Source organism: Zea mays, chromosome 1, assembly GCF_902167145.1.
Source record: "Zea mays cultivar B73 chromosome 1, Zm-B73-REFERENCE-NAM-5.0, whole genome shotgun sequence".
Lineage (NCBI taxonomy): Eukaryota > Viridiplantae > Streptophyta > Magnoliopsida > Poales > Poaceae > Zea > Zea mays.
The window spans coordinates 288,800,442-288,872,530 of record NC_050096.1 but is presented as its reverse complement, the minus strand read 5'-3'; the positions used below and the strand labels follow the sequence as shown (position 1 = coordinate 288,872,530).

Here is a 72,089-nt window from a genome sequence, read left to right as displayed (position 1 = left end):
AATGATTGATTAATTGAATTATAGTTTAATTAGGTCATACATCAAGAGAGTAATTTTATTTTTTTAAAGAATGTTTATGTGTGTGCATCACTAATTTGAAGCATTTCCTTAAATAAAGGAAATAATAAACATCTAAAATAGATATCATCCGAGCCTCATGCTGGTATCCTTTTTTATTATGCATTATAATTGAGTTTGGGATTAAAACTTTATTTAAATTCAGTTTGGAACTAGAAAAGAATATATATATATATATATATACACGGCGGCACTAAAATGCACCTGGGTGCATTCTCTACATTGAATGCACCCACCTGCAATAACACCCTGAGCACGTCCTCGGCCCTCCTGTACGCGCGCCTCCCTGCTCCCCGCCGCCGCGTGCCTCCGTGTCCCCGCGCCACCCTCTCCCCCACCGCCGCCGAGCGCCACCCTCTCCCCACCGTCGCCGAGCGCCTCCCTGTCCCCGCACCGCCGAGCGCCTCCCTGTCCCCGTGCCGTCGCGCGCCTCCCTGTCCCCCGCATTAGGTGTGATTGCAACTGCTGTATAATTCTACCCAAATATCTGTTAAAAAATGTAAACAAAATGATTGCAACTGCTGATGTGTTGTAATTGCAACTGCTGGTGTGGTGTGATTGCAACTTCTATATAACTATGTCCAAAAATCTGTTAAACAAACAATGATTGCAACTGCTGGTCTGGTGTAATTGCAATTGCTAGTCTGGTGCGATTGCAACTTCTATATAACTATGCCCAAAAATCTGTTAAACAAACAATGATTGCAACTGCTGGTCTGGTGTAATTGCAACTGCTAGTCTGGTGCGATTGCAACTTCTATATAACTATGTCCAAAAATCTGTTAAACAAACAATGATTGCAACTGCTGTCTGGTGTAATTGCAACTGCTGGTCTGGTGTGATTGCAACTTCTATATAACTATGTCCAAAAATCTGTTAAAACAAACAATGATTGCAACTGCTGTCTGGTGTGATTGCAACTGCTGTCTGGTGTAATTGCAACTGCTGGTCTGGTGTGATTGCAACTTATGTGAAGAGGTTGAGCCGTTCGCGGAGAAAGAGGGGCGTGGGCGGGAAAGTGAAAAGGTTCTGTCGGGAGCGTGTGGGAGGGACAAAGACGTGCGGGAGGGACAAAAACGGCCTAGGTGGGACGGTTGGCTCGGACCTGGCGCGTAGTTTCGGCCTGGGTGCATTCTCAGGTGTAATATATAAATACAGTATATATATATATATATATATATAAAAGAAGAAATTTAAACAAAAAAGAAGAAACGACACTATCTCGCGGGCCAATTCTACCTTCTGGCCCAGGATCCCCAAGTGTGCTGGCCCATCAGCCAATTTGCGCCGACGTGTGGGCCCCACCGGGCAGTTTCTCGGTCTGCGACCTCCTTCAAACACCATCATGCGGGGTCCACTGCTCATACCCACGGGTGTTAGACGCTCTGGCACCTAATCCGCTGACGCTGTGGGGACAACCCGTCAGGATTGTCTCCCTCCTCTGGTTGTTGAGCACGAGTCGTAACAACCGGGAGAAAAAAAATCCGTCGAGCCTGCGCATACCACGTATTGTTCAGCTCGGACCTCCGATTTGGAGTATATAACGCGACCCCATGACCCCCTTCGACTATCGCCTCACCTCCTTAGATAGGCATACGCAACAAGAAAGCCCAGCCTCACTATCAGCGATGAAGGAGAGCGAAGTGAGATTGTGCGCCGTTGCGCCTGGGATCCCCTCCATACCGTTTCTCTACCCGTGATGCGGACGCGGTGCTTCACGGTTGTGCGAGGAGGATGTCCGAGGATTCGTCTGGTGGGTGTGCGCGTGAGCAGCAGCCAAGCAAATCTCGTCGGAGTTGGATGCCTCGACCAAGGTGTTGCTGGCCATCCCCGCGCTCGGTGGCCACCGAGCGTCCGGTATGCTGACCCTATCTGCCCCACGTTACCTGCTTGAATTGGAACTGAGATATATACTCGCGCTAGAATGGTCGCGCGAGGGATCAGAGGATACCGACCATGGCCGCTGCCGCGGGCTGTGCAAGCGCCGCAACAACTGCGGCTAGTGGGCGGTGGTGCCATGATGGCCGTTGATCGGCCCACGTGCGGACATGATGAGAGGACCGCGTACCCCTTCGCTCGGTGGATAGGGACCGTGTGATGTTGATCCAACAAGTGTGTAAGTGTGCTCCCCACGTGGGTTAATGTCAGCTGTGGATCATTGATCAGGGGATCTTGATCGAATACCAACTCATGTGTGGGACGATCTAATCAGAGCCCTTGCTTTTGAATCTAACAGCCGAAATCATTTCATACCCCTTCAGCAGTATCGTTTTGCAGATAAGTCCTTGTCTTTTTCTGAAAGCAACCCGCAATCCACCCTATTTAAAAGAACATTACATCTGAGCCCTGATCTTTGCAGTTTAGACCGTATACTCTCGGAAAATAGTGTCCCCAGTCCAGAATCCTTAAGAAATTCAGAATTAATATAGAAATGGTTTTTTAGTATAAAAATAAACCCAGAAACTTGTTTAATTCATATTTAATTCATTTTAACTCCAAATTGATCCATTCTAGTTGTATTAATCTCATATTAATATGCTTTATCATCTAGTTACTTTATTTTGTCATGAAACCTTGGATAAAATTATGCGCTTAATTTCTTTTGTACCCCCACACTTAAACCTTCCGAAAATCATAACTTGTCCATTTTAGCTCCGAATTGACCCGTTCAAGTTGCATTAGTTTCATATAAATATTTACTTGCATTAACACACACTAATTAGACATACCACATGGTTTATAATTAGATACTTATTTATCCTATCTATAGTAGGTTAATCCATCTAATTAAAGTAACATGTTTATAATGTGAATAAAAGATGATCTTTAACCAAGATATGGCTTATAATTAAAGATTATCCTTAATGTATATATCACATGATCTATAAAACCAATCTAAGGCCCAGTTTTAATTACTTAATCACTAAAATCTTCCCAAAAACCATATCCTTTTACTCGTAACTCCGATTTTAGTAATTCTCGAACCTACGATCTCGTAGCATGTTGTAGAATATTATTATGTAGTTCATGTTTATGTTTGATGTGATGTTAATTTTGCCTATATCATGTTTGTTTGTATTGCTACGAATAGCAGAGAGGTCACGACAATCTGAAGATCGTCCTCGTACCTGGAATCTTGAGTCCCAAGCAAGTTGTGCCCTTGATCACTCCTTTTTACCTTGACATGTGAAAGGATCACGATGCACAAGAGGGGGGGTGAATTGGTTTTTTCTAAAAATCAACACTAATTAAAACCTAAATAAGAGCTAAGCAAGAGCCCAACTTCACCCCAACAACTAGCACTAAGATAGTAATACTAAAAATACAACAATGCTAAGACAATGCTTCAAATACTTGCTAAACAAATACACAATGTAAAATGCTTTAATTAAGTGCGGAATGTAAAGCAAGGTTTAGAAGACTCCTCCAATTTTTCCCGAGGTATCGAAGAGTCGACACTCTCCACTAGTCCTCGTTGGAGCACCTGCGGAAGGGTATCGCTCCCCCTTGGTCCTCGCAAGAACCAAGTACTCACTATGAGATGATCCTTTGCCACTTCGGCGCGGTGGATCCCTCACGACCGCTTACAAACTTGAGTCGGGTCACCAACAAGATCTCCACGGTGATCACCGAGCTCCCAACGCCACCAAGCCGTCTAGGTGATGCCGATCACCAAGAGTAACAAGTCGTAGACTTTCGCTTGACCAAGAGAAGCCTAATGCAAGTGGTGTGTGCTCTAGGTGGCTCTCGCTAGCGCTAATGAGGACCAATTGCGGGATTAAGATTCTCTAATCTCCTCACTAGGCTTTTGGTGCTTGCAATGCTCTACCAATGTGCTGGAATTAATGTGGGCAGCAAGACAATGAATATGGTGGGTGGAGGGGGTATAAATAGCCCTCACCCACCAACTAGTCGTTACAAGCATTGTTCTGCGCATGGGCGCACCGGACAGTCCGGTGCGCCACCGGTGCGCCAACGGTCGACTCCAACGGCTAGTTCTAACAGCTAGCCGTTGGGCAGGTGGCACACCGGACAGTGAACAGTCACTGTCCGGTGCACACCGGACAGTCCGGTGCACTATCCGGTGCGCCACTAAAATTCCACTCGGGAACCTTGCGCTCTCAGGTTTCTGCGTGGGGAAATCATTCCCCTGGGCCAGCTTGGCCCCACCTGGCAAGGGGCGCACCGGACAGTCCGGTGCCCCAAGGCCAGAAACCCTATTTTCTGTTTTGTGCTGTTTTTCAAATCGGTTTTTGTTCTAACTTGAGTGTATGTTCTAGAGTGTCACCTAGCACTATATGTGAGTGTGAATATGCAACAACACTACACTATAACTCTCTTGGGCAAACTACTCATCGACAACCCCTCTTTATAGTATGGCTAAAACAGAATAAAAGACCTAACTGAATTATGAGTGTCCACAACTCCTTGACACTCGGACTACGTAGTCCTTCACCTTTTGTTTCGTCGTTTTAGCCGTCGCTTCGAGTTCTTATCTCTGGGATTGTTTTCACCGTTGTAGTACTTCTACCTGTAATGCGACCTAACTTACCATTTGTCTCTGCAAAACATACGTTAGTCACATATAACATTACGTTGTCATTAATCACTAAAACCAACCAGGGGCCTAGATGCTTTCAATCTCCCCCTTTTTGGTGATTGATGACAACCCTACAAGATTTGTGAGAGTAGTTTGTTTTGAAATTTCTGTCAATAGAGAAGGTGGTTAGTTATACTCAGTAATCTTTGACAGAAAGAGTGTGTACCAAAATAATAAGAATGAGTGCATACACATCGTAAGTTTCTTGTTCATTTAAAAGTGAAATCAAATCGATGAACAAGAACTAGAAGACTGGTGATAACATATAAGGTGAAAACATAATACACACACAGTCAACATAAGCATTGAGAGTATATAATAGAGTTTGTGAGCCAAAAAGCATCATACAAAAGTGGAGCTAGTACAGAGAGTAACAAGCACATATATTACATCAAAATGACTCTCTACTAACTCCCTAACTCCCCCTAGCTCTCACCCTTTGGCATCAAACACCAAAAGGGAACTCGAACCTACACATCAGAAGAGGGAGGAGGTGGCGGGGGCGCATCCGGTCGTAGTCGAGGCAGTAGAGAGAATGCCAGCTGTGGGTCAGAGTCAGTCTCGGATCTAGGATCTGCTGTAGAAGCTAGAGCTGGTACTGACTCAGACGGAGGCTGCGCTGCAGGAGCTGCCGGAGCCAAAGAAGTCACAGACACTGCCACAGTAGCAGTGGTAACAGCAGAAGCTGGTGGCACTAGTGGCTGAGGGCTGACGGAGCTGATGACCGGCGACGTGAAAACCAGGGTGACCGGCTGAAGCGGAGAGGAGGAAGGACCAACTGTAGGAAGAGGAGGTCCTGCCTGAATGGCTGGCACAACAGCAGCCTGAAGAGGTGGAGGCAGCGCTGACTGAACTGGGGGAATCGATACACCAGTATGCTGAAGCATGAGAGTCATGAATGCCATGTTCTCAGCCCGATCCTGAAGAAGCTGCTGCTGCAAAGTATCTTGCCTGTCCTGAATCGTCTGAAACATCGAGAGCATTCTCTCGGACATCTGCTGCTGGACCGCTGCCAAGTGAGCCTGCTGCTGAGTGAGAGTCTGGAGGATCGCCGCAAGAGCAGGGTCAATGGCAGGAGGGGCAGCAGGGGCAGCACCACTAGAACTCCTAGCCTCATGATCATGAGTGTGTGGAGGCATAAGAGGCGGAGGCGGAGGTGGAACCCCAAAGTCATCATCATCATCATGGACTGTTGCGTCCTGAGTCTCAAACTAGTGAAAAGTGGTATCCTCGCCTGAGTATCAATCACTGGAGCAGGTGCCGGCACAGGATCCTTCGGAGCTGGACGGTACGACCTAAAGATGAGGCGAGAGGCCTCAAGAGTACCCTGGAACTATGGGGGCCGAATCAGCTGAGCAAAGATGTGACACAGATAGTGAGCATAAGGCAGCTGTCGACGAGCACGAAGACCATCCAGTACGGTGTCCTCGATCTCGCAAATGAGAAAATCCACGACATCAAACTCTGAGTGAGAAACTAGGGCACCGAGGAGCCAAAGCTGAATATGAGTGGTAGCCTCCTTGTAACCCATCCGTGGCAGAAGTGTCCGTCTCATGAGCTGATATAGAAACCTGGTCACTGTGGTGAAATCTGTCAGAGAATGTCGCGACCCATCTGAGAAGGGCGGTCGGAACAAAGCCGTGACGTGAGCTGTACTAGGAGCAACTCCGCCGTGAAGGTGACGAGGAGGGTTAGATGTGCCATAGCACATGCTGTGAAGACGAGTCGATGACTCGTTGAATCCAAACACCTGACGAATCTGACTGGCATGAATGGTAACATCCTCTCGCTCAAATCGGAATCTCATCCAGTGGTGATCAGGGTCGATCCATACAGTAGCATAGAAAACTCGGACCCATTCCTCAACATATCTGTCGCTGGTAGTCAAAAGAGTGAGAAGTCTAGGCAGATAGGAGAGGTGAACCTCAGAGTCGGCACCAGCTGCAAGCAGGAAGGCAGGGAGATCCAAGAGCCAGTGTGCTCGCAAAGCAATCTGAGCTGACAATTGTGCTCTGTAGAAAGACTCCTGAATCCTGGTGCTGAATGGATCTGCCGCTGCAGGGTCTCTCTGTGTAGGTAATCAAGACTCCACGGGTACGTATCTGAACCGACATACTCGTGCTGCTATAGCACGCTGAAGATCAAACAACCTGGGATCCGGAGCAAGTGGTCGCACCTCAGTCTCATCACGCTCCCGGAAACGAGCAGGTGGGATAGGTGGAGCGGAAAGGGGAGCGGAAGGAGCAGTGGAAGCTGGAGTAGTAGAGGTGGTGGGTATGGTTGAGGTGGTGGATGGCGCCGGAGTGACGGGGGCAGGCGAAGTGGGTGGAGGAGTGGTAGCAGTGGTGGGAGTGGTAGGAGCGGAGGAGCGAGGACAAGAGGCGAGGCGACGAACTCGATAGGCAATCTGATCGGAAGGAATATGCAACTGAGCTCCTTGCTCTGCCTGCTCAGCGGCTGCTGCTACTGCTGCCGTTGCTCGGGCTGCTCTGTCCAGACGCCGCTTCTTGCAGCCTTCCTGCTGCTCCAAATACATGGTCTTTCCCTTGACCTACCTGAAGGTGCGAGGAGGATCCTCATCATCTCCTCCCCCAGGCGCCGACACATTCTTCGTGTGCAGCATCCTAACCTGACGACTGCAAATTAGAGAGAGAAGCTAAGCACAAGTCGATAACTGCCGATAGAATATCAGAAGAGTGGATGTCTACCTGGAAAGCTCACACGAGAGGTGAAAATCTAGGCAGGACAGGAGACGACTCACGGGCAGGCAAGGTCACTGAAATGACAGAAGAGGTGAGCATGTATTAGTCACATAGTCATAAGTATATGAAATGTGAATAAATACATACACAGAGTGTTATGGCACAAAAATCGAGAGTTGTGGCGATCGAGAGGTCAAACGACGCGAAAACGGTGTTTGAACGAGAAATAGTGCCATAGGAGGTTTGGAATTTGAATTGAGGTATGAAATGATGGGGAATTGAGCCGATACTTCATGAATAGGTTTATATGGGTAAATATGAGTGAATTGTGTGCTTCGTTTGAATTTAGGCGAAGAAAATGGAATTTGGGCACTTGGCTCGGAAACGATCGCTCGAAATAGAGAATTGAGTGAAATTGAATCCTGGTATATCGGTTTGGTGTGAAATTTGGCGAATATGTTACTAGAGGTGTTGTAAAGGTGCCTGAAAATTTTGGGTTCAATTGGAGCATTTTTGGCTGATTTGGACATTTCACCGAACATGTGGTATGTGGTGAGTTAGGTTTTTGGAGATATGGCCATTTGAGGATTGAAACCCTCCCAAAGGGAGCTAGAAACCTGCAGGGATATTCAAGGGACACATAGGAACACCATCCAACACTTTGATTCATAGAAAATGAAAGGAAGTTGAAATTGAGCAATCAAGGGGTGGGCAGCTGCATTGATCTGAGAAACAGAGAGAGAGAGAGGAGAGGAAGGCAGAGCTGCTCACCGAGAGGAGAAGAGCAGGCACAAGCACTGGAGGTCGCCGGAGCACGATGGTCGGCGGTGGAAGGTCACCGGTGAGGAGGGCAAACCGCCAGAGAGCAGAGAGGAGCCAGAGAACAGAGAAGGAGTGTGGCCTCTGGCTCGGTCTCGGGCGGGTGGCCTTTTTTTAAAACGTGATATGGGCACACCGGACAGTCTACAGTGCCTGTCCGGTGCACACCGGACAGCGCACTGGAAAATGCGATCTGCGCCCGTGGCTGTCGGTGCACCGGACATTGCACAGTGTAGTGTCCGGTGACCCCAGACAGAGGGAAATTTGAAATTTTTGAATTTTTCTATCTAGTTTTCAACCAAACCAAATCCCAACTTATAATCACACAAAATAACACTTGTTGGTGAAAGGGAAATGTGCCCTTGGGCCATTTCTAAGTGTTTTGGTGATTTAGTGACCAACACAAGTGCATAAGTGACAAATGGTGGACAAAGTACAAATCAAGTATAAAGGTATGTTTCCCAGACTTAGTACATTGTTTTGGAGACTAATGTATTGTGTCTAAGTGCTGGAAACAGGAGAAATCGAATTGGAGAAGAGATGGATTTGTTCAGCCAAAGTCAGCTCTGTCTGGGTGCACCGGACTGTCCGGTGGTGCACCGGACAGTGTCCGGTGCGCCAGGCTGGCTCAGGCGAACTTGCCGCTCTCGGGAAGTAATTAACGGTGTACGGCTAAAATTCACCGGACTGTCCGGTGAGCCAACGGTCGGCCGAACCAACGGTCGGCCGCGCGATCCGCGCGAGACACGTGGCCGAGCCAACAGTCGGAAGGGAGCACCGGACTGTCTGGTGTGCACCGGACAGTGTCCGGTGCGCCAACGGCTCTCAGGCGCCAACGGTTGGCTTCGCCAAAGAAGGAAAGTAATCCGCACCGGACTATCCGGTGCGCCAGGCGACATAAGGCAAGAAATGCCTTCCTGGAATGCTCTCAACGGCTCCTAGCTGCCTTGGGGCTATAAAAGGGACCCTTAGGCGCATGGAGGAGACACACAAGCATTCTTTGAGCATAGTTGATCACTCACACTTCGTTCTTGCGCACTTGTTCAACATTCTTAGTGATTTGAGCTCTGTTCTAGTGAGGAACTTGTGATAGTCGCTTGAGCTCGAGTCTGAGTCTTGTGTGTGCGTATTTGCTATGATCTTTGTGTCTTGTGTGAGTTGCTCATCCCTCCCTTACTCCGTGCTTCTTTGTGAATTTCAAGTGTAAGGGCGAGAGGCTCCAAAGTGTGGAGATTCCTCGCAAACGGGATATAGTAAAAGCAAGCAAAACACCGTGGTATTCAAGTGGGTCTTTGGACCGCTTGAGAGGGGTTGATTGCAACCCTCGTCCGTTGGGACGCCACACCGTGGAGTAGACAAGCGTTGGTCTTGGCCGAACCACGGGATAAACCACTGTGCCATCTCTGTGATTGATCTCTTGTGGTTATTGTGTTTTGTTGAGACTCCTCTCTAGCCACTTGGCATTATTGTGCTAACGCCTAATCAAGTTTTTGTGGATTAAGTTTCAAGTTTCACAGGATCACCTATTCACCCCCCCTCTAGGTGCTCTCAATTGGTATCAGAGTCGTTCTCTTCAAGAAGGGACTAATCGCCCGAAGAGATGGATCCTAAGGAAAAGGGGATGGTGGTCAACAACAACGAGAAGGAGTCTATCTTCAATGAGCCGAAAGATGACAAGCCTACGGACTCGGGCTCGAGCCACAAAAGAAGAGAAGGGAAGAAGAAGAAGAAGACAAGGCGCATCAAGGAGATCATCTACTACGACGACAGCGACGAGTCTACCTCTTCCCAAAAGGACGATGACGACTACGAGAAAAAGAAAATGGTCAATTCAAACTTTTCTTTCGATTATTCTCGTATTCCACAAAACACAAATGCTCATTTACTCTCAATTCCACTTGGTAAACCTCCTCACTTTGATGGAGAGGACTACGGATTTTGGAGTCACAAAATGCGTAGTCATTTGTTCTCTCTCCATCCAAGCATATGGGAGATAGTTGAGAATGGAATGCATTTTGATAGTAGTGATAGCCCCATGTTCATAAATGAGCAAATTCACAAAAATGCACAAGCTACTACTGTTCTTCTAGCATCTTTGTGCAGGGATGAATACCATAAAGTGAGCGGCTTGGATAATGCCAAGAAGATTTGGGACACCCTCAAGATCTAACATGAGGGGAACGACGTCACCTTGCTCACCAAGATGGAATTGGTAGAGGGCGAGCTCGGGAGATTTGCAATGATAAGGGGCGAGGAGCCAACCCAAACATACAACCGGCTCAAGACCCTCATCAACAAAATAAGGAGCTACGGAAGCACGTGATGGACGGACCACGACGTTGTTCGCCTAATGCTAAGGTCCTTTACTATACTTGATCCACATCTGGTGAACAATATTCTTGAAAATCCTAGGTACACCAAGATGTCGCCTGAAGAAGTTCTTGGGAAGTTCGTGAGCGGGCAAATGATGATCAAGGAGGCAAGATACGTGGACGACGCATTAAATGGTCCAATCAATGAGCCTCAACCCTTTGCCCTCAAGGCAACAGGAAGCAAGGAGGCGCTACCTAGTAAGGTGGCACAAGTTGAGGCGGCAGGGCTAAATGATGAAGAGATGGCTCTCATCATCAAGCGCTTCAAGACGGCGCTAAAGGGTCACAGGGGGCAGCCAAGCAAGACCAAGACAAAGGGGAAGCGCTCATGCTTCAAGTGTCGTAAGATTGGTCATTTTATCGCTAACTGCCCCGATAATGATAGTGACCAGGAACAGGGGAACAAGAGGGAGAAGAAGAAGGCATACAAAAAGGCTAAGGGCGAGGCACACCTTGGCAAGGAGTGGGACTCGGATTGTTCGTCATCCGACTCCGACAATGAAGGACTCGCCGCCACCGCCTTCAACAAGTCATCCCTCTTCCCCAACGAGCGTCACACATGCCTCATGGCGAAGAAGAAGAAGGTATGTACTCGAAACAATGCCACTTATGATTCTTCTAGTGATGATGAGTCTAGTGATGAAGAAATAGATTACTCTAGTTTGTTCAAGGGATTGGATAGAACTAAAATAGATAAGATTAATGAATTGATTGATGCCTTGAATGAAAAGGATAGACTTTTAGAGAAACAAGAGAACATTTTATATGAAGAGCATGACAAATTTGTAGAGGCACAAAAATCTCATGCTTTAGAAGTTAAAAGAAATGAAATGCTTTCTTGTGAACTATCTTCTTGCCATGAGACAATTTCTAGCTTAAGGAGCATAAATGATGATTTGAATGCTAAGCTAGAAATAGCTAGTAAATCTAACTCTTGTGTAGAACATGTTATGATTTGCAATAGGTGTAAAGATTTTGACATTGATGCCTGTAGTGAACACCTAGTTTCAATTTCCAAATTGAATGATGAATTGGCTAGTCTTAATGCCCAACTTAAGACTAGCAAGAATGAATTTGACAAGCTAAAATTTGCAAGGGATGCCTACACGATTGGTAGACACCCCTCAATTAAGGATGGACTTGGCTTCAAGATGGAAGCCAAGGACTTAACAAGCCATAAGGCTCCCATCTCCGCCAAGGAGAAAGGGAAGGCCCCTATGGCTAGTAGTGCTAAAAAGAACCATGCTTTTATGTACCAGGATAGAAGACATTCTTATAGGAGTTGTAATGCTTATGATGCTTTTGACTCTCATGCCATGTTTGCTTCTAGTTCTACCTATATGCATGGTAGAGATATGTCTAGGAGATATGTTGTTCATATGCCTAGGAGAAATGTTGTTAATGTTCCTAGGAAAGTTGATGAACCTTCTACAATATATCATGCTTGCAATGCCTCATTTGCCATTTGTAGAAAGAATAAGAAGGTGGTTGCTAGGAAGTTAGGGGCAAGATGCAAGGGAGATAAAACTTGCATTTGGGTCCCTAAGACAATTGTGACTAACCTTGTAGGACCCAACAAGAGTTGGGTACCTAAGACCCAAGCCTAAATTTGCCGTGCAGGTTTATGCATCCGGGGGTTCAAGCTGGATTATCGACAGCGGATGCACAAACCATATGACGGGGGAGAAGAAGATGTTCACCTCCTACGTCAAAAACAAGGATTCCCAAGATTCAATAATATTCGGTGATGGGAATCAAGGCAAGGTAAAAGGGTTAAGTAAAATTGCTATTTCATCCGAGCACTCTATATCTAATGTGTTTTTAGTTGAGTCTCTTGGATATAATTTGTTATCTGTTAGTCAATTATGCAATATGGGATATAATTGTCTATTCACTAATGTAGATGTGTCTGTCTTTAGAAGAAATGATGGTTCATTAGCTTTTAAGGGTGTATTGGACGACAAACTTTACTTAGTTGATTTTGCAAAAGAGGAGGCCGGTCTAGATGCATGCTTAATTGCTAAGACTAGCATGGGCTGGCTGTGGCATCGCCGCTTAGCACATGTGGGGATGAAGAACCTTCACAAGCTTCTAAAGGGAGAACACGTGATAGGTCTAACCAATGTTACTTTCAAAAAAGATAGACCTTGTGCAGCTTGTCAAGCAGGTAAACAAGTGGGAGGAGCGCATCACAGCAAGAATGTGATGACCACATCAAGACCTCTGGAGCTACTACATATGGACCTCTTAGGACCCGTCGCCTATCTAAGCATAGGAGGAAGTAAGTATGGACTAGTTATTGTTGATGACTTTTCCCGCTTCACTTGGGTATTCTTTTTGCAGGATAAATCTGAAAACCCAAGGGACCCTCAAGCGCTTCCTAAGGAGAGCTCAAAACGAGTTTGAGCTCAAGGTGAAGAAGATAAGGAGCGACAATGGGTCCGAGTTCAAGAATCTTCAAGTGGAGGAGTACCTTGAGGAGGAAGGGATCAAGCACGAGTTCTCCACTCCCTACACACCACAGCAAAATGGTGTGGTAGAGAGGAAGAACAGGACGCTTATAGACATGGCGAGGACGATGCTTGGAGAGTTCAAGACCCCCGAGCGCTTTTGGTCGGAAGCCGTGAACATGGCTTGCCACGCCATCAACAGGGTCTACCTTCATCGCCTCCTCAAGAAGACGTCGTATGAGCTACTAACCGGTAACAAACCAAATGTTTCGTATTTTCGGGGTTTTGGGAGTAAATGCTACATTCTATTGAAGAAGGGTAGGAATTCCAAATTTGCTCCCAAAGCCGTAGAAGGGTTTTTGTTAGGTTATGACTCAAATACAAAGGCGTATAGAGTCTTCAACAAATCATCGGGTTTGGTTGAAGTCTCTAGCAACGTTGTATTTGATGAGACTAATGGCTCTCCAAGAGAGCAAGCTGTTGATTTTGATGATGTAGATGAAGAAGAAGTTCCAACAGCCGCAATACGCACCATGGCGATTGGAGATGTGCGGCCACAGGAACATGATGAACAAGATCAACCTTCTTCCTCAACATTTGTGCATCCCCCAACTCAAGATGATGAACAGGAGGCATGTGATCAAGGGGGAGCACAAGATGATCATGTAATGGAGGAAGAAGCACAACCGGCACCTCCAACTCAAGTCTGAGCGATGATTCAAAGGAATCATCCCGTCGACCAAATATTGGGTGATATTAGCAAGGGAGTAACTACTCGGTCTTGATTAGTTAATTTTTGTGAGCATTACTCTTTTGTCTCTTCTATTGAGCCTTTCAGGGTAGAGGAGGCCTTGCTAGATCCGGACTGGGTGTTGGCCATGCAAGAGGAGCTCAATAACTTCAAGAGAAATGAAGTTTGGACACTGGTGCCTCGTCCCAAGCAAAATGTTGTGGGAACCAAGTGGGTGTTCCGCAACAAACAAGACGAGCACGGAGTGGTGACAAGGAACAAGGCACGACTTCTGGCAAAAGGTTATGCCCAAGTCGCAGGTTTGGACTTTGAGGAGACTTTTGCTCCTGTAGCTAGGCTAGAGTCCATTCGTATTTTGCTAGCATATGCCGCTCACCATTCTTTCAGGTTGTTCCAAATGGATGTGAAGAGCGCTTTCCTCAACGGGCCAATCAAGGAGGAGGTGTACGTAGAGCAACCCCCTGGCTTCGAGGATGAACGGTACCCCGACCACGTGTGTAAGCTCTCTAAGGCGCTCTATGGACTTAAGCAAGCCCCAAGAGCATGGTATGAATGCCTTAGAGACTTTTTAATTGCTAATGCTTTCAAGGTTGGGAAAGTCGATCCAACTCTTTTTACTAAGACTTGCGATGGTGATCTTTTTGTATGCCAAATTTATGTCGATGACATAATATTTGGTTCCACTAACCAAAAGTCTTGTGAAGAGTTTAGCAGGGTGATGACGCAGAAATTCGAGATGTCTATGATGGGCGAGTTGAACTACTTCCTTGGGTTCCAAGTAAAGCAACTCAAGGACGGCACCTTCATCTCCCAAACGAAGTACACGCAAGACTTGCTAAAGCGGTTTGGGATGAAGGACGCCAAGCCCGCAAAGACTCCGATGGGGACCGACGGACACACCAACCTCAACAAAGGAGGTAAGTCCGTTGATCAAAAGGCATACCGGTCTATGATAGGGTCTTTACTTTATTTATGTGCTAGTAGACCGGATATTATGCTTAGCGTATGCATGTGTGCTAGATTTCAATCCGATCCAAGGGAGTGTCACTTAGTGGCCGTGAAGCGAATTATTAGATATTTAGTCGCTACGCCTTGTTTCGGGATCTGGTATCCAAAGGGGTCTACCTTTGACTTGATTGGATATTCAGACTCCGACTATGCTGGATGTAAGGTCGATAGGAAGAGTACATCAGGGACGTGCCAATTCTTAGGAAGGTCCCTGGTGTCATGGAGTTCTAAGAAACAAACTTCTGTCGCCCTATCCACCGCTGAGGCCGAGTACGTTGCCGCAGGACAGTGTTGCGCGCAACTACTTTGGATGAGGCAAACCCTCCAGGATTTTGGCTACAATCTGAGCAAAGTCCCACTCCTATGTGATAATGAGAGTGCCATCCGCATGGCGGATAATCCTGTTGAACACAGCCGCACAAAGCACATAGACATCCGACATCACTTTTTGAGAGATCACCAGCAAAAGGGAGATATCGAAGTATTTCATGTTAGCTCCGAGAACCAGCTAGCCGATATCTTTACCAAGCCTTTAGATGAGCAGACCTTTTGCAAGTTGCGTAATGAGCTAAATGTCTTAGATTCGCGGAACTTGGATTGATTTATAGCATACATGTGTTTTATGCCTTGATCATATTCCTTAATACATTTTGTGTGTTTATGGTGCTCAAGTTGTATAAGCACTCCCCGGACCTCACAAGTCCTTTGCAAGTGATGCACAAATTTAGGGGGAGATGTGCTACAACTTGACCCTTTGAGACTAACCGTGTGTTTGAGTCTGCTTATTTTAGTCTCAAAGGAGGTTTGAAAGGGAAAAGGTGGACTTGGACCATGCAAGACTTCCACTGCACTCCAATGAAAGAGTAACTTTTCCAAGTTCATCTTTGTACTCTTATTGCCTTTTTACTCTTAGTTGAAGATTTTGGTGAGGCAATGGGGTTAAAGAGCCAAAATTGATCCCGTTTTGGTGCTTGATGCCAAAGGGGGAGAAAATAAGGCCAAAGCAAGAAATGGATCAGCTACCACTTGAGAAATTTTTGAGAAATTTTGAAAAAGTAGAGTTAGAGTATTTGTTTGACAAAATACTCTTGTTTGCCTCTTATTATCAAAAGTTGGTCTCTTGTGGGGAGAGGGATTAATTATGGGAAAAAGGGGGAGTTTTTGAATCCTTGATCAATTTCTCGTGAAATAGCTCTCTTTATGTTTCAACATGTGTTTTTGACTTAGAGATAGGAATTTAAGATTGATTTGCAAAAACAAACCAAGTGGTGGCAAAGAATGATCCATATATGCCAAATTTGATTCAAAACAAATTTGAGTTCTTATTTGAATTGATTTTGTACTTGTTCTATTTGCTTTATGTTGTGTTGGCATAAATCACCAAAAAGGGGGAGATTGAAAGGGAAATGTGCCCTTGGGCCATTTCTAAGTGTTTTGGTGATTTAGTGACCAACACAAGTGCCTAAGTGACAAATGATGGACAAAGTACAAATCAAGTATAAAGGTATGTTTCTCAGACTTAGTACATTGTTTTGGAGACTAATGTATTGTGTCTAAGTGCTGGAAACAGGAGAAATCGAATTGGAGAAGAGATGACTTTGTCCGGTGCGCCAGGCTGGCTCAGGCGAACTTGCCGCTCTCGGGAAGTAATTAACGGCGTACGGCTAAAATTCACCGGACTGTCCGGTGTGCACCGGACTGTCCGGTGAGCCAACGGTCGGCCGAACCAACGGTCGGCCGCGTGATCCGCGCGAGACACGTGGCCGAGCCAATGGTCGGAAGGGAGCACCGGACTGTCCGGTGTGCACCGGACAATGTCTGGTGCGCCAACGGCTCTCAGGCGCCAACGGTCGGCTTTGCCAAAGAAGGAAAGTAATCTGCACCGGACTGTCCGGTGCGCCAGGCGACAGAAGGCAAGAAATGCCTTCCTGGAATGCTCTCAACGGCTCCTAGCTGCCTTGGGGCTATAAAAGGGACCCCTAGGCGCATGGAGGAGACACACAAGCATTCTTTGAGCATAGTTGATCACTCACACTTCGTTCTTGCGCACTTGTTCAACATTCTTAGTGATTTGAGCTCTGTTCTAGTGAGGAACTTGTGATAGTCGCTTGAGCTCGAGTCTGAGTCTTGTGTGTGCGTATTTGCTGTGATCTTTGTGTCTTGTGTGAGTTGCTCATCCCTCCCTTACTCCGTGCTTCTTTGTGAATTTCAAGTGTAAGGGCGAGAGGCTCCAAAGTGTGGAGATTCCTCGCAAATGGGATATAGTAAAAGCAAGCAAAACACCGTGGTATTCAAGTGGGTCTTTGGACCGCTTGAGAGGGGTTGATTGCAACCCTCGTCCGTTGGGACGCCACACTGTGGAGTAGGCAAGCGTTGGTCTTGGCTGAACCACGGGATAAACCACGGTGCCATCTCTGTGATTGATCTCTTGTGGTTATTGTGTTTTGTTGAGACTCCTCTCTAGTCACTTGGCATTATTGTGCTAACGCCTAATCAAGTTTTTGTGGATTAAGTTTCAAGTTTCACAGGATCACCTATTCACCCCCCCCCCCCTCTAGGTGCTCTCAGTTGGGGCAGGTATTGGCACCCTCATATATTTTCTCATAATTTTCAAAATATTTTGCCATAGGCTAGATAATTTTTAGAGAAAATAGGCAAATGGTGAAATTTGCATTTTAGCCTTGCACTAGGGGTTTTCATGAGTGTTTTGAGTTTTGAATACTCCCCCTAAGTGCAGTACCTCATGCATATTTCAAGAACCAACAATTTCATAATAAGTAAGAATTTAAGTGCTAAAAGCTTAAAACTAAGACTTGTCAAGTTTGATCCGAGTTAAGCTTTTTCACTCGCTTTGTTGGCGGTTATCTCAACTAGGTTAGACAAGCCGTAGATGCAATACAAGAAATGTAAATATGCAATGCAAGCTTGACAACACCATTTGACATCTTAAATAAAATTTATGAGATCAAGTATATTTAATTCATTCCTCAACATGCAAAAGCGGGTCTTATCAAGTGGCTTAGTGAAAATATCCGCTAATTGATCTTCCGACCTCACTCCTTCTAAAAGGATGTCTCCTTTAGCAACATGATCTCTAAGGAAGTGATGACGGATATCAATGTGCTTGGTGCGAGAGTGTTGTACATGATTATTAGCAATTTTAACAACACTCTCATTGTCACACAACAAAGGTACCTTTTCTAGAACTACGCCATAGTCTAGAAGAGTTTGTTTCATATATAAAATTTGTGTGCAACAAGCACCCGTGGCAATGTATTCTGCTTCGGCGGTTGACAAGGCAACACTATTTTGCTTTTTGGATGTCCATGAAACTAGTGATCTCCCAAGCAAATGGCACCCCCAGAAGTACTTTTTCTATCAATTTTGCAACCGGTATAATCCAAATCAGAATAGCCAATTAAGTCAAAAGTAGCTCCTTTGGGATACCACAGACCAACGCTTGGCGTGTGCCTGAGATACCTAAGAATTCTTTAAACAGCGCGAAGATGAGCTTTCTTAGGATTAGATTGAAATCTAGCACACATACAGGCACTAAACATGATATCGGGCCTAGATGCGGTAAGATACAATAAACTACCAATCATAGAACGGTACACAGTTTGATTAACCGGGTTACCTCCCTCATCTAGGTCGAGATGTCCATTTGTTGGCATAGGTGTCTTGATTGGTTTGCACTTCTCCATGTTGAACCTTTTCAACAAGTCTTTGGTATACTTCTCTTGTGAGAGAAAGTTACCATCTTTCATTTGCTTGACTTGAAAGCCGAGGAAGTACGTCAGCTCACCAATCATTGACATCTCGAACTCCTTCGACATCAACTCACCAAATTCCTTGCAATGATAGTCATTTGTCGAGCCAAAGATTATGTCATCAACATATACTTGACAAATGAAAATATCACTGTTATGTTTCTTTGTGAATAGAGTTGTGTCGACGGTCCCGATTTTGAAGCCCTTTTCGATGAGGAAGTCGCGAAGACGCTCATACCAAGCCCTTGGAGCTTGCTTTAGCCCATATAGCGCCTTGGACAACCTGTAAGCATGGTTAGGATATCTAGGGTCTTCAAATCCAGGTGGTTGCTCAACATATACAAGTTCATTTATGAAGCCATTTAAAAATGCACTTTTTACATCCATTTGATAAAGCTTTATATCATAGCATGATGCATATGCGAGTAGGATACGGATGGCTTCCAGTCGAGCAACCGGTGCAAAGGTCTCTCCAAAATCTAAGCCTTCAACTTGAGAGAATCCCTTTGCAACAAGTCTTGCCTTGTTCCTTACAATCACGCCTTGATCATCTTGTTTGTTTCTGAACACCCACTTTGTTCCAATGATTCTTGCATCTTGTGGGGGCTTCTCCAGGGTCCAAACTTGGTTACGGGTGAAGTTGTTAAGTTCTTCATGCATGGCGTTCACCCAGTCTGGATCCTGTAGCGCCTCATCTATACATGTAGGCTCAACACAAGAAACAAAGGAGTGATGTTCAATAAAAGAAGCATGTCTATGTGATCGAGTAATAACCCCTTGTGAAGGACTCCCAATGATTTGGTTTTGAGGATGAGCTTGAAGTAGTGATGAGTTTCTCCTGTCAACCACTTAGAAAGAAGATCCTGGAGCATCAACATCTTCAGCTTGTACCCTTGCTTGTTCATGAGAGACAAATGTATCTTCATTTGCATGCCTCTCATCTTTTTCATCATCTTGTGGTACATTTGATGAAGAAGGCCTGTCAATGTTTTGCACCTCTTCTTTATCTTCTTTTGGGTTGATAGCTCCAATTGACATGTTCTTCATTGCTTCCCTAAGTGGCTCATCACCTACATCATCAAGATTTTCAAGTGCTCCTTGGGAGCCATTAGTCTCATCAAATTCCACATCATATGTTTTTTCTACCACACCAGTGGCATGATTGAATACTCGATATGCTTTGGACTTTAATAAATAACCCAAAAGAAAACCAATATCACAACGTCTTTGAAACTTCCCTAGGTGATGGTGTTTCTTGTAGATGTAGCATTTGCATCCAAACACCCGGAAGAAGGAGACGTCTGGCTTTTTCCCATTTAGCAGTTCATAGGGTGTCTTCGCAAGTAGCCGGTGAGGAAATAGCCTGTTTGATGCATAACATGTAGTGTTGACAGCTTCGGCCCAAAACCTCTCAGGTGTGTTATACTCATCAATCATTGTTCTTGCAAGTGTGATCAAGGTCCTGTTTTTCCTTTCAACAACTCCATTTTGTTGAGGTGTATATGTTGCAGAAACTTCATGCTTGATCCCAATTTCATCACAGTACTCATGAATGTTGGTGTTGTCAAATTCTTTACCATTATCACTTCTAATCTTCTTGATCTTGCAATCAAATTCATTTTGAGCTTTCTTGGCAAACTTCTTGAATATAGATGCAACTTCAGATTTGTCATGGAGAAAGAACACCCAAGTGTATCTTGAGAAATCATCAACAATCACCAGACAGTAGAGGTTGCCACTAGCACTTACATAATTTGTAGGTCCAAATAAATCCATATGAAGTAGTTCCAAGGGCCTTGATGTTGACATGAAAGCTTTTGTAGGATGTGTATTAGCAACTTGCTTCCCAGCTTGACATGCACTACAATGCTTGTCCTTTTCATATACAACATCCTTCAATCCTCTAACCATGTCCTTCTTTAATACCTTCTTGAGTGTGCTCATCCCAACATATGCAAGTCTCCTATGCTAGAGCCATCCAAGTGATGCTTTGGTGAAGAGGCAAGTTCTTAAGTCTGCATATTCTGAGGTGAAATCCACTAAGTAGAGATTATTGTTTCTAAATCCTTTGAACTCCATTGATTCATCATCCATTTTTGATACAATAACCTCTGTTGGAGTGAATAAGCATTGAAGTCCAAGATCACAGAGTTCACCCACTGATAATAAGTTGAAGCTCAAAGGTGCAACCAAAAGAACATTTGAAATTGATAAATCATTTGAAATTGCCACCTTGCCAAGTCCTTGAACTTTCCCTTTTGAATTTCCCCAAATGTGATTTTGTCTTGTCCATCAACGTTCTCATCAAGTGAGGTGAACATCCGTGGGTTGCCTGTCATATGTTGTGTGCATCCACTGTCAATAACTCAATGGCGCCCACCGGTCTTGTAGTTCACCTACATCCACAGACAAATCAAGCTTGAGTTTTGAGGGCCCTATATTGCATAGGACCAGTGACTCTCTCAATCAAGGACTTTGCAACCCAAATTTGTCTAGGTCTACTCTTGCTTGGTGGACCTAGGAATGTAACTTTGACCTTTCCATTTGCAACTTTTCTTAGAACATAATGAGCATTGAAAGCAAATGGTCTTGAGTGCTTAGGCAAGGGAGTTGGTGGTTTGGCTTTGCAGTTGTGGGCAAAGTGACCTTCTTTTCCACACTCAAAGCATTTGATAGACTTATGAGTCTGCTTTGGCTTGTATTGAGTAGTTGCTTTCTTTTGCACAAAAGCACTGTATCCAATACCACTCTTGTTGTTTTTCATGACAGTGTTCATGAGTAATTCATTTTGGAGGTATTGGCCCTTGTTGAACTTTTGCACAATTGTTGCAAGATGTTCATTTTCACTCTTAAGTTTCTTGACCTCATTTTTAAGCCTTTCATTATCCGCTGCCAACTCCTTGTTGAAATCATTGTTCTCAATAGCAACCTTTCCTCTAGTAGTTGCATCAGTCAAGTATCTCTTCAATTTGTGGTTGTCTAAAGTCAAGAGTTCAACTTTTTCGGTCAATTCATCATGTTGACTAGTTTGCTCTCCTTGACTCAAATCATCACATGAGGTTGCTACATCAATCTTAACAACAGGGTTAATAGCCTCATGTGTATTGCAAGATAAAAGTTCATTTTCAACAAGAAGATTATCATGATCAAATTTAATCTTAGTATAGTCTTCCTTGATTTTCACTAGTCTATCTTTGAACTCCCTATTAGCTTCATTTAACTTGTCACATTTATCCTTAGCATCTTTTAGGGAGGTTGTGAGCTCATTTACAGTGGATGACATAGTTTTGTTCTCTTCTTTCATTTCATCACTAGCTTTCATAACTATGTCATATTTGGCATTTAAAGATTCATTTTCATTTTTCAACTTATCACATTTAGCTTTTGACTTCCTAATGATTTGAGTGTATTCTTTAAGCAAGTCAGGTAGTTCATCATAGGAAGGTGAAGCAAATTCCTCATCACTATCACTATCATCAGTTATATCAATATCATTTTGTACCTTCCGTTCACCTCTAGCCATGAGGCATAGGTGACAAGTCGATGATGGCGATGGTGGTGGTGAAGAGAAGTCCCCGGCGATGGCGGCAACTTTTTCATCATTCTCTTCTTCACTTGAAGAAGATCCACTTGATGACTCAATGTCAGTGAGCCAGTCACCAACAATATATGCCTTTCCATTTTTCTTTTTGTGGAACCTCTTGTGCTTCCCATCCTTCCTCTTGAAGGATCTCTTTTCCTTTTTCTCATCATCGCTGTCATCTTCTTTCTTGCCCTTGAACTTGTTCTTCTTGGGCTTGTTACATTGATGAGCAAGATGACCAAGCTCTCCACAGTTGTAGCAGTCCATCTCAGAAATGGGCTTTCTTTTGCTGGAAAAGAATTTCTTCTTTTTTGAATCAAATTTGATGCCTTCTCTGTTGAGCTTCTTTAACATCTTGGTGGTCTTCCTCACCATCAAGGCAATGTTAGCATCAAGGTCATCATCACTTGAGGATTCTTCCTCAATTTGTACTTTAGCTTTTCCTTTTCTTTCTTGATTTGCTTTGAGAGCCAAATCCTTTCTCTTGGAAGATGACTCTTCCTTGTCATTGATGTGCATGTACATCTCATGAGCATTGATCTTTCCCAATATCTGTGTAGGTGTGGTAACTGAAAGATTCATTTGATGCAGCACAGTGACAATGTGTCCATATTTGTCAATTGGGAGGACACTGAGAATCTTCCTCACAACATCCGGTTGTGAGATTTGAGTAAGCCCCAATCCATTAACTTTCTCTACAAGAATATTGAGACGTGAGTACATAGCATTGGCATTTTCATTAGCAAGCATTTCAAAATAATTTAACTTTCTCATAACAATGTGATATCTCTCCTCACGCTGACTTCTAGTTCCTTCATGTAGAGCACAAATGTCCATCCACAAATCATGAGCATTTTTATGATTTCTAACTCTATTGAACACATCTTTGCAAAGGCCTCTAAAAAGGGTGTTTTTGGCCTTAGCATTCCATTTCTCATAATTAAACTCATCACCTACAAGATTTGTGCGATCTCTAGGTTCGGGGAATCCTTGTGTGGCGGCTTTGTAGACACCAATGTCTATAGCCTCTAAATATGCTTCAATACGAATTTTCCAATATGGAAAATCGTCACCATAAAAAACGGGAGGAGGTACATCCCCACCGGACATCGTTACTCTAGCGGTTAAGCTAATCTAAGAGCAACAAGGCTTTGATACCAATTGAAAGAATCACGATGCCCAAGAGGGGGTGAATTGGGCTTTTCTAAAAATCAACACTAATTAAAACCTAAGCAAGAGCTAAGCAAGAGCCCAACTTCACCCCAACAACTAGCATTAAGGTAATAATACTAGAAATACAACAATGCTAAGACAATGCTTCAAATACTTGCTAAACAAATACATAATGTAAAATGCTTTAATTAAGTGCGGAATGTAAAGCAAGGTTTAGAAGACTCCTCCAATTTTTCTCGAGGTATCGAAGAGTTGGCACTCTCCACTAGTCCTCGTTGGAGCACCCGCGGAAGGGTATCGCTCCCCCTTGGTCCTCGCAAGAACCAAGTGCTCACTACGAGATGATCCTTTGCCACTTCGGCACGGTGGATCCCTCACGACCGCTTACAAACTTGAGCCGGGTCACCAACAAGATCTCCACGGTGATCACCGAGCTCCCAACGCCACCAAGCCATCTAGGTGATGTCGATCACCAATAGTAACAAGTCGTAGACTTTCGCTTGACCAAGAGAAGCCTAATGCAAGTGGTGTGTGCTCTAGGTGGCTCTCGCTAGAGCTAATGAGGACCAATTGCGGGATTAAGATTTTCTAATCTCCTCACTAGGCTTTTGGTGCTTGCAATGCTCTACCAATGTGCTGGAATTAATGTGGGCATCAAGACATTGAATATGGTGGGTGGAGGGGGTATAAATAGCCCTCACCCACCAACTAGCTGTTATATGCATTGTTCTGCGCATGGGCGCACCGGACAGTCCGGTGCGCCACAGGTGCGCCAACGGTCGACTCCAACGGCTAGTTCTGATAGCTAGTCGTTGGGCAGATGGCACACCGGACAGTCCGGTGCACTGTCCGGTGCGCTGTCCGGTGCGCCACTAAAATTCCACTCGGGAACCTTACGCTCTCGTGTTTCTGCGTGGGGAAACAGTTCCCCTGGGAAAGCTTGGCCCCACCTGGCAGAGGGCGCACCGGACAGTCCGGTGTCCCAAGCCCAGAAACCCTATTTTCTGTTTTGTGCTGTTTTTCAAATCGGTTTTCGTTCTAACTTGAGTGTATGTTCTAGAGTGTCACCTAGCACTATATGTGAGTGTGAATATGCAACAACACTACACTAGAACTCTCTTGGTCAAACCACTCATCAACAACCCCTCTTTATAGTACGACTAAAACAGAATAAAAGACCTAACTAAATCACGAGTGTCCACAACTCCTTGACACTCGGACTACGTAGTCCTTCACCTTTTGTTTCGTCATTTTAGCCGTCGCTTCAAGTTCTTATCTTCGGGATTGTTTTTATCGTTGTAGTACTTCTACCTGTAATGCGACCTAACTTACCATTTGTCTCTGCAAAACATATGTTAGTCACATATAACATTACGTTGTCATTAATCACTAAAACCAACTAGGGGCCTAGATGCTTTCAACATGCTCATGTTAATTTGATGGGACCTAATAGGTTTCCCTAGCATTGTTTATTCCCCACCTTGCAAACAGATGAATTATTGGGTAGATTTGCTATTGCTCTACCTAGTTTTGGGAAACTAATGTTTCATTATGATCATGTTCCACTTATGTTGTTGTTTAATTATTGTTCATGATAAGATCATATTGTTAATTGGAACATGGAGCGACCACCCGGGAAAATAGTGCTACCACAAGGGTGGTATGGGACGCCCTTTGCTGACTAATTAGGAAAGCTAGTGGAGGACTACCTTATCTGAAAGGGGCAAGGGAAATAGGGGAGTGATCGGTGTAGTAAGGTTCTCGGGCTGATTTTGTTGCGATGGCGGTCAGACGAGGGATCCCTGCATTGGGGCTTCCTAGAACAGTTCGGTGCGATCTGACATCGCAGACTATCTCTAGCCTTTTGACGCTTCAAACTGCAGTGGCAGTCGACCGTTGGCGAAGTCGACCGTTGCTCGTGGGCTCACTAGACAGTCCGGTGACACACCGGACAGTCTGGTTATTTTTAACCGAGGAGCGATTCGTTTTCACGAGAGCGGCCAGTTTGTTAAGCGCTCTAGCCTGGGCTCCAGACACTGTCCGGTGCACCTCAGGCTGCAGCAAGTCTGATTTGCTCCATACTTATAGAATTGTCCCAAGGGTCATTTTCTTATATGAACTTTATGCACCTGAGAAAATATCAACTAGTACATAAGACTTGTGATGGTCGTCAAACACCAAAATCGATTATAGGAAATAGTTGAGGCCATTTCCCTTTCATTTTGGCTTGACTTCATATTATCCCTAATAATGTGCCCACTTTCAAGCCCAAAGGTGCTTTTTCTTATATCTCTCAATTTGCTTTACAACCACGTGTGCTCATGCTCATACAAGGAGATGTTTGTCCATAGTAATGTGTTGAGATTTTAATCACCAAAATAATGAGAGACATGCGAGCCCGCGTGGAACCATCTCGAGATCTCGGCTGGGACTAGCCACCACAGGGCGTCTCCGCCTCCGGGTGCCGCAGGAGCGAGGAAGAAGGTGATGCCTTGAATCTAGGCTTGGGGAGAGGGGCCAATCCTCCATGGATCTCGGGACGGTGACACACAGGGTAAACGCTGGTTGGGATGGAGTTTTAGGGGCGGTTGGTTTTTTACCATGGTTTCGTGGGTAGTTTCAGCCAGCGTGACAAGATGCTTGGACTGGGTTGGGCTGAGCCAGATTTGCTCGATTGGTTGGGGATTCTTTTAGTTATTTGAACCATAGGGCTCCTAACACATAGGAGGTGTTTGGCACTGCTCTAGATTCTAGCTTCAACATAAAGCTATAGTATATAATACAAATTTAAAGGTTTAAAAATATTTTAAATCTGAATAAAAATGACTTATCTAAATGTCTTCTAAAAATTTGCAACTTCAGCTTTACAATTTTCTAAAGCTCCTAATGACCTGCTTCATCAACTTCGCCAATTTTTTTGGAGCTGAAGAAGTTCCAAACATGGCCATCATATATATATATAGTTGATGTATTTAGAGCCCTGGGCTCTCTCTAGTTGAGAAAGCCCCAATCATTCAAGCCAACAGGTAGACCAGGTAAACCAGATGTACCAGCGAGAAACTTTTACGATTAGTTATACAAGCATTTACATGTCTTTTGTATTTGTTTTACGAAAAAACACATAAATTGATATATCCCACACCCGCGCCTAGCTATGGGATCCGACCCACTACGCCCCCAAATCATCCCAAGCGCTCCAACCACTCGCAACCCTAATATAATCCGCCGTCTTCCGGATCGGCATCCGCCCTCATCCCCTCATGCTCTTCTCCGCCTTCCAGCCGTAGGAGCCCCACATCTCCTCACACTCTTCTTCGCCTTCCAGCCATAGGAGCTCGCCGCTGATTGAGGATCTCGCGGCCGCAGAAGAGGCCACAACGGGAAAGACGCGCCCGAGCGGCCCTTCAAGGAACCTACCCATCTCCCGACGGCCGGAATGGTCTTCATCTCATCGTCTACGCGCAAGAGGAGATCTGGATCTGGTTCGTTTGCTTTCGTGCATCCTAACGTCTCCTCCCTCCCCTCCCTCCTCCCACGACGCTCGCCACTACCGTCCTCCTGCCCCAGGAACCTGCCCGTTCTTCCCTCCTACACCTCGCCTCCTCCACCTCGCCATTCTTCCCCTCCCACACCTCGAGAAGCACTATAGGCCTCACCTGCCCATTTTCCCACCCCATGAACCGCTGGATCTAGGGGTACTACAACGGTTTTGCTCTTTTGCATTTGATCCTAGTCCATGTAGGCACCTCGTCATTTGATCTTTCATGGACAACAAGATCTAGTTACCATCATCATCGTCGATCGAGTTCCTGCTAGACAGTGACGAGGTAAATGATTGAGTTGGTCTGTGTAGATCGATCAGTGCAGATGACTGTAGATCTTCAGATTATAGAGGGGGAAATAAGTTTTTTCCTATAATTTTGCAGTAGTATCCTAATCGAATAAACTATATCAAGTTGTCAATTATGCATGCATGACGACGACATCACTAGTGCAGAATTGTAGGTATCCAGGACACCCAACCAGTTTGGAACAAGTAGATCGACCACTTTTTTCATGGACGCTAGCTAGTGTACGTGTCTGCAGTTTGGAGTTTCTTCGATCAAGATCTGGATATACACCTACTAACCAAACTACCACTACATTTTAATCCTATGTGTTTGGTCTGTCGATCTTGATGTCATTACTGAAGAAGTTTTGGTCTGATGCCACATCGCTAGTAGCTACAAGCCTACAAGCTTTGACTAGAGATGCTATGACAAGCTTTGACTAGAGATGCTATGACTAATACAAAGTTGTTTTACATGTTGATAGGAACATGGGCATGGCTTCTACGTCTGTCCATGGAGCCAGTTTCAGTGATCATATTCATTCTTCGTTATTATGATTATTATTAATGAATTTCTTTTTACTTTTTTTTGTTATGTATACTTTATGCATATGGCAATGATGTTATTGGTAGCTCTCCTACTCAATTTGTTAAATATCTAACTGACTGTTGATATATGCAGGGAGGAAAAGCAGGGTAGCCAGAATCTCTATTGGTGTCGCCTGTTTCATTGTGTTCATGATGATCCTTTCAGTAATAGGCCTTTTTAGGTAGTAAAGGAAACATTTGTGCTCTGGTTTCTGCAAGAGGCTTGCACATAAACAATTTTTATTGCAGTCTAGGCTCCAACCTTTGGTTGATAAACACTCTCACCATAATTAACGAAGGAATAAGAATAAATGATGGGAGGTACAAGAATCTGAAAATGAATAAATGATGTGACAGGTTGTAGGAGAGCAGCATGATCTAAGTGAATGCATAACTCTACTCTTATATTATATCATTCCTCTGAATCCATGTCTTTTAACTGGTGAATCATTTAGGTTTCTGTTTGATTTACTTATGCTTGTTCTGACGTGTCTTTATGCTTTATACAGGCTTACACAGACATGTTTTGACAAGAGCCGAGCAGCGATGCTTCCATTTCGGACCACGACCAAGCTAAAGGCTAATGGTTCCAAGTGTCTGAAGTACCAAAGACTTGGCTAGCTCCTCGTTTTTTGTCATGTCAAAAAAATCGTGTATGATTGCAACAATATTGGCAAAATATCGTTGTACTTTATATTTTGATATACTGTGAACAAAACAAGTGTCCTATGACACCATCGTGATTTATGCATTTTCAAACTAAATTTTACGACACTTCTTGTTGTGTTTTATGCTTCCATTAAAAAACAGTCTTACTTCGTTTTACGCCAAATTTATGACACTTTTTGATGTGTTTTACAACAATCTCTTGCGAAGTGAGATTATGCGTGTGTTTTACACTAAATTTCGTACTCATTTACACTGTTTTAGCTCACATTTTACGCTGAAATCATTCGAGCTAGAACCCGTGCACGATCGGCTGCACGCGCTTTTCACGCCGTAATTTTGGGCCCCGTTTGCTGTTACAAAACAGATATAGGATTTACGATAAATTTCATACTCATTTACGCTGTTTTAGATCACGTTTTACGCTGGAATCCGCCCGAGCCAGAACCCGCGCACGATCGGCTGCACGCGATTTTCACGCCGTAATTTTGGGCCATGTTTGCTGTTACAAAACAGATATAGGATTTACGCTAAATTCCGTACTCATTTACGCTGTTTTAGCTCATGTTTTACGCTGGAATCCGCCCGAGCCAGAACCCGCGCACGATTGGCTGCACGCGATTTTCACCGTAATTTTGGGCTCCGTTTGCTGTTACAAAACAGATATAAGATTTACGCTAAATTTCGTACTCATTTACGTTGTTTTATCTCACGTTTTACGTAGGAATTCGCCCGAGCCAGAACCAGAACCAGATCAGGCGTGCGTGGATATACCTGACTGAGGCTTCCCATACTAATGGAAGCCCATGGCTTCCATTACCCCTTCCATATATATATATATCACAATAGGTGTTGTTGTTGTCCCTTGTTTAAACTCAAGATTCCCTAAAAATATAATGCGGATTGGATCTGTTATGTGTAACATGGTTTTGCCTATGAGAATCATATGAAGTTGGATGACATGCGAGACATACATATTCCACGAGATGCCTCGAAAGTAGTGAGTATAGAGGGAGGGGAGACGAGTGAGTATGGAGGGAAGGTGTTAGGGAGGGAGATAATGTGTGCCCCAACCTGTGAAGTCTGTTCAATCTCGTGTTGACACGCTTCTGATGGTTGCCTCGGTCGTGAACATAGGCGCAGATGTTGGGCATGCGACAATTAATACATATTTTTGTCGATTGAACACACTAAAAAAATTATTTATTTACCGTATGTCTATATAGAAAACATGTTATACCATGAATTTGTTTAAAGAACAACCAGGTTTTCTAGACAGAATGAAAGGAGGTGGTGGATGATGGAAAGTAATTATAACTAATAACAAGACCATGTATGCAAATAAATAGTCATAAAAATAAGAAAAAGGACAAACAAAATCAAAATAAGAGTAATCATGCAGTAGATCTAATATAACAAATAGATAACTTAATAACAATTTTTTTGATTTGGTTGGGGTGCGCCAGGCTCAAGCAATAGTGCAACACTAGAGCGACACATAAGGGACCCAATGGCAAGCCACTGTAGTGTACCCTTCCCCACAAAAAATTAATTTAATATCAAAGTGGACATATGGCCCACATATCAGATATTAAACTGATAAGAACAGATACTACACTTGATCTTAGCCAAAAGGCCGAGAAAGGTATGAATTGTTATGTTAACTGAGGTCTGCTTTTATAAGCCTTCTCTGCTCTCTCCCGCTGAAAGCCGCCGAGGTGGGACTAAACTGAAGCACCACAAAGCACATGCATTCAGACCTCTGTCTGGTTGCGTGGGCTTTCTGGGCTACCAATACGTCGATGCTGGCCCGGTCCGCAGAGTCTCTCTAGCTCTAAGTTCTCGAGTCCGTTTCCACCGCAGCTGGCTGGACACAGGCCACCCGCCGTCGGCTTGGTTTCCCAGACGTCGAGGCTGAACTCCATCCATGTTTGAAACAAAATCTTCTTTGTTTGTATGATGACCGTACGTACATGAATGGAACCGTTCCAGGAGGGAGGCCACACGGAACCGTTTCAAGGATTGCTCGGCGTTTTCTTTTTACAAATGCTGTATTTTTCTTTTCTTTTTTAAGTATTGCTCGCCTTTCCTAGGTAGACGTAATACTCATCTACAAAGGCCATGCAGCACAAATAGCGCACGACATTTGTGTGGGTTCACGGACTTCCATCCAAAAAAATTATGCAATGATGTAAATAATCATTTACAACGGACTTCGCTCTAGGTTTAAATTATCAGTTGTTTTGGACAATGTTTGAATTAAACTTGTAAATATTTGACTACAAATAATTGTTTTGTTATTTGGTTTTATATGCACCGATTTATCCTAAAAAGGTATTTTTTACAAAGTATTAAGAGTTTATTTGTATTCTAATAAAAAACATTGTCATGTATCAGGTATGTGCTTCATCGTGTATGTGGTAGTATTAAACAGTTTCCACATCATTACTTGTCTGTTTCTAAATACTATGTTATTATCACCAACTTAAGGGTTTGTTCGGTTATGTATGAATCGAAGTGATTTGAGTGGATTAAATACCTCTCTAATCAAAATTGAATATGACATGATCTTTTAATCTCTCTTGATCCAGACGGAACCGAACAAGGTCTAAATGTCTCGGATGTACGATCGATCGAGAGCACAATCGAGTTTTCCCTTGGCTTTCATAAGTAGATGTTACTTACGAATGCCATGCTCAAATGACGCACAATGTTTGTGTTGATTCTCGGACTTCTTGGTTTCCTAGTTGAAAATTTCTTGCCTTCTTAGGCACTAGCTACATGCTAATATATTTTATTCGTTCACTTCTTGTTCCTAAGCAAGCATAGTTAGCGATGCAGCTGTGGTGTGAAGTGATCCGACATTGTTCTTCGCCACCAAAGGCATTATTGGAACGCCGATCTAGAGAGATCTGATGCGGATTATTACAAATTCATGGCACCAATGACTAAGATGTGCATGTTGTTCATTTAGTTTTAATCGTGGGGATGTTTTTTTAAAATTTTTACCCTGGACAGATGCTGCGACTAATGTTTGCTGAGACACCTAGCCAGAATGAAAATGGTAGTGCCAACACTTTTTCCCATAGCTATGAGTGAAATTGTTAGTTCAGGTATCATTCTTGTGTATTGTTCTCTTTATCTAATATATGCATGCTATGATATGAGTTACACAATCTAACTTTGGTGCATTAAATTGAGTTCCAATTACGTATATCATTTAATTCCGAATTCACGACCCATGTTTTGGAATAATCATTTCATTACCCTTTATTAATAATTTAATCAGGTAGTTTTTTTAGTAAACCTTGTTCTACCAATTCACTTTCATTTTTTATATATCAGACCTCCAACAAGGTGAAAAACGTGAAACGACGTATTTAAGGTAGGATAGCTTGATCATGGGTGAAGCCAGAATTACAGCATAGAAGGGGTCAATTAATTTATCAAATATTATAAGGTGAAAATATCATAGTATATATACACATGCATGTTATAGTTTGCATATAGCATAGGTAATAAATTAATAAAATTAACTAATGCCATATAATTGTATATTGATTAACTTCAACAAGGATTAAAATAATTTGCCTCTACGATGATCGACCACATTAAAAGCTTTGATTATATCTTGAGAGTTGATCATAGCCGTCAATTCTATATCAACATATGTGATCAAGTAATTTCACATAAACGCATCTCCCATTTTATTTTGTATATGTGTTTTGATAATTTTTTTAGCTATAAGGCTCCCTCAGTGATTGCAGTTGAGACTGGAAGGGTGACCATGAAACTTTTACACAATTTGACAAGGCTTTTTATCAAATCAACAAGTGATCGTAATGTATTTGGCTCTAGATGTTTGTAAGCTCAAGGTGAAGTATCAAATTCGTCGCGCACACAATAGCTATATGGTGACGACTTTGATAGAAATTCATCGATTTTATTATTAGCGATGAATTTGATGCTTTAAAAATTGTGACAAGATTTTAACTTGGATAGATAAATTTATTTGGGAACATATCATGTGCACATGAGCCTTTGTTGGACATATGGTGCACATGAACTAACAAACTTTACCAAAAAAATCTGAAAAACCATGCATATTCTTTCCATCTTAATTCGATTATATATAGCATTTAAGTTCAAATTCATTATGCTTTAGATGTAATAAAAAAAAGATAATATGTGATCCCACCCAATTCTCAACCCTAGTAGGTTTGATGCTAATGCACAAGTTTCCTACCTTATTTCGACATCTTGTTCTACCCACTACTTGGATCTCATGCTGGAGGTTATTGGGAAGATAAATGAGTTCAGTGGTTGCATTGCCAAAGCAAAGAAGATAACCATATTTATCTATGGATATGGAAGGATTTAAGAATTGATGACGACCAAGGAAAATGGTACAAATCTTGTCAGGCTAAAATACTAGAGACCAACAGTGGCTGGAATGCGGGCTGCCATGGACCATGCAAAAAGAGCATCAAGGAAGCTTTGGAAGACATAGCGATTAACAGATGAAGTAATTTCTATTGTGGAAAAGAGGTGGGACAATCAGATGAATACCAATCTATATGGGACATGCCCTAGGCCACCTCCGTTGCAAGGTGAGTTATCGAATCACGTTGGGGCTCACAAACTACCCAAATCCGAGTTATAGTTGATGCAAAATTTGGTGCCTATATCTTGCTTATATACATCATGTAGTTGCTCCTAGGTTTGTCCAGGTTTTTAGGGAGAAATATATCATGGATTCCACAACAATATCCACCTTCATTGTTGTCGGCTGCCCCCCCCATACTGCCCTATTATTTCCCAGCCTTGCCAAAGCCAGTCATCTAAGATAGTGTTACATATTCAATACTAATAGATGTGCTTACCTTTGTGCCCTTGTTTCAATCCTGGTGTCGCACAACCATCCACCCCATGGCTTCCTCCGAGGCTTGCTGGATGTGGGAGCGGCGTGGTTGGAGGCGGACGCGGAGGTAACAGTCGTTGCCCACCTCCCGCACCACCTGCTCCTCGTGCACCAGGTCCCCACGAATGCGACCACCTCTTCGTTGACCCCCGGCCCGCTACATCCTCCACTCAGACTTCGTCACTCTTAGGTGGCAGGAGCGAGGAAGTGACTGAGAGCACCTAGAGGGGCAGTGAATAGGTGATCTTGCGAAATTAACTCTAAACAACACAAAGTTGGTTTATACAAAGCAGGGCTGGGCATTTGATTTGTTTTGAAACTTTGGTTTTGTTTTTTGGTCTTAAAAACTTTGGTTTTCCGGACATTAGAAAATGATCGATTTTCTAGAAAATGAAAAATCGAGAAGTTCAGTTTCGATTTTTTTACTTCAGTTTTTCGGTAGAAATCGAATACCAAACTTATACCCAAGACAACACATACAAGAAGTTTATATGATAGATTAAATATAATTTTAAAAAATAAAAATTATATATATACAAATATTTAGAGATGCATCATACATCTCATACAATAAGTGAATAACAATTTAACTGCATCACACATTTAGTTCACATAATCGAATAGTCAAATTTTATAATTGATAAAGTTTGGTATTCGATTTTGTGGTATTTTGGTTCGGTATACGGTGAAAACCGATTACGATACTGAAAACCGAACTTCATAGATACAAAAACCAAAACCGAATCGAATTACCAAAAAAACTGAAATTTTGATTCGGTTTAGTTCGATTTTCGGTTTATAGTAAAAAAGTGCCCACCCCTAATACAAAGTGTTAGTGAGAACTAAAGCCAAGTTACGATGGGAAGAGAAAGGAAGGCTAACTCATCACTTGATTGCTCCTTTAAGATGAGTATTAAAATTTGGAGCAATATTGCAAGTGAGTATGATAGCTCAAGCAGACAACAGTCACAATAAGTAAAATGGACAAGGGACATAACAATTTTTACTATGATTCGGCCAATGCGTACTCCACGTTGTGGTGACCTGCTTTGGTCAAGGGTTGCACTCAACCCCTCTCAAGTGATCTAAAAATCAAACTTGAGTGCCACAGTTGTCTTCCTTATATCATTATCCCTTCGTGAGGAATCTCCACATATTGGAGTCCCTCAAGCCTTACACAAATGATTACAATCAAATGCGGAGTAAGTAGGGGAGTAGAGACGCACACAAGAGCATAACACAACAATAACACACACAAGCAAAGAAGAGAGCGCACAAATCAAAACGACAAAGTCACAGCTCAAGAACGCACTGAAATATCTCTCCAACAAATCAAAAGGTGCTTTTTCTTATATCTCTCATTTTTCTTTACAACCACCTGTGCTCATGCTCATACAAGGAGATGTTTGTCCATAGTAATGTGTTGAGCTTTAAATCACCAAAATAAATAGAAATGGTCCAAGGGCACATTTCCCTTTCAGTGACCTTGCGCGAGATCTGCTATGGCCTGGCGGCATGAGAGACACGCGAGCCCACGCGGAACCGTCTCATGATCTCGACCGGGACCGGTCGCCATAGGATTCTCCGCCTCCAGGTGCCGTAGGAGCGAGGAAGGAGGCGATGCCTTGAATCTAGGCTTGGTGAGAGGGTCCAATCCTCCATGGATCTCGACACGGTGACACGCAGGGTAAACGATGGTTGGGACAGAGTTTTAGGGGTGGTTGGTTTTTCACAATGGTTTCGTGGGTAGTTTCAGTCAGCGTGACAAGATGCTTGGACTGGGTTGGCTAAGCCAGATTTGCTCGATTGGTTGGAGATTTTTTTAGTTATTTCAAGCCCAGGGCTCCTAACACATAGGGGGTGTTTGGCACTTCTCTGAATTCTAGCTTCAACATAAAGCTATAGTATATAATACAAATTTAAAGGTTTAAAAATATTTTTAATATAAATAAAAAATGACTTATCTAAATGTATTCTAAAAATTTGCAACTTCAGCTTTACAATTTTCTAAAGCTCCTAATGACTTGCTTCATCAACTTCACCAAATTTTGTGAAGCTGAAGCAGTTCCAAACAGGGCCATCAACTATATATATAGGGATATTGGGTGCCCAGGGCTTCCTTAAAAATCTAATTTAAATGCTTTATTTCGTTTATAAAAATAGGATATCTACAACAGCCATGCAACTAGACTCGTTGGAACCATATTATGACATATACTGATACTAATCATGCAACACGGTATAGATATTAATGCAGTGTGGTACACCATGTAAAAAATATGTTTCTTGCTGCATACACACAAATTTAAGGATGGCAAGAATGCGCGTTGAAAGGAAATAGATTGGCATACACGAGATTTATGGAAACGTGACAAATGACCTCAATTCTTAGAGCAGTCACCTTTTTCTAAATTTCTATATCGTTGCGTAAATGTGTGTCGTAAATATCTTATACATATGCCGTAAATGGTATGAACCCAATACACACGAGATTAAGTAACAAGGTAATGAATAAAATCAATAAATCGTTTGCGTAAAATGTGAATAGAAATATCATAAGCAGACGTAAAACCTTTTAACGTTGGCATAAATATGTATATAAAATATCATAAAAACAGGGCCATCGCTGGCGTCTAGGGGAGCCTTCAATGCCACGCGCGCCTCTCGGATCCGCCGTCGCTCGCGGATGATGCCGAACGTGAAGCGGAGCACCACGTCCCTGCAGGTCCACCACCGCAGCGCCCCTAGCCCTCGCTCACTCAGCTCCATCATCGGCAGCAACTTGTCGTGCACCATAAGCTCGACGGTGGCCGCTAAGAACTGGACGAACCGCGCCAAGTGCATCTCGATGCGGCCTTCCGCTGCACGCGCCACGAGTCACCGTCGTGGGCGGTCTTCGTCGCTAGCGTTGCTCGTGCCTCGGGCAGTCGTCGCCACCACCGTTGATCGTATCACAAGAAGTCGGCCGCCAGCACCACTCACGCATCAGGCGGTCGTGGCCGTCGTGGCGCTCGCGTCTCAAGCGATTGTCACCGACGTCACTTGCCGTTCATCGACGTTGTCCCTGCTCGCCGATGTCGCACCTCTAGCCACCCCTTGCGTCTCCCACCGACGCTCGACGCTCGCGCCTCACGCCTCGAGACATCGTCGTTAACGTCCGCTCGCACCTCATGCGATCACAACCGCTGGTAGAAATTTAAACACTAATCCCTGGGGTCTAGGTTGCTTTTATATATGCCCAGGGCCTAGGTCGCTTGAGGTGGTGTGGTTGAACCAGATGATAACATCGGGTCAGGGCTTTCACCCAGCTATTGGAAGCCCAAGGCTTTATATATTGTATATTACGACGATGAATACGATTTTATGTTGCCATAAAACTGTCCCTAATTCCCGCGGGGGCTGTTAGTTGAACCAATATTAGTTTTTTTTATCAATTATGCTACACAATGCATATATTTATGCGACTTTGTATATGAATTTATGCTTTGCGTGAACAAAGTCATCCTATTTTTTTGCGTGCGTGCAATGGAAACGGAAATATCATCCAAAATTTTCGCGCATGCAATGGAAACTCCAACGATCTGCCATTACTTTTTGGATCTACATAGAAATAGAAACCCCATGGATGTGGCTCCCATATTTTTCAGAACTGCCATAAAAATAGGATTGTGAATACAATCCACCAGAGATATCAGCCTCACATTGTCTCGGTATTTGTGCTTATAACCGAGGGTTTTATGCTCAAAACTTAAGATTTTTACGCTCGAACCTGGAGATGCGTCCACCAGTGAACCACATGCCAGATTTTTTACGTAGTGTACAACATTGCATAAATACCTACACCATGTAACATAATTTGTATAAGTATATATCATAAACTATTTCTAACGAGTTTAGTTGCATGGCTGTTGGGGCGATTCTATATTTATAGAGGAAATAAAGCATTAAATACGTTTTTTGTTTCCATGCAGGCCAATATATTTCCTTTCATCATATATTTTTGTCATCCTCATGTTGTGCGCATGCAACAGTTAACAGCTTTTTACATAGTGTACCGAATTGCATAAATATCTATACCGTATAACATAATTAGTATCAGTATATATCATAAACTGATCCTCGCGAGCCTAGCTACATGGCAGTTGGAGCGATCCTATATTTATGAAGGAAATAAAGCATTAAATACAATTTTTTATTTCCATACATGCCAATCCATTTCCTTTCATCATACATTTTTGTCATCCTAATTTTGTGCATGCAACATGTAACATATTTTTACGTAGTGTACTGAATTACATAAATATCTACACTGTGTACCATAATTAGTATTAGTATATATCATAAATTAGTCCTGACGAGTCTAGCTGCATGTCTGTTGCAGCGACCTACATTTATGTAGGAAAACAAGCATTTAAAAATAGAAATTGTCACATATCTTTTTTTTCTAAATTTATGTGCATGCAGGGAAATGTGTTTGACTCATGCATGATTTCCTATTTTTTGCATGCACAAACGTGGGGTTTGGGGTGCACCCGACAGCCTGGCTTGGCAAGTGGGTGCAATGGGCGCATCGGGCTGGACCAGGTCGCAGGGGTGGTCGGCCTGGGGCTCCTAATATATCTGCCCTATATATATAATCACAATAGTTGTTGTTGTCCCTTGTTTAAACTCAAGATTCCCTAAAAAGATAATGCATATTGGATCTGTTATGTGTAACATGATTTTGCCTATAATAATCATATGAAGTTGGATGACATGCGAGGCATATATATTCCACAAGATGCCTCGAAAGTGCATATTTGGTAGTGAGTATGGAGGGAGGGGAGACGAGTGATCATGGAGGAAAGGTGTTAGGGAGGGAGATAACGTGTGCCCCAACCTGCGAAGTCTGTTCAATCTCGTGTTCACACGCATCTGACAGTTGCCTCAACATAGGCGCAGATGTTGGGCATGCGACAATTAATACATATTTTTGTCTATTGAACACGCTATAAAATTATTTATTTACCGTATGTCTATATAGAAAACATGTTATACCATGAATTTGTTTAAAGAATGGTAAACCACGTTTTCTAGACAGAATGAAAGAATGTGGTGGATAATGGAAAGTAATTATAACCAATAACAAGACCATGTACACAAATATAAATAGACATAAAAATAAGATAAAGGGCAAACAAAATCGGAATAAGAGTAACCATGCAATAGATCTAATCTTACAAATAGATAATTTAGCACTTTGTTAACAATTTTATTTCTTTGATTTGGTTGGGGTGCGCCAGGCTCAAGCAATAGTGCAACACTAGAGCGACACATAAGGGACCCAATGGCAAGCCACTGTAGTGGACCCTTCCCCACAAAATATTAATTTAATATCAAAGTGGACACATGGTCCACATATCAGATATTAAACTGATAAGAACAGATACTACACTTGATCTTAGCCAAAAGGCCGAGAAAGGTATGAATTGTTATGTTGACTGAGGTCTGCTTTTATAAGCCTTCTCTGCTCTCTCCCGCTGAAAGCCGTCGAGGTGGGACTAAACTCAAGCACCACAAAGCACAGACATTCAGACCTCTGTATGACTGCGTGGGCTTTCTGGGCTACCAATACGTCGATGATGGCCCGGTCAGCAGAGTCTCTCTTGCTCCAATTGTTTATTGATTAACTCCAATAAGGATTAAAATAATTTGCCTCTACGATGATCGACCACATTAAAAGCTTTGATTATATCTGAGAGCTGATCATAGTCATCAATTATATATCAATATATATGATGAAGTAATTTCACATAAAAGCATCTCCCATTTTATTTTGTATATGTGTTTTGATAAGTTTTTTAGCTATAAGGCTACCTTAGTGGTTGCAGTTGAGAATGGAAGGGTGACCATGAAACTTTTATACAATTTGACAAGGCTTTTATCAAATCAACAAGTGATTGTAATGTATTTGGCTCTAGATGTTTGTAAGCTCAAGGTGAAGTCTCAAATTCGTCGCACGCACAACAACTATCTGGTGACGACTTTGATAGAAATTCATCGATTTTATTACTAGCGGTGAATTTGATGCTTTAAAAAACGTGACAAAATTTTAACTTGGATAGATAAATTTATTTGGGAACATATCATATGCACATGAGCCTTTGTTGCACATATGGTGCACATGAACTAACAAACTTTACAAAAAAATCTGAAAAAATCATTCATATTCTTTCCATCTTAATTCGATTATATATAACATTTTAAGTTCAAATTCGTTATGTTTAGCTGTAATAAAAAAAGATAATATGTGAGCCCACCTAACTCTCAACCCTAGTAGGTTTGATGCAAATGGACAAGTTTCCTACCTTATTTGGACACCTTGTGCTACCACTACTTGGATCTCATGCTGGAGGTTATTGGGAAGATAAATGAGTTTAGTGGCTGCATTGCCAAAGTAAAGAAGATAACTAGATTTATCTATGGATATGGAAGGACGTAGGAATTGATGACGACCAAGAAAAATGGTACAGATCTTGTCACGCTAAAATACTAGAGACCAACAATGGCTGAAATGTGGGCTACCATGGACCATGCAAAAAGAGCATCAAGGAAGCTTTGGAAGACATAGAGATTAATAGATGAAGTAATTCCTATTGTTGAAAAGAGGTGGGACAATCAGATGAGTACCAATCTATATGGGGCATGCCCTGGACCACCTCCGTCGCAAGGTGAGGTGTCGAATCACGTTGGGGCTCACAAACTACCCAAATCCGAGTTATAGTTGATGCAAAAGTTGGTGCCTATACCTTACTTATATACATCACGTAGTTGCTCCTAGGTTTGTCCATGTTTTTAGGGGGAAATATATCATAGATTCCTTAAAGATATCCACCTTCATTGCAGTCGGCTGCCCCCATACTGCCCTATTCTTTCCCCAACCTTGCCAAAGCCACTCATCTAAGATAGTGTTATAGATTCAATACTAATAGATGTGCTTACCTTTGTGCCCTTGTTTCAATCCTGGTGTCGCATAGCCATCCACCCCATGGCTTCCTCTGGGGCTTGCTGTATGTGGGAGCGACGTGGTTGGAGGCGGACACGGAGGTAACTGTCGTTGCCCACCTCCCGCACCACTTGCTCCTCGTGCACCAGGACCCCGCGAATGCGACCACCTCTTCACAGACCCCCAACCCGCTACCCCCTTCGCTCAGTCTTCATCGCTCTTAGGGGACAGGAGCGAGGAAGCGACTAAGTGCACCTAGAGGGGAGTGAATAGGTGATCTTGCAAAATTAACTCTAAACAACACAAAGTTGGTTTATACAAAGTAGGGTTGGGCATTCGCTTTTTTAACTTCGGTTCTGTTTTTTTGTTTTAAAAACTTTAGTTTTCTAGACATTAGAAACTGATCGATTTTCTAGAAAATGAAAAACCAAGAAGTTCGGTTTTCATTTTTTACTTCAGTTTTTCGGTAAAACATGAATACCAAACTTATACTCAATACAACACATACAACAAGTTTATATGATAGATTACATATACTTAAAAAAATAATATATATATATATATACAAATATTTAGAGATACATCATACATCACATACAATAATTGAATAACAATTTAATTGCATCACACATTTAGTTCACATAATCGAATAGTCAAAATTTAGAATTGATAAAGTTTGGTATTCGATTTTTTGATATTTCGGTTCGGTTTACTGTGAAAATCGATCAAGATATTGAAAACCGAACTTCTTAGATATAAAAAATGAAACTGAATCGAATTACCAAAAAAACTGAAATTTTGATTCGGTTCGGTTCGATTTTCGGTTTATGGTAAAAATGTGCCCACCCCTAATACAAAAGTGTTAGTGAGAACTAAAACTTGGTTAGGTTGAGAAGAGAAAGGAAGGAGAACTCTTCACTTGATTGCTCCTTTAAGATGAGTATTAAACTTAGGAACAATATTACAACTAAGTATGATAGCTCAAGAAGGCAACAATCGAAATAAGTAAAATGGACAAGGGACATAGCGATTTTTACCGTGGTTCAGCCAATGCCTAGTCCACATTGTGGTGACCTCCTTTGGTCAAGGGTTGCACTCAACCCCTCTCAAGTGATTCAAAGATCAAACTTGAGTGCCACAATTGTCTTCCTTATATCAATATCCCTTTGTGAGGAATCTCCATAGATTAGTCCCTCAAGCCTTACACAAATGATTACAATCAAATCCGGAGTAAGGAGGGGAGTAGAGACGCAAACAAGGGCATAATGCAACAACAACACGCACATAAGCAAAGAAGAGAGCGCACGAATAAAAACGACATAGTCACAGCTCAAGAACATGCTCATATCTCTCTCAAACAAATAAAAAATGTGGTCGTGGAGTTTTGGAGTAATAGTGTGCTCAAAGTATGCTTGGGAAACATCCGGTGCAGCCCATTTCAGCCCAACTTGTTTCTTTTTGTGCCAACTTTCTTTTGCTCCTTTTGGCTCGACTTCACATTGTCCCTAGTAATGTGCCCACTTTCAAGCCCAAAGGTGCCTTTTCTTATATCTCACAATTTGCTTTACAACCACCAGTGTTCATGCTCATACAAGGAGATGTCTGTCCATAGTAATGTGTTGGGCTTTAAATCATTAAAATAAATTGAAATGGTCCAAGGGCACATTTCCCTTTCAGTGATATTGCACGAGATCTGCTATGGCCTGACAGCATGAGAGACGCGAGCCCGCTTGGAATCGTCTCGTGATCTCAGCCGGGATCGACCGCCACAGGGCGTCTCCACCTCCGGGTGCCGCAGGAGCGAGGAAGGAGGTGATGCCTTGAATCTAGGCTTGGGGAGAGGGGCCAATCCTCCATGGATCTCGGCACGGTGACACACAGGGTAAACACTGGTTGGGACAGTTTTAGGGGTGGTTGGTTTTTCACCATGGTTTCGTGGGTAGTTTCAGTCAGCGTGACCAGATGCTTGGACTGGGTTGGGCTGAGCCGGATTTGCTCGATTGGTTGGGGATTCTTTTAGTTATTTCAAGCCCAGGGCTCCTAATACATAGGGGGTAGTTGGCACTGCTCTAGATTCTAGCTTCAACATAAAGCTATAGTATATAATACAAATTTAAAGGTTTAAAAATATTTTTAATCTAAACAAAAAATGACTTATTTCAGTGTCTTCTAAAATTTGCAACTTCAGGTTTACAATTTTATAAAGCTCCTAATGACCCGCTTCATCAACTTCACCAAATTCTGTGAAGCTGAAGCAGTTTCAAACAGGGCCATCAACTATATATAGGGATATTCGGAGCCCAGGGCTTTCAATAGTTATAGGAAGCCCCAACCACACCCTGGACCGCACCTAACAACTAGGCGCATGTGGTCTGGTGGGTCCTCCCGCTATGCACCAGGTCAAACATCTCGTCTAACCCGACCACCTCCACCCATACGCGCCCCTGCATGCGCATTTGTTTCAATTTGCACGCGCGAAAATTTTGGAAGGCGCACAAATTTATGAAATGAATTGACATGCATGGAAACAAAAAATGATTTGAATGATTTATTCCATCTATAAATATAGGATCTCTATAACAACCATGCAGCTATGCTCAATAGAAATATTTTATGATATATACTAATACTAATTATGCTACACGGTGTAGGTATTTATGCAATACGATACACTGCGTAAAACATAGTTTCCTGCTGCATGTGCACAAATTTAGGATGACAAGAATGTGCGTTGAGAGAAAATGAATTTACATTCATGGAAAAAATTCTGCTTTAAATGTCTTTCCCCCCATAAATAAAAGTTCTCTACAACAGCAATGCAGATAGGCTCGGTCGAATCAATTTATGATATATATACTGATATTTCTTATGCTACACAGTGTAGATATTTATGCAGTATGGTACACCACGTAAAAAATCTATTTCCTGTTGTATACGCACAAATTTAGGATGACAAAAATGTGCGTTGAAAGCAAATGATTAGCATGCATGAAAACCAACGTAGCCTACTGCTCGTGGAACGTCGCCCTTGCTCGCCGATGTCGCACCTCTGACCACCCCTCGCATCTCACGTGATGCTAGCGACTCGCGCCTCGGGACATCGTCGTCAACCTCCACTCGTCGCCGCTCGTGCCTCATGCGATCACAACTGCCGCTAGAAATTGAAACACTAATCCCTAAGGTCTAGGCTACTTTTATAGATGTCCAGGGCATAGGTCGCTTGAGGTGGTGTGGTTGCACCGAATGACAACAACGGTTGAGGTCTTTCGCCCAACTATTGGAAGCCCAAGGCTATATATATATATATATATATATATATATATATATATATATATATATATATATATATATATATATATATATATATATATATATATAGGGAAGAGGTAATGGAAGCTCTGGGCTTCCCCTACTAATGGAAGCCCCAGCCAAGACACGGTCAACCCAGCACCCGGGCAGCCATGCAGTCAACAGCCAGGAATCCAGGACGATAAGCGCGTAAGACAATATACGAATGCATATATATATGGATAAAGATGCGTAAACCATGCATAAAGGAATCTTTTGACGCCCAAAACACGTGGAATGAATATGACACCGTGGACAGCGTTTACGACTGCATAATGACATGTACTTGACAGCATAAATCATGCAGTATGTGGTTCTGGTTCTGGCTCGGGCGGATTCCAGCGTAAACCGTGAGCTAAAACAGCGTAAATGAGTTCGAAATTTAGCGTAAATCCTATTTCTGTTTTGTAACAGCAAACGGGGCCTATAATTACGGCGTGAAAATCGCGTGCAACCGATCGTGCGCGGGTCCTTGCTCGGGCCGATTCCATCGTAAACCGTGAGCTAAAACAACGTAAATGAGTATAAAATTTAGCGTAAATCTTATATATGTTTTGTAACAGCAAATGAAGCCTAAAATTACGGCGTGAAAATTGTGTGCAGCCGATCGTGCACGGGTTCTGGCTCGAGCGGATTCCAGCTTAAAACGTGAGCTAAAACAACGTAAATTAATACGAAATTTAGCGTAAATCATTTATCTGTTTCGTAACAACAAATAGGTCCCGAGATTACAGCGTGAAAATTATGTGCGGCTGAGTGCGCAGGTTCTGGCTCGAATGGATTTTAGCGTAAACGTGAACCTAAACATCGTAAATTAGTACGAATGTTAGCGTAAATCGTATATCTGTTTCGCAATGGCGAATGGAGCCAAAATTTACGGCGCGAAAATCGCGCGTCACCGGACGTACGCGGGTTTTGGCTCGGACGGATTTATGCGTAAAACATGAACCAAAACAACGTAAATGAGTACAATATTTAGCGTAAATCATTCATCTGTTTCATAATAACGAATGTAGACCGAATATATCTCTCTGCGCACGAGGTTGTCATAAAATGCATCAAGAAATATCGTAAATTGGAGTAAATACAACAAGAAGTGATCTGAGGTAATTGTGGCGTAAAATGCAAGCTACCCATCTACAGGAGAACTGTTTTAGATTTTACAATAAGATATAAGAGATAATTATTCTTGTACTCAACTATGATAATGTCATGTTTACATTTTAGTTGTTGGTACATACACGCAAAACTATGTTCCACCGTAACACCATTGTTAGCAAAAAAAAGTGAGTTAAAAAGGCTCTTCCAGCTTTCCTAATGTGGAGAAAACCATCCAGGTCCATATCTACAAACGTAACATGAAGTGTTAATATGATCTTTCCTTGTTAATATGATCATCTTTTCTAGCTTGTTATGACTAACATAACCTACAGTCTAAACTGAATGCACACTTGAGTTAGAAGATCAGATTACGACGAAAAGGTGCAAATATACACACCCTGCTACATTAAAACTCAGCTCTCTTTTCATCTGAATCCTTAATCTAAAGCCATGCTACACTGAATCTCCTGCTTACCTAAGTTCACTTCAGTTTTAGACTATGCAAACAAACAGATGCATATGGCTATAAGCCCCTCTCCATCCAATTACTTGAAAAACGGTTTCATTTTTATGCAATATTGAGTTATAGAAATCAATGAAGGCCCTCTCAAAATCCAGCAAAGAAATGTTTAGAAAATTAGAATCAGGCAGTGATCATAAATAGTAGTAATTGGTAAAAGTCTATCTACTATAGCATACGGCATTGACAATCACAACTAAAAATAGTATTGATAATTGAACCTGTACACATACATGAAAGATGCAAAAGTCTATTAGGAGAGGCAATAATTCCTCAAAATTGATCAAATTAGGTTACACCATGCTAATAAAAGATTGAACAATTATTCCGATTCCAGAAAACCAAGAAACCATTCAAGCATCTTCAAAACACATTATCATAACTGATAGAGGGTCGCGACAACTGAGCTGATTGAAAGTGTGGATGTACACACAGACTACCCAAATCAGAGTTATAGCCGATACAGAATTGGGGTGCCTATATCTTTTTTATATAAATCATGTAGTTGCTCCTAGGTTTGTCCAGTTTATTTAGGGGAAATATAACTTGGATCTACGTATTTACCAAAAGAACATAAAAATGATATAGAACTGGTGGTCTACGTGTTTATAATGCGGAGCGTACACGAGATCTGGTAATTGAGCATAATAACACATTCAAATTAGCATAAAAGACGTATTTAGGAATAAAAATCACAAGAGCAGGGCGAGATGAGTAAAGAATGCACCAGAACCAGGAGGGGCACTTGGCGATGAGGTTGTCGCCAGCGAGGATGAACCCGGGGATGGAGAGGAAGCCCTTCTCGAGGAAGACAGAAACGGTGTACGGGCCCATGACGGGAAGTTCGTAGGGCATGGAGGCGGCGCGGGCGTGGTCCGGAGCGGGCGAGGGCGTGGATGGATCGCTGGTTGTCGGCGGCTGGGCGAGTCCGGAGGGGGCGAGGGTGCGAACGGATCGCCGGTGCCCGGTGGCTGGGCAAGCCCGGAGGGGGCAAGGACGCGGACGCATCACTGGTGCCCGGCGGCTGGGCGAGTTCAGAGGGGGCGAGGATGCGGACGGATCTGAGCGAGGATGGAGGTGGTGGCCGGCGGCTGGGCAAGGACGCAGACGCTAGGGTTCGGCCGCCGCGAGAGTTACGGGAGAGATGAGCTGAAAAAATGAGTGCTCGATTCCTTGATTCGTGGGCCCGATAGACGTAAGCTGCCCAGATTGCGGGGACACGATCTTTTCGTGGGCCCGGATGCCGCGAAACATGCGCACACCAAAAGTGTGTAAAACGTAACAGGATTGAGCATAACGCGTAGTTATAATTGACGTAACTAGGTGGTACAATCAGCCAAAAAAGCGTGCGCGCCTGGTCGGTACGGTGCGGTCAGCGCACCTGGTCGGGGCTTCCATTAGTTAGAGAGAGCCCAGGGCTCTAAATACTATATATATATATATATTATCACAATAGTTGTTGTTGTTGTCCCTTGTTTAAACTCAAGATTCCCTAAAAATATAATGCGGATTGGATCTGTTATGTGTAACATGGTTTTGCATATGAGAATCATATGAAGTTGGATGACATGCGAGACATACATATTCCACGAGATGCCTCGAAAGTAGTGAGTATGGAGGGAGGGGAGACGAGTGAGTATGGAGGGAAGGTGTTAGGGAGGGAGATAACGTGTGCCCCAACCTGCGAAGTCTGTTCAATCTCGTGTTGACACGCTTCTGATGGTTGCCTCGGTCGTGAACATAGGCGCAGATGTTGGGCATGCGACAATTAATACATATTTTTGTCGATTGAACACACTAAAAAATTATTTATTTACTGTATGTCTATATAGAAAACATGTTATACCATGAATTTGTTTAAAGAACAACCAGGTTTTTTAGACGGAATGAAAGGAGGTGGTGGATGATGAAAAGTAATTATAACTAATAACAAGACAATGTATGCAAATAAATAGTCATAAAAATAAGATAAAGGACAAACAAAGTAACCATGCAGTAGATCTAATATAACAAATAGATAACTTAATAACAATTTTTTTTGATTTGGTTGGGGTGCGCCAGGCTCAAGCAATAGTGCAACACTAGAGCGACACATAATGGACCCAATGGCAAACCACTGTAGTATGAATTTTTAAACTGATAAGAACAGATACTACACTTGATCATAGCCAAAAGGCCGAGAAAGGTATGAATTTTTATGTTGACTAAGGTCTACTTTTATAAGCCTTTTCTGCTCTCTCCCACTGGTGGGACTAAACTGAAGCACCACAAAGCACAGGCATTCAGACCTCTGTCTGGTTACGTGGGCTTTCTGGGCTACCAATACGTCGATGCTGGCCCGGTCCGCAGAGTCTCTCTAGCTCCAAGTTCTCGAGTCCGTTTCCACCGCAGCTGGCTGGACACAGGCCACCCGTCGTCGGCTTTGTTTCCCAGACGTCGAGGCTGAACTCCATCCATGTTTGAAACAAAATCTTCTTTGGCTGAACTCCAGGAGGGAGGCCACACGGAACCGTTTCAAGGATTGCTCGGCGTTTTCTTTTTACAAATGCTGTATTTTTCTTTTTCTTTTCTTTTTTCAAGTATTGCTCGGCTTTCCTAGGTAGACGTAATAATCATTTACAAAGGCCATGCACAAATAGCGCACGACATCTGTGTGGGTTCACGGACTTCCATCCAAAAAATTATGCAATAATGTAAATAATCATTTACTAGGTGAGTGCTCGTGCGTTGCTTCGGAACCGTATAATGACACGATAACTTATGTACATACGTGTGTTATATTGTTATAGATATGTGTCCGTGCGTTGCGACGGAAGTAAAAGATTTGTATGAAACGTTGATATGGAACGACAAACATCACTATGATAGACCCTATTGTAGAGTATTTTTTTCTCTTCTCATTTTCCATTATCGTTATCACTTCTCTTTCAACGAGAATTTTCTTTTTTATTTTATTTTATGTAGAAGTGTAGAACCATATAGTATTAGATCGACATGCTAACAATTGGGTGGGGGTATTTTATCTACTATCTTTACTACTATAATACACTACTTTTATCATTTTAAAAAGATATGTAATGCTCAAAGGATAGTGTTTGCGGATGTTAGAGAGCCGCTACTAATCAGCCGCTACTAACCAGCTTTGCTCGACACAGAGGACAGTGTCATCAAGCGCCAAAGCCCCCCCTCGTGACACCCTTAGGGCTTGTTCGGTTAGGGGTGGATTGAGGGGGATTGACCCCTTCTATACAAATTTAAATAGGAGGGGATTTAATCCCCTCCAATCCCCCTCAAACCCCTTCAAACCGAACAAGCCCTTAGTTGGAAATTTTCCTGAATTTGCCTCGTGGCGGTCTGGATTTTGTGGGACGAATTCACATGAAGCCCGGAACAAGGAGTACAGAGATACTGAGATAAAAATGTCTCATGGGCTGGGTGGGCGGCTGGGCCTCCTTTCCCCAGTTTAAATTACAGAAAGGATCAAATTCCAAAACATATTACAGAAAGAATCCTGCTGGTGGTAGTACGGGTAACAGAGTAGAAGAATTCCACCACACGATTCGTAGAAAGAATCAGTGTACACAAGTCAATGAAATCTAGAACTCGTCGTTGGAGCAGACAGACGACAAAACAACAGTTTCCTCCCTGGTTCTGCACGAGCTCAAGCGGCTGCTGTTTGGAACCTCGACAGCTTCACGGCAACCTTCCTCTCCTTCCCAGTCTGGGAAGGTGGTGGTGCCGGAACGCCTCTGCGCAAACGGAAAGTGAAGAGAAATGTGTGTGTCAGGTCTGCCAGCGGTACAACGGAGTGTTAGCCGCCAGTGTGAGGAGTTCAGCAAAGAAGTCCTGCAAACCTTGCTGGTTTGGTTGTTCGTGTTGACGATGCAGCCCTAGAAACTCTCTCCGGTTCCACAGCTTTGCGCTGGATGCCGTTGTTGAAGGCTGGCCTGGGCTCACCGAGCTGCTGAGTCGTTACATCAATCTGGGCGCTTTGTTTCTTCTGAACATAGATGGTGAAAGCACAAGTCAGCATGAGCGGTCGTACTTGAATTTGAGTAGGAAGCATTTGGCAGCATCGACGCTCACCTGTTTCTTGCCGCAGGTCGTCGGCTTGTCTTATCCAAGAAGAAACATGAACACTCACCGTCAGGTGTTGTTGACAGTGCATGGAATGTTAAAAAGCAAGCATCTAGATCTTGTAGCGTAGGTCCTGTTGGTATCCGGTATATGGGATACCTGCAATCAACTTTCATTGGATAAGACAGCTATGTAACTAATGAACCAATAGCTAAAGGAGTTAAGGGAAGTACCAGGCTACAGAGATCCAACTGGACGGGAGAAGATCACAACTCTTGTATGTATTTAGATCAGGAAACTTACATGCAAATACTGAAATTTGTAGGTATTAATAAAATATAACTGTCAGCTAGGTTACAAATACTACATTTGGTTGCACAAGAACCGAAAAAGACATACCATATCTGCTAATGGTTGTCTTCCATATGGTGCATCATGCTCCATATATTGGAAAACAGAGAGAGGTTCCTGGTTACTGGAATCACAGTCATCACTGGACAACCTTTCTTGATCGGTGCAAATATTTTGTGCTAAACATTGGGTTGTTCTTCCAATAGACCTTCCATTGTCATTGTCACTCTCATTGCTTACATCACTGCTTGTTTCTGGAGCATTGTCACTGTCACTGCCTTCATTAAGGTATCTGCAGCTGAAAACAAAAAAAAACAGTTCCAAAAGATCATAATTATCTAATGTTTTTTAAGGAATGTCCAAGAGAAAGTTGACTATAAGAGTACACAATAATAGTAACAATTGATGTATTCATGCATTACTGAAAAAATGAACATTATTTCTAAGACGTATCTGCTAGTCCAATTCATAGAAAGCTGAAACAGTCATGCATTCTGATTTATTGTCAATGGAGGCCAATTCATAGAAACAGTCATGCATTCTGTGATATTAGCCTAACTAACACAAGTGCTGCTAATCGAATTCACTAACCACATCCCTACCTAGAAGCCCCACAGTCTATTCGTCTAAGTTTTTTTGTTCAACATCACATACTTGTGTTGCTAATGTAACAAAAAAATTCACACGCCTCACAAACATTACAATATGATCAAAATAGACACTAACCAAACCTTGGAGGACTTTGTACTGCTAGTGAACACCTACTCTACTGCTATGCTGCTTACCCGAGACAGAGGAAATACACACGAGCAACTGTTGTGGACTTGTTGCAAAATAGCAAGGAAAGGTATTAGTAATAGCAAGCATAATTGTAGGAGCTGCAAGTATAACAATGACAGTCTGCTCTTTAGTACTGAAAGTCGCCTAGAGGGGGGGTGAATAGGGCGAAACTGAAATTTACAAATATAAACACAACTACAAGCCGGGTTAGCGTTAGAAATATAACTGAGTCCGCGAGAGAGGGTGCAAAACAAATCGCAAGCAAATAAAGAGAGTGACACGCGGATTTGTTTTACCGAGGTTCGGTTCTCGCAAACCTACTCCCCGTTGAGGAGGCCACAAAGGCCGGGTCTCTTTCAACCCTTCCCTCTCTCAAACGATCCACGGATCGAGTGAGCTTTCTCTTCTCAATCACTTGGAACACAAAGTTCCCACAAGGACCACCACAAGATTGGTGTCTCTTGCCTCAATTACAAGTGAGTTTGTTCGCAATGAAAGAATCAAGAAGGAAGAAAGCAATCCAAGCGCAAGAGCTCGAAAGAACACAAGCAAATCACTCTCTCTAGTCACTATGGCGTTGTGTGGAATTTGGAGAGGATTTGATCTCTTTGGTGTGTCTAGAATTGAATGCTAGAGCTCTTGTAGTAGTTGGGAAGTGGAAAACTTGGATGCAATGAATGGTGGGGTGGTTGGGGTATTTATAGCCCCAACCACCAAAAGTGGCCGTTGGGAGGCTGTCTGTTCGATGGCGCACCGGACAGTCCGGTGCGCACCGGACAGTCCGGTGCACACCGGACAGTCCGGTGCCCCCTGCCACGTCATCACTGCCGTTGGAATCTGACCGTTGGAGCTTCTGACTTGTGGGCCCGCCTAGGTGTCCGGTGCACACCGGACAGGTACTGTTTGCTGTCCGGTGTGCCAGTATGGGTGCGCCTGACTTCTGCGCGCATTAAATGCGCGGCAGAGAGCCGTTGGCGCGGAGATAGCCGTTGCTCCGGAGTCGCACCGGACAGTCCGGTGCACACCGGACAGTCCGGTGCACACCGGACAGTCCGGTGAATTTTAGCGGACTAGCCGTTGGAGTTTCCCGAAGCTGGCGAGTTCCTGAGGCCGCTTCTCCATGGCGCACCGACACTGTCCGGTGTACACCGGACAGTCCGGTGAATTATAGCGCGAGTGCCTCTGGAAATTCCCGAAGGTGGCGAGTTTGCGTTGGAGTCTTCTGGTGCACCGGACACTGTCCGGTGGCACACCGGACAGTCCGGTGCGCCAGACCAGAGGTGCCTTCGGTTGGCCCTTTGCTCCTTTGTTGAATCCAACTTTTGGTCTTTTTATTGGCTGAGTGTGAACCTTTTACACCTGTATAATCTATACACTTGAGCAAACTAGTTAGTCCAATTTGTGTTGGGCAATTCAACCACCAAAATTATTTAGGAACTAGGTGAAAGGCCTAATTCCCTTTCAATCTCCCCCTTTTTGGTGATTGATGCCAACACAAACCAAAGCAAAGATCAAAGTGCATAATTGAACTAGTTTGTATAATTTAAGTGCAAAGGTTGCTTGGAATTGAGCCAATATAAAGACTTATAAGATATGCATGGATTGTTTCTTTATTATATAACATTTCGGACCATGTTTGCACCATATGTTTTGTTTTTGCAAATTCTTTTGTAAAATTTTTTTCAAAGTTCTTTTGCAAACAGTCAAAGGTAAATGAATAGGATTTTGCAAAGCATTTTCGAGATTTGAAATTTTCTCCCCCTGTTTCAAATGCTTTTTCCTTTGACTAAACAAAAACTCCCCCTAAAGGAGATCCTTCTCTTAGTGTTCAAGAGGGTTTTGATATATCATTTTTGAAATACTACTTTCTCCCTTTTGAACACAATAGGATACCAATTGATAAATACTTTTGGAAAACACTAAGTTTTTGAAATTGATGGTGGTGCGGTCCTTTTGCTTTGGGCTCATACTTTCTCCCCCTTTGGCATGAATCGCCAAAAACGGAATCATTAGAGCCCATAGAATTCCTTTCTCCTCCTTTGGGCATAAATGAATGAGTGAAGATTATACCAAAGTAGGAGTCCTTTTGTTGTGCTCTCTCCCCCAAGGATAGAGAGTGGCTCGGAGTGACGACGAAGGATGAGTTACGGAGTGGAAGCCTTTTGTCTTCGCCGAAGACTCCAATTCCCTTTGAATACACCTATGACTTGGTTTTAAATAGACTTGAAAACACATTAGTCATAGCATATGAGAGAGACATGATCAAGGTATATTTATGAGCTATGTGTGCAAGTTAACAAAAGAAATTTCTAGAATCAAGAATATTGAGCTCATGCCTAAGTTTGATAAAAGATTGTTCATCAAGTGGCTTGGTAAAGATATCGGCTAATTGATCTTTAGTGTTAATGTATGAAATCTCGATATCCCCCTTTTGTTGGTGATCCCTAAGAAAATGATACCGAATGGCTATGTGTTTAGTGCGGCTATGCTCGACAGGATTGTCGGCCATTTTGATTGTACTCTCATTATCACATAGCAAAGGAACTTTGGTTAATTTGTAACCGTAGTCCCGCAGGGTTTGCCTCATCCAAAGTAATTGCGCGCAACAATGGCCTGCGGCAATATACTCGGCTTCGGCGGTAGAAAGAGCGACCGAATTTTGCTTCTTTGAAGCCCATGACACCAAGGATCTTCCCAAGAACTGGCAAGTCCCCGATGTGCTCTTCCTATTAATCTTACACCCCGCCCAATCGGCATCGGAATAACCAAGTAAATCAAATGTGGATCCCCGAGGGTACCAAAGCCCAAACTTAGGAGTATAAGCCAAATATCTCAAGATTCGTTTTACGGCCGTAAGGTGTGATTCCTTAGGGTCGGCTTGGAATCTTGCACACATGCAAACGGAAAGCATAATGTCCGGTCGAGATGCACATAAATAAAGCAATGAACCAATCATCGACCGGTATACCTTTTGATCCACGGACTTACCTCCCGTGTCGAGGTCGAGATGCCCATTGGTTCCCATGGGTGTCTTGATGGGCTTGGCATCCTTCATCCCAAACTTGTTTAGAATGTCTTGAGTGTACTTCGTTTGGCTAATGAAGGTGCCCTCTTGGAGTTGCTTGACTTGGAATCCTAGAAAATACTTCAACTCCCCCATCATAGACATCTCGAATTTCTGTGTCATAATCCTACTAAACTCTTCACATGTAGACTCGTTAGTAGATCCAAATATAATATCATCAACATAAATTTGGCATACAAACAAGTCATTTTCAAGAGTTTTAGTAAAGAGTGTAGGATCAGCTTTTCCAACTTTGAAGCCATTAGCAATAAGAAAATCTCTAAGACATTCATACCATGCCCTTGGGGCTTGCTTGAGCCCATAAAGCGCCTTAGAGAGCTTATAGACATGGTTAGGATACTCACTGTCTTCAAAGCCGGGAGGTTGCTCAACATAGACCTCTTCCTTGATTGGTCCGTTGAGGAAGGCACTTTTCACGTCCATTTGATAAAGCTTAAAGCCATGGTAAGTAGCATAGGCTAATAATATGCGAATTGACTCAAGCCTAGCTACGGGTGCATAGGTTTCACCGAAATCCAAACCTTCGACTTGTGAATACCCCTTGGCCACGAGTCGAGCTTTGTTCCTTGTCACCACACCATGCTCGTCTTGCTTGTTGCGGAAGACCCATTTGGTTCCTACAACATTTTGATTAGGACGTGGAACTAAATGCCATACCTCATTCCTTGTGAAATTGTTGAGCTCCTCTTGCATCGCCATCACCCAATCCGCATCTTGGAGTGCTTCCTCTACCCTATGTGGCTCAATAGAGGAAACAAAAGAGTAATGTTCACAAAAGTGTGCAATACGAGATCTAGTAGTTACCCCCTTATGAATGTCGCCGAGGATGGTGTCGACGGGGTGATCTCGTTGGATTGCTTGGTGGACTCTTGGGTGTGGCGGCCTTGGTTCTTGCTCATCCTCCTTTTCTTGATTATTTGCATCTCCCCCTTGATTATTGCCGTCATTTTGAGGTGGCTCATCTTCTTGATCTTCTTGTTCAATATCTTGAGCCTCGTCCTCATCTTGGGTTGGTGGAGATGCTTGCGTGGAGGAGGATGGTTGATCTTGTGCATGTGGAGGCTCTTCGGATTCCTTAGGACACACATCACCAATGGACATGTTCCTTAGCGCTATGCATGGAGCCTATTCTTCACCTATCTCATCAAGATCAACTTGCTCTACTTGAGAGCCGTTAGTTTCATCAAACACAACGTCACATGAGACTTCAACTAGTCCAGTGGACTTGTTAAAGACCCTATATGCCCTTGTGTTTGAGTCATAACCAAGTAAAAAGCCTTCTACAGTCTTAGGAGCAAATTTAGATTTTCTACCTCTTTTAACAAGAATAAAGCATTTGCTACCAAAGACTCTAAAATATGAAATGTTGGGCTTTTTACCGGTTAGGAGTTCATATGATGTCTTCTTGAGGATTCGGTGTAGATATAACCGGTTGATGGTGTAGCAAGCGGTGTTGACTGCCTCTGCCCAAAACCGATTCGAAGTCTTGTACTCATCAAGCAAGGTTCTTGCCATATCCAATAGAGTTCGATTCTTCCTCTCCACTACACCATTTTGTTGTGGAGTGTAGGGAGAAGAGAACTCATGCTTGATGCCCTCTTCCTCAAGAAAGCTTTCAATTTGAGAGTTCTTGAACTCCGTCCCGTTGTCGCTTCTAATTTTCTTGATCCTTAAGCCGAACTCATTTTGAGCCCGTCTCAAGAATCCCTTCAAGGTCTCTTGGGTTTGAGATTTTTCCTGCAAAAAGAACACCCAAGTGAAGCGAGAATAATCATCCACTATTACAAGACAATACTTACTCCCGCCGATGCTTATGTAAGCAATCGGGCCGAATAGATCCATGTGGAGTAGTTCAAGCGGCCTGTCGGTCGTCATGATGTTCTTGTGTGGATGTTGAGTTCCAACTTGCTTCCCGGCTTGACATGCGCTACAAATCCTGTCTTTCTCAAAATGAACATTTGTTAATCCTAAAATGTGTTCTCCCTTTAGAAGCTTATGAAGATTCTTCATCCCAACATGGAGTCGGCGGTGCCAGAGCCAACCCATGTTAGTCTTAGCAATTAAGCAAGTGTCGAGTTCAGCTCTATCAAAATCTACCAAGTATAGCTGACCCTCTAACACTCCCTTAAATGCTATTGAATCATCACTTCTTCTAAAGACAGTGACACCTATATCAGTGAATAGACAATTGTAGCCCATTTGACATAATTGAGAAACGGAAAGCAAATTGTAATCTAATGAATCAACTAGAAAAACATTGGAAATGGAATGGTCAGGTGAAATAGCAATTTTACCCAAACCTTTGACCAAACCTTGATTTCCACCCCCGAATGTGATCGCTCTTTGGGGATCTTGGTTTTTCTCATATGAGGAGAACATCTTCTTCTCCCCTGTCATGTGGTTTGTGCACCCGCTGTCGAGTATCCAACTTGAGCCCCCGGATGCATAAACCTACAAAACAAATTTAGTTCTTGACTTTAGGTACCCAAACTGTTTTGGGTCCTTTGGCATTAGAAACAAGAACTTTGGGTACCCAAACACAAGTCTTTGACCCCTTGTGTTTGCCCCCAACAAACTTGGCAACGACCTTGCCGGATTTGTTAGTCAAAACATAGGATGCATCAAAAGTCTTAAATGAAATGCTATGTTCATTTGATGCATTAGGAATTTTCTTCTTAGGCAACTTAGCACGGGTTGGTTGCCTAGAACTAGATGTCTCACCCTTATACATAAAAGCATGATTAGGGCCAGAGTGAGACTTCCTAGAATGAATTTTCCTAATCTTGTTCTCAGGATAACCGGCAGGGTACAAAATGTAACCCTCGTTATCCTGAGGCATGGGAGCCTTGCCCTTCACAAAGTTAGACAAGTTCTTAGGAGGGGCATTAAGTTTGACATTGTCTCCCCTTTGGAAGCCAATGCCATCCTTGATGCCCGGGCGTCTCCCATTATAAAGCATGCTACGAGCAAATTTAAATTTCTCATTTTCTAAGTTGTGCTCGGCAATTTTAGCATCTAGTTTAGCTATATGATCATTTTGTTGTTTAATTAAAGTCATGTGATCATAAATAGCATTAACATCAATATCTCTACATCTAGTACAAATAGAAACATGCTCAACATTAGATGTAGAGGGTTTGCAAGATTTTAGTTCAACAACCTTTGCATGCAACAAATCATTTTTAGTTCTAAGGTCGGAAATAGTAGCTTTGCAAACATCAAAATCTTTAGCCTTAGTAATTAAATTATCATTTTCTACTCTAAGGCTAGCAAGGGAATCATTCAATTCCTTAATCTTAGTAAGCAAATCATCATTATCATTTCTAAGATCGGGAATTGAATCAATACAAACATGAGAATCAACCTTAGCAATTAATCTAGCATTTTCATTTCTAAGGTTGTTAATGGTCTCATGGCAAGTGCTTAGCTCACTGGACAATTTTTCACATTTTTCTACCTCTAGAGCATAAGCATTTTTAACCTTAACATGCTTTTTATTTTCCTTGATTAGGAAGTCCTCTTGGGAATCCAAGAGGTCATCCTTTTCATGGATGGAACTAATTAGCTCATTTAGTTTTTCCTTTTGTTCCATGTTAAGGTTGGCAAAAAGAACGCGCAAGTTATCCTCCTCATTGCTAGCATCATCCTCATCACTAGAGGTTTCATATTTAGTGGAGGATCTTGATTTTACCTTCTTCCTTTTGCCGTCCTTTGCCATGAGGCACTTGTGGCCGACGTTGGGGAAGAGAAGTCCCTTGGTGACGGCGATGTTGGCGGCGTCCTCGTCGGAGGAGGAGTCGGTGGAGCTCTCGTCGGAGTCCCACTCGCGGCACACGTGGGCATCACCGCCCCTCTTCTTGTGGTACCTCTTCTTTTCTTTCCTCTTTCCTTTCTTGTCGTTATCCCTGTCACTGTCACTTGATAATGGACATTTAGCGATAAAGTGACCGGGCTTACCACACTTGTAGCAAACCTTCTTGGAACGGGATTTGTAATCCTTCCCCTTCCGTTGCTTGAGGATTTGGCGAAAGCTTTTGATGATTAAAGTCATCTCCTCATTGTCGAGCTTGGAGGCGTCAATTGGTTGTCTACTCGGTGTAGACTCCTCCTTCGTCTCCTCCGTTGCCTTAAATGCCACCGGTTGTGCTTCGGACGTGGAGGTTTCATCAAGCTCGTTGATCTTCTTGGAGCCCTTGATCATACATTCAAAGCTCACAAAATTCCCGATAACTTCCTCGGGGGTCATTTGAGTATATCTAGGATTACCACGAATTAATTGAACTTGAGTAGGGTTAAGGAAAATGAGTGATCTAAGAATAACCTTAACCACCTCGTGGTCATCCCACTTCTTGCTCCCGAGGTTGCGCACTTGGTTCACCAAAGTCTTGAGCCGGTTGTACATGTCTTGTGGCTCTTCCCCTTGGCGAAGTCGAAAGCGACCGAGCTCCCCCTCGATCGTTTCCCGCTTGGCGATCTTTGTTAGTTCATCACCCTCGTGCGCGGTCTTGAGGAGGTCCCAAATTTCCTTTGCATTCTTCAACCCTTGCACCTTGTTGTATTCCTCTCTATTTAGAGAGGCCAAGAGTATGGTTGTGGCTTGTGAGTTGAAGTGCTCGATTTGGGCCACCTCATCCTTATCATAATCCTCATCCCCTACGGATGGTACCTGTGCTCCAAACTCAACAACATTCCATATACTTTTGTGGAGTGAGGTTAGATGAAATTTCATTAAATCACTCCACCTAGCATAGTCTTCACCGTCAAAGGTTGGCGGTTTGCCTAATGGAACGGAAAGTAGTGGAGTATGTCTAGATGTACGGGGATAGTGTAAGGGAATCTTACTAAACTTCTTGCGCTCTTGGCGCTTAGAAGTTACGGACGGCGCATCGGAGTCGGAGGTAGATGTTGATGAAGTGTCGGTCTCGTAGTAGACCACCTTCCTCATCCTTTTGTGCTTGTCTCCTTTCCGATGCGACTTGTGGGAAGAAGATTTCTCCTTCTTCACCTTGTGGTGTGAGGAAGAAGATCTTTTCTCCCTCCTTTTGGAGGAGTCCTTCTTCTTCTCCTTCCTCTTGGTGCGGGACTCTTCCGATGAAGTGCTCGCTTGGCTTGTAGTGGGCTTGTCGCCGGTCTCCATCTCCTTCTTGGCGTGATCTCCCGACATTACTTCGAGCGGTTAGGTTCTAATGAAGCACCGGGCTCTGATACCAATTGAAAGTCGCCTAGAGGGGGGGTGAATAGGGCGAAACTGAAATTTACAAATATAAACACAACTACAAGCCGGGTTAGCGTTAGAAATATAACTGAGTCCGCGAGAGAGGGTGCAAAACAAATCGCAAGCAAATAAAGAGAGTGACACGGGGATTTGTTTTACCGAGGTTCGGTTCTCGCAAACCTACTCCCCGTTGAGGAGGCCACAAAGGCCGGGTCTCTTTCAACCCTTCCCTCTCTCAAACGATCCACGGATCGAGTGAGCTTTCTCTTCTCAATCACTTGGAACACAAAGTTCCCACAAGGACCACCACAAGATTGGTGTCTCTTGCCTCAATTACAAGTGAGTTTGTTCGCAATGAAAGAATCAAGAAGGAAGAAAGCAATCCAAGCGCAAAAGCTCGAAAGAACACAAGCAAATCACTCTCTCTAGTCACTATGGCGTTGTGTGGAATTTGGAGAGGATTTGATCTCTTTGGTGTGTCTAGAATTGAATGCTAGAGCTCTTGTAGTAGTTGGGAAGTGGAAAACTTGGATGCAATGAATGGTGGGGTGGTTGGGGTATTTATAGCCCCAACCACCAAAAGTGGCCGTTGGGAGGCTGTCTGTTCGATGGCGCACCGGACAGTCCGGTGCACACCGGACAGTCCGGTGCCCCCTGCCACGTCATCACTGCCGTTGGAATCTAACCGTTGGAGCTTCTGACTTGTGGGCCCGCCTAGGTGTCCGGTGCACACCGGACAGGTACTGTTTGCTGTCCGGTGTGCCAGTATGGGCGCGCCTGACTTCTGCGCGCATTAAATGCGCGGCAGAGAGCCGTTGGTGCGGAGATAGTCGTTGCTCCGGAGTCGCACCGGACAGTCCGGTGCACACCGGACAGTCCGGTGAATTTTAGCGGACTAGCCGTTGGAGTTTCCCGAAGCTGGCGAGTTCCTGAGGCCGCTTCTCCATGGCGCACCGGACACTGTCCGGTGTACACTGGACAGTCCGGCGAATTATAGCGCGAGTGCCTCTGGAAATTCCCGAAGGTGGCGAGTTTGCGTTGGAGTCTTCTGGTGCACCGGACATGTCCGGTGGTGCACCGGACACTGTCCGGTGGCACACCGGACAGTCCGGTGCGCCAGACTAGAGGTGCCTTCGGTTGGCCCTTTGCTCCTTTGTTGAATCCAACTTTTGGTCTTTTTATTGGCTGAGTGTGAACCTTTTACACCTGTATAATCTATACACTTGAGCAAACTAGTTAGTCCAATTTGTGTTGGGCAATTCAACCACCAAAATTATTTAGGAACTAGGTGAAAGGCCTAATTCCCTTTCAAGTACCTTACATGTATGAAATAAAAAACTATATAGGTAAAGTGAACAACATGTCGTTATGTAAATCTAGCACACTAATGCTATGACCCTAGATTGCGAAATTCAAACAACCAAAAAGGCCAAAAATATTTATTTCTTCAACCCATACTTGTTTGTTTAGGCCCACACAAACAAGAAGCAAGGAATCACTAACTTCTACACCCTAGTATTTTCCTTTTGGTTTAAAAGTAAGGGCTCAGATTCTCACCTGAAATCCAGAACGATTACCAAGCGAGATAAGCATCAAACATTATTTAAATATAGGGACTCAAACGAGTTGTATTGTTGCAGACTGGTATTGTATTATTGAAGCCTTTTATTCGTGTCTTGGACCATTTTTAGCTGGCTTAACACAACACATATTATGTTAACAAATAGGTGTAGAAACTCATGTAAAAATATTCAATAAGACTATGTTCACCATTTCTCAAAAATACATTCTGCCAACCATTAGCATCATGAGTGACCCTTTGTAGGTTCACAGTTATCACATCTCATGATCTCTCAGCTGATTCCCTTTCCTGCTTTACTTTCTCATAAGATTCCACAGTGGGCAACACAGGAACAATAAAAGTCTCAGATTCATCAATGAAACTATATGACAGGTGAATGAATTTGTATATATGGAGAGCAGTAAAATTAGTCACCGGGAATCAATCAAAAGCACATAAAGATGTAAGCTTTGAATGAATAGGAAGCGAGATCATCTGGTCAACTGCTACACCCAACCTTCCGTAGTGCAATATTATGCCCCAAAGCAAAAAAGGTAGCACAGATCATACACAAATCAAGAACATATATGCTACTATATAGTGATAACATACATGATTGTCCAAGGGTGACAAAGGAAATCAGGATGTGGAGAAGAGACAAATGAAGGAAGTAGGGAAGGTACAGGACAAGGTCGTGGCCTGACCTCGCTGTCAGACAGTGAGGGTGGACTTGTTCCATACAGGGGCGCTGGAGTTGGTGTCCGGAAGCTAGAGTAGCTCCCGCTAGACAGGCAGTGCTGCAAGAGCGAAGAGTCCCACCCATGTGAGATGAGCGAGCGCTTCAATCAACGGCCGGGCGCAAACAAGATATGAAAAATTGATTTAAGGATCTAATACATGATAGGGTAAAATCGTTGAAGAAAGAACTCAAGATAGAAAGAAAAAAAGCGAAAACAACACCTTGAGCGAAGATCCATGGCTGCTTGTGAATCACGTCGAGCAGGCGAGTGGAAGGGATTCGGGGAGCAGACGCTTCTATACCGTGAGCCACTTCCCGGAGCTGCGCGGCCATGGACCACGACCGCGTCGCGGAGGTGCTACAGTGCTGCCCGACATTCCTAGTGCTGACGCCGTCAGGGCCGCTGCAGACCTGCTTGTTCGGTTGTCAGGTTTGTCAACGCTTCCAGCAAATAGTAAGCGAATATATAGTACTGAAACTGAAAAGTCAACAAATGCAAGAATAAATTGATGGCCAAATATCATACCCGAACCAGCCACATGGTTGGAAATATAACACAACTTTGTCTCTGAATGTCAGGTTTGTCATAACCATCTCTCCAGGAGAATCAACCCAAGTACGCCCAAATATCGGGTTGTTAACCTTTGTTAGTGGTGGCACCAAATCCAACACGACACCAGATTTTTTAAGTGTCACTCTAGTCCTGTGACATGGAAATTATATTACAGGGATTAGAATAACTGGGTCCCAATTCAGCCTTCAAAAAGGTTTCCATTTTATTCCAATAAAATATTTTTAAGCCATATAGATCTCCAAGAAAGAAATACAATTCTAACAATTAACCTTCCAACTGGATAGATTTCCAATGAATTTCCCAAGAACTTTGACTTCACCTTAGACGTGATATCATAAGTAAAATGCTCATTCTCACAGTGAGCAACACCCATTGGGGGATGATGGCTTACCTGATAAAAATGAGAGTACAAAATGCATAATTAGAAAAAATTTGTTGACAAAGTTGTCTCCATTCAAGATAATCTGCAATGACATTCGTATCACTGACCTGCTCGGCAAGAAATGTAATGCCCTGGTGGTTAACCATCTCATAAGTCTCTCCAAGGATCGGATTAAAAGGCTTCCATGTGCGCTGATATGCGAAGTATACCGAAACAGCCCATGTAGCTGAAACAAATTGATTAACAGCTCAGTCAAGTCAACCATGATATGGCACTGAACGATGTGCAAAGCAAGGGAAGGAGAAAACTCACAAGCATAAACCATACGCATGTATGGATCCTCACATTCATCTGCTTTGTCTAACAACTCACAGTATTCCATCAACTGCATTCAGCAGGAACATGTAAAACATTAGCATGAATCATCACAAGATAAAAGAGAAGTTATTTTCTGTATGGAGCTCAGTAAAGAATAGGAAGATACTTGTATCACATAATGGGTGACCAAATCAAAACTTATAATGGCCATCCAATAATAGGGTCATACCGCATTAGGTTACTTACCTCTATGTTTTTTATTGAATTCATGGCATTACAGGCAACCTAATTTCTACAGCAGAACATGAAACACGACATCAGGAGTTTGCCATACAAGTAATTGCTACCGAACAACCATAAGGCAGCTTGTAATGTCTTCTAACCTTATACATTAGTAAATAAATATTTGGTGAAGGGGATGCACAAAATATTTTTTAAAGACGACAAGGATCAAACAATTGCAGATACATCCTTCAGTTGTAGATGGGAAGTGTAAATCTCAAGAAGTCTAATTCGGAACATAGTACAAACCTCAGCCATTTTCTGAAGCATTGTCATTGGCTCAAAAATTATGACTGGAAGTGTCACAAGTGATGTAACATCTGAACCTATGTACTTGTGCATCATCTTCCAATAGTTATCACGATCCTGCAAATTAACCACACAAGGTTGTTAAAATAGTGATCCTGAATCAGACCAGAACTTCAAGTATACGATCGTAAAACTACTACGACCTTAAAACCATAGATTCTACTAAACAGAATCATGTAATAAGAAAACAGATTTTTCATGAGTCAATTATGTAGTGAGATTGCATTTCAGAGTATAGCCTTCAATATCCATGTATTGATTCATACTATCTTAGTATTTCAGGTACATGATATCTTGGGTAAAAACCTCCAAATAAAGTGGCTATATCACTCACTTTTCATCAAGAAATAATAAACTGAGTGCACTGTATTGTGGTAATTATATAGCATTATAAGAGAACTACACGAATCTTCACTGATAATTATATTGCAAAATCTGAAAAATAGATGGTACCATGCAAGTTCAAAAAAACCTAGAAAATAAAAACGTCTTAATATGGTAGCATAAACATACCAATCTTTTCCTGCCAGCACTTCTAGTTTGTTTGGCCGATTTGAGATATCAAAGGAACAAAAAATGTCAAAACTATGTTTTTTATTTATCTACTAATAACCAACACATAATCATGCAATCTATAAGAGAAACAAGTTAAGAATGGAGAATTTCAAAGGGAAACTCATCATTTGAAGTAGCTAGATGTTACTAATCAGCTTTATATTCTTCCCATTTTCCATACCCAGCCCAAAGTCAAATAAATATATTAGAAACTAATTAGGAGGTCTACATTCTTCACATACTTGGTACTTACCATCAATGTTCAGTTCTAGCCCCCATGTTTTCTATCCTCGAAAATAAAACTAATACTCCATACACCAAAATATAAAGAATAACCAAGTAACTTTGTTACTTGATATGCATTCTTACAGGAGTAGAATGGAGAACGACACTAAGGAGTCTAAGAATAGTTTGTGTCTCTCCGATTCCTGGAGGACCCAACAAAAAAGCAGATCAAACATAAAAGAAATAACATAATCAGCACATTGCACATTACTATTAAATGGTGTATGTTCAATCTGCATATCATTCAAAAGATAAGCATATAGCTAAGACAGCTCACGTATATGAAATAATTTCTTATAACTAATTAAGACGGGTAAACAATAACAATGTAAATTAATAGTGGTAAAAAAATAACAAACTTGAATAAGAACAAAGGATCTGCGTGAAAGACCTGCCTAGATAAAAATGCAGTAACTATTAGAACCGTAGCTTTTAAAAATATTAGGAACACAATACATATACCAACAATGCAAAAATAAAAAAAAAGATGCTCACATTAACCACTTCTAGATGGGAATCATTAAGATTCACTTTGAGGTAATCCATAAGTTTCTAATATGCAGATTGAGCCGGGGAGATGGAGCCGCGACGGGTGATTCGCGGGTGGCTGTCGCGGCGGGCGATTCGCGGGTGGCTGTCGCGGCGGGGATGGCGCGGGATTCGTGGTGGGGGAGGCGCGGGCGGGATTCGCCGCGGGGGAGGTGGCTGCTGTGGCTGGGTTCGCGGAGAGAGAGCGACGACGGGGAGGAGGAAGAGTGGTGACCACATCCTGACGAAGCCGAAAAGGAGGTGGCGGTGGGAGAGAACCTATGCGGGGGAAGAAGGGGATGACGGGGGGCGCGGGAAGTAGCACGGTGTCGCCCATGTGCACGACGAGGGGGTACGCTGGGTCGTGGCTGTCGCGGCGGGGATGGCGGCGGGGGAGGCGGGCGGGCGGTTCGCGGAGATGGAGCTGCGGCGGGTGATTCGCGGGTGGTTGTCGCGACGGGGATGGCGGCGGGGGAGGCGCGGGCGGGATTCGTCGCAGGGGAGGTGGCTGTTGTGGCTGGTTTCGCGGCGGGTGAGGCAGGGCGGCGGGTGGGATTCGTAGGCGGGGCAGTCTACACTGCCCCCTTAATAGTTAACAGAAAATGACTTAAAGTCATCCTAATTTGGGTGCTCTAATCCTGTACTCCAGCTCACATGAACCATCCCTCTGAAAGCACATGATAGGCATGACTAATTCCACCAGTAGCAATAAACATCTATCACTTGTGAGTAAAACCGAAAAATCTCTTGTTTGTGTACCTTGTCGGCAAGCATCTGTTGCAGCACCCTCACAACCTGCGCGCCAGCAGAGTGCCCCACAAAATGCACTGGGTTGTGCTCGTAACAAACAGGATAGTGCCCTGCACCAAATTAGAACAGCCATGTAAGAACTAATGGATAAATAAATTTCTGAAAGGCCATGGCCATGTATTGTGTTCTTTGGAATCTCCTACCTGTGTGATATATTCTCCCAAACCTGTTGTGGCTGCAAGCCTTGCTGTGCTCCTCGCCATAGTCCACCTGCCCACCCTTGAGGTAGTAGAAGAGTTCACGCGCCCTGCATCGCTAGGAACAATAAACTCTCAGCGATCTATATTCAGGGGAACATAATCTTTCTTGTTCATAGACACGGAGAAGATACCAAATCATAATAAAAAACATAATAATCTACTATTAAGGCGATTGAAAAAGTTAAAGCACCAACCTGTCATGGATGCTGTTGAGCGACCCCAAATCCGGCACAAGCACGCGGTCGTCCTTCTTCTTGGCGAAGCCACACTTGTAGACGCTGTTGTTGATGGCGTCGTAGACCAGCTCGTTGGCCTCGTCGATGGAGGCCTGGAGGTGGGCCGGGTAGAGGTCCAGCCCGGGGTTCCTGGTGATGCCGTTGAACTCGTCGTTGAGCATCCGGATGATCTCGGAGCTCTCGTTGTTCACCACCGTCTTCAGCTGCTTGTCCCACAGCACCTGAAACGCATGGAACACTGGAATCAGCTCGGCTGTTGGGCTGTTCTGCACTTCTGCGTACCGGAAAGGAGGAGGGGGGAATCAGATCCGCTGCTTGTTTGGTGGATTTGGAGTGACGGGATTGGAGGCTCACGGGGACGGTTGGCTTCCCGGCGTAGTTGGAGCGGGCGATCTCGTAGAGCTCCCTCACGCTCCGGGCGCCGTTGAGAAGGTCGGGCTCGGCGCCGGGCTCCTCGTCGGCGGCGGCGGGGAACACCCAACCCAGATGCTCGTCGCTCTTCTTGGTCCGCTCGAAGATGGGCTTCACGACCTACGATTCCGATGCAGCGCATCACGGGGAACTGGAATCAATCCACTGCCGAGCGAACCCCCGATCCGGCTTGTCGGCTCGCGATGGCGAGGGCGAGGCTAGGGTTACCGACGTACCGTGACGCCGATGGCGTGGTCGAGGCCCTTGAGCTTGAGGAAGGCGAGGCACCGGGACGCCCAGGGGCACGCGTACGAGACGTAGAGGTGGTACCGCCCCGCCACGGCAGGGAACCGCCTGTCCCTGGAAACGAAGCTCCGGAAGGTGGATGGCGACCGGCCGAAGGCGCCCGTGTCGGTGACCTCGTCCAGCGCCGACCGTGCAGTCATCTCACGCGCGCGCATGAGTCCATGAACAGAGCAAGCGGCAATCAAGAGTCCATGACGGCAGCATCTCAGTGTCGTGGGAGGGGATGAGGGCAGAGCGACGGCGATGGACTCGAGCGGAAGGGGAGGGGGAACGGGGGCTCTTTGCTCGCGTGGGACGATTGCGAGATGCGGTCCGGCCGCAGAAGGCAGTGACGGAAGGACGGATAAGATCGTACAATGGAAGAACGGACGGTTGAGATTGCAGGATGGCAGAACGGCAGGCTACCCTTGTAGCCTTAATAAGTAGTAAAGACAACAGACATCGCTCTAGGTTTAAATTATCAGTCGTTTTGGACAGTGTTTGAATTAAACTTGTAAATATTTGACTACAAATAATTGTTTTGTTATTTGGTTTTATATGCACCGATTTATCCTAAAAAGGTATTTTTTTACAAAAGTATTAAGAGTTTATTTGTATTCTAATAAAAACATTGTCATGTATCAGGTATGTGCTTCATCGTGTATGTGGTAGTATTAAACGGTTTCCACACTGTTACTTGTCTGTTCCAAATACTATGTTATTATCACCCACTTAAGGGTTTGTTCGGTTATGTATGAATCGAAGTGATTTGAGTAGATTAAATACCTCTCTAATCAAAATTGAATATGAGATGATCTTTTAATCCCTCTTGATCCAGACGGAACCGAACAAGGTCTAAATGTCTCGGATGTACGATCGATCGAGAGCACAATCGAGTTTCCCCTTGGCTTTCATAAGTAGACGTTACTTACGAATGCCATGCGCAAATGACGCACAATGTTTGTGTTGATTCTCGGACTTCTTGGTTTCCTAGTTGAAAATTTCTTGCCTTCTTAGGCACTAGCTACATGCTAATATATTTTATTCGTTCACTTCTTGTTCCTAAGCAAGCATAGTTAGCGATGCAGTCGTGGTGTGAAGTGATCCGACATTGTTCTTCGCCACCAAAGGCATTATTGGAACGCCGATCTAGAGAGATCCGATGCGGATTATTACAAATTCATGGCACCAATGACTAAGATGTGCATGTTGTTCATTTAGTTTTAATCGTGGGGACGTTTTTTTAAAATTTTTACCCTGGACAGATGCTGCGACAAATGTTTGCTGAGACACCTAGCCAGAATGAAAATGGTAGTGCCAACACTTTTTCCCATAGCTATGAGTGAAATTGTTAGTTCAGGTATCATTCTTGTGTATTGTTCTCTTTATCTAATATATGCATGCTATGATATGAGTTACACAATCTAACTTTGGTGCATTAAATTGAGTTCCAATTACGTATATCATTTAATTCCGAATTCACGACCCATGTTTTGGAATAATCATTTCATTACCCTTTATTAATAATTTAATCAGGTAGTTTTTTAGTAAACCTTGTTCTACCAATTCACTTTCATTTTTTATATATCAGACCTCCAACAAGGTGAAAAACGTGAAACGACGTATTTAAGGTAGGATAGCTTGATCAGGGGCGAAGCCAGAATTACGACATAGAAGGGGTCAATTAATTTATCAAATATTATAAGGTGAAAATATCATAGTATATATACACATGCATGTTATAGTTTGCATATAGCATAGATAATAAATTAATAAAATTAACTAATGCCATATAATTGTATATTGATTAACTCCAACAAGGATTAAAATAATTTGCCTCTACGATGATCGACCACATTAAAAGCTTTGATTATAACTTGAGAGTTGATCATATCCGTCAATTCTATATCAACATATATGATCAAGTAATTTCACATAAACGCATCTCCCATTTTATTTTGTATATGTGTTTTGATAATTTTTTTAGCTATAAGGCTCCCTCAGTGATTGCAGTTGAGACCGGAAGGGTGACCATGAAACTTTTACACAATTTGACAAGGCTTTTTATCAAATCAACAAGTGATCGTAATGTATTTGGCTCTAGATGTTTGTAAGCTCAAGGTGAAGTATCAAATTCGCCGCACACACAATAGCTATATGGTGACGACTTTGATAGAAATTCATCGATTTTATTATTAGCGACGAATTTGATGCTTTAAAAATTGTGACAAAATTTTAACTTGGATAGATAAATTTATTTGGGAACATATCATGTGCACATGAGCCTTTGTTGGACATATGGTGCACATGAACTAACAAACTTTACCAAAAAAACTGAAAAAACCATGCATATTATTTCCATCTTAATTCGATTATATATAGCATTTAAGTTCAAATTCATTATGCTTTAGATGTAATAAAAAAAGATAATATGTGATCCCACCCAATTCTCGACCCTAGTAGGTTTGATGCTAATGCACAAGTTTCCTACCTTATTTCGACATCTTGTTCTACCCACTACTTGGATCTCATGTTGGAGGTTATTGGGAAGATAAATGAGTTCGGTGGCTGCATTGCCAAAGCAAAGAAGATAACCATATTTATCTATGGATATGGAAGGATTTAAGAATTGATGATGACCAAGGAAAATGGTACAAATCTTGTCAGGCTAAAATACTTGTCGGCGTTTCGACCCCGGGGGGTCCCTGGACCGACGAGTAAATTGTCGCCGTGTGTCCCAGCCCAGATGGGTCGGCGCGAGACGGAGCAAGAATGGGGGAAGAGACAGGCAAAAGGGGAATCCCACGGCCTCCATGTTGCCCTGCGCCAGGTCGGGTGCGCTTGCAGTAGGGGGTTACAAGCGTCCGCGAGGGAGAGAGAGAGAAACGGCCCGTTCTCCCACGCGGCCAACCTTCTCGTACGAGAGCCCTGGACCTTCCTTTTATAGGCGTAAGGAGAGGGCCCAGGTGTACAATAGGGGGTGTAGCAATGTGCTAACTTGTCTAGCAGAGAGGAGCTAGAGCCCTAAGTACATGCCGTCGTGGCAGCCGGAGAGGTTTTGGCGCCCTGTTCATGTGATGTCGTGGCCGTCGGAGGAGCGCTTGGGCCCTGTGGAAGGACAGCTGTCGGGGCTGTCGGATCCTTGCTAACGTCTCCTTGCTTCCGTAAGGCGCTGAGAGTCGCCGTCGTCATGGAGCACGCGGGGCGCCATCATTACTTGTTTAACGGGGCGAGCCAGATGGGATGCTGGTCTTGTTCCCTGTAGCCTGAGCTAGCTAGGGGTAGGGTAATGATGGCCTTCCCTGTGACGTGGCGGGTCCGAGCCTGAGGTCGGGTGAGGCGGAGGCTCCTCCGAGGTCGAGGCTGAGTCTGGGCCCTGGGGTCGGGCGAGGCGGAGTTCGTCTTCCGAGGTCGAGGCTGAGTCCGAGCCCTGGGGTCGGGCGAGACGGAGACCGTCTTCCGAGGTCGAGGCTGAGCCCGAGCCCTAGGGTCGGGCGAGGCAAAGACCGTCTTCCGAGGCCGAGGCTGAGTCCGAGCCCTGGGGTCGGGCGAGGCGGAGTTCGTCTTCCGAGGTCGAGGCTGAGTCCGAGCCCTGGGTCGGGCGAGGCGGAGTCCGTCGTCCGGCGTCGAGGTTGAGCCCGAGCCCTGGGGTCGGGAGAGGCGGAGCTTCCTATGGCGCCCGAGGCTAGACTTAGCTGCTGTCAGCCTCACTCCGTCGAGTGGCACAGCAGTCGGAGCGGGGTAAGCGGCGCTGTTTTCCTGTCAGGTCGGTCAGTGGAGCGGCGAAGTGACTGCGGTCACTTCGGCTCTGTCGACTGAGGAGCGCGCGTCAGGATAAGGTGTCAGTCGATCCTTGCATTAAATGCTCCTGCGATACTGTCGGTTGGAGTGGCGATCTGGCCAAGGTTGCTTCTCCGCGAAGACTGGGCCTCGGGCGAGCCGAAGGTGTGTCCGTCGCTTGAGGGGGCCCTCGGGCGAGACGTGAATCCTCCGGGGTCGGCTGCCTTTGCCCGAGGCTGGGCTCGGGCGAGGCGAGAGCGTGTCCCTTGAGTGGACTGAGCCTTGACCTTAATCGCGCCCATCAGGCCTTTGCAGCTTTGTGCTGATGGGGGTTACCAGCTAAGATTAGGAGTCTTGGGGGTACCCCTAATTATGGTCCCCGACAGTAGCCCCCGAGCCTCGAAGGGAGTGTTGATACTCGCTTGGAGGCTTTTGTCGCACTTTTTTGCAAGGGGACCGGCCTTTCTCGGTAGCGTTTCATTCCGGTGGGTGCGCGCGAGCGCACCCGCCGGGTGTAGCCCCTGAGGCCTCGGAGGAGTGGTTTGACTCCTTCGAGGTCTTAGCGCGTTTCGTGATGCTTCGGCCGGTCTGGTTGTTCCCTCATGCGAAATGGCCGTAGCCCGGGTGCACAGTCAGGTTCCAAGTTCTCGGGCTGGTATGTTGACGCTGTCAACGGTTTGGCCGGAGCCGGGTTTGCGAGATCAGCCCCCGAGCCTCCGCACAGAGCGAGAGGACGGTCAAGGACAGACTCGGCTTTTTTCATACGCCCCTGTGTCGCCTTTCTGCAAGGAGGAGGGGGGAAAGCGCCATGTTGCCCTCGGAGTGCGCCGAACATGGTGTCTCCAGTGAGTTGCTAACGGGTGATCCGAGTGGACGCCCGTGCCCCGTTCGATAAGGGTCGGCTAGTGGCCCAAAGCACGCTCCAAAAGTACCTACAGGTGATTTGGCGGACCCGGTCCCGTTCGATAGGGTCCGAGGGCTCAATGCCTCCCTCTGGGGGATTTCGTTACAAAATCGCTCCCGCTGGTCTCGGAAATGTCCTCGGGTACCTCGGGAGCGTAGCCCGAGCCTTGGTTGTGTATCGAACGTACCCAGAGTCATCCCTCGCTCTGCTTGCTCTGAGGCGGCTGTCGAACCCTTTGGGGGCCAGCCTACGAACCCCCTAATCAGTAGTGGGCGCGGAGCCCGAGTGGCTTGAGGCGGCTGTCGAACCCCTCCAAGGGGCCAGCCTTCGAACCTCTAACCAGTGGTGGGCGCGGAGCCCGAGTGCTCTGAGGCGGCTGTCGAACCCTTCCATGGGGCCAGCCTTCGAACCTCTGATCAGTAGTAGGTGCGGAGCCTGAGTGCTCTGAGGCGGCTACCGAACCCTTCCGAGGGGCCAGCCTTTGAACCTCTAATCAGTAGGGGGGCTCGAGGCCCGATTCCTTCGCGGAGAAGGATCCCTTTCGGAGTGTCCCCTTTCTCGGTCCCTGTAGCAAGAGAGAGAAAGAGGAGGAGGAAAAGGATACGAAATCGAACGACGTGGCACACCTTTTTTTGACGCGGTCATTATGGCGGAGGTGAAGCGTCGCCTGCTTCGCCTGCCAAAAGGTGCCGCCTGTCCTGCCGCGGAGTTAATGTGACGGGACGAGTGGTTCGCGGGGCAGCCGTTGTGCGTGTGCGAGCTGTTCGAGGAACAGAACACGGGCGCGTCGCCTTCACGCCGTGGGAGAGGGATCTCTCGCTGTCCCAGGAGGGGACGTGAGCCTGTAGACGACTTGACTGCTGCTTCCGTCCACCTGCTGCCGCCATTACTGCTGGCCCACTTTTGGCCATATTGACCGTCACGCCTTCTCCCGCGACTGACTGACCCGTGATCGATGTGCTCGGTTGGCACTGTTGGGTCATACGCTGGGTCGCCTCGAGTCGCGGCACTGGTTCCGCTGTCGAGAAGGCGCGGTACTGACGCAAGTGGCGGTGCAGCTTCTCGCACGTAGCAACCGGCGCGTCGGTTACATGACGTGTGGGCCTGGGCCTCCACGCTGGATGCGTCGGAGTCAAAAGGGTGCGCCCCCTTGGTATG

At 44.0% G+C, this 72,089-nt stretch overlaps 2 protein-coding genes, 2 non-coding genes and 2 pseudogenes across 4 annotated transcripts; 1 reads left to right on the top strand and 5 right to left on the bottom strand.

Moving 5' to 3' along the window:
* The first annotated feature begins 27,505 nt into the window (after positions 1 to 27,505).
* On the top strand, positions 27,506 to 27,676 carry LOC111590769 (uncharacterized; annotated as a pseudogene).
* A 2,165-nt stretch (positions 27,677 to 29,841) lies between these two features.
* LOC111590778 (U2 spliceosomal RNA) lies at positions 29,842 to 30,038 on the bottom strand. Its single transcript, XR_004855811.1, has one exon. It is a non-coding gene; the product is annotated as a U2 spliceosomal RNA (small nuclear RNA).
* Positions 30,039 to 38,578: 8,540 nt separating this feature from the next.
* On the bottom strand, positions 38,579 to 38,775 carry LOC111590771 (U2 spliceosomal RNA). The gene has a single exon (XR_004855805.1). It is a non-coding gene; the product is annotated as a U2 spliceosomal RNA (small nuclear RNA).
* Positions 38,776 to 47,311: 8,536 nt separating this feature from the next.
* Positions 47,312 to 47,453, bottom strand: LOC111590794 (uncharacterized; annotated as a pseudogene).
* Positions 47,454 to 60,317: 12,864 nt separating this feature from the next.
* Positions 60,318 to 63,920, bottom strand: LOC103645646 (oxysterol-binding protein-related protein 3C). The gene is made up of 8 exons (XM_020544375.2): positions 62,878 to 63,920; positions 62,341 to 62,413; positions 62,136 to 62,254; positions 61,916 to 62,037; positions 61,599 to 61,775; positions 61,375 to 61,513; positions 61,038 to 61,130; positions 60,318 to 60,329 (listed from the first exon to the last, which is right to left on the bottom strand). Exons 1-8 carry the CDS (start codon positions 62,971 to 62,973, stop codon positions 60,318 to 60,320), a joined length of 831 nt encoding a protein of 276 aa, XP_020399964.2. The 5' UTR covers positions 62,974 to 63,920.
* A 664-nt stretch (positions 63,921 to 64,584) lies between these two features.
* LOC103645645 (glutathionyl-hydroquinone reductase PcpF) lies at positions 64,585 to 66,408 on the bottom strand. The gene is made up of 7 exons (XM_008668662.2): positions 66,199 to 66,408; positions 65,906 to 66,082; positions 65,510 to 65,772; positions 65,259 to 65,362; positions 65,065 to 65,165; positions 64,960 to 64,972; positions 64,585 to 64,889 (listed from the first exon to the last, which is right to left on the bottom strand). The coding sequence occupies exons 1-7, from the start codon at positions 66,406 to 66,408 to the stop codon at positions 64,585 to 64,587; spliced, it is 1,173 nt and encodes a 390-aa protein (XP_008666884.2).
* Positions 66,409 to 72,089: the final 5,681 nt, after the last annotated feature.

Excerpts from the sequence above, each read along its gene's own strand:
- LOC103645645 (XM_008668662.2), bottom strand. The coding sequence starts at position 66,408 with ATGACTGCACGGTCGGCGCTGGACGAGGTCACCGACACGGGCGCCTTC. Across the intron at positions 66,083-66,198 it reads ACCACGCCATCGGCGTCACG|GTCGTGAAGCCCATCTTCGA; the intron begins GTACGTCGGTAA and ends TCGGAATCGTAG. Across the intron at positions 65,773-65,905 it reads CCGGGAAGCCAACCGTCCCC|GTGCTGTGGGACAAGCAGCT; the intron begins GTGAGCCTCCAA and ends CATGCGTTTCAG.
- LOC103645646 (XM_020544375.2), bottom strand. The coding sequence starts at position 62,973 with ATGATGCACAAGTACATAGGTTCAGATGTTACATCACTTGTGACACTT. Across the intron at positions 62,255-62,340 it reads CATGCGTATGGTTTATGCTT|CTACATGGGCTGTTTCGGTA; the intron begins GTGAGTTTTCTC and ends AATTTGTTTCAG. Across the intron at positions 62,038-62,135 it reads TTACATTTCTTGCCGAGCAG|GTAAGCCATCATCCCCCAAT; the intron begins GTCAGTGATACG and ends CATTTTTATCAG.